At 38.8% G+C, this 58,711-nt stretch overlaps 1 protein-coding gene across 2 annotated transcripts; it reads left to right on the top strand.

The window, feature by feature from the left end:
- The first annotated feature begins 1,688 nt into the window (after positions 1-1,688).
- suclg1 (succinate-CoA ligase GDP/ADP-forming subunit alph) lies at positions 1,689-27,066 on the top strand. 2 transcript variants are annotated; one of them, XM_047366023.1, is made up of 10 exons: positions 1,689-1,829; positions 5,199-5,299; positions 8,031-8,147; positions 8,309-8,521; positions 8,839-8,896; positions 13,370-13,453; positions 17,288-17,439; positions 19,980-20,168; positions 20,331-20,349; positions 26,844-27,066. In XM_047366023.1, exons 1-10 carry the CDS (start codon positions 1,796-1,798, stop codon positions 26,849-26,851), a joined length of 975 nt encoding a protein of 324 aa, XP_047221979.1. In that variant the 5' UTR covers positions 1,689-1,795; the 3' UTR covers positions 26,852-27,066. The 2 variants fall into 2 exon arrangements, with proteins under 2 accessions (XP_047221979.1, XP_047221978.1); XM_047366022.1 differs by lacking the exon at positions 20,331-20,349.
- The last annotated feature ends 31,645 nt before the right edge of the window (positions 27,067-58,711 follow it).

Genomic DNA, 58,711 nt, shown 5'->3' with positions numbered 1-58,711 from the left:
AAGACACAAAAAAATCTATTAAAATAAATATCTTCATAATTACATGTTGCAAATAAAGTTTTTATGAATACGTTTTTACTGATTAAATGTAGCATATATATATATATATATATATATATATATATATATATATATATATATATATATATATATATATATATATATATATATATATATATATATATATATATATGTATACAGGGGTTGGACAATGAAACTGAAACACCTGGTTTTAGACCACAATAATTTATCAGTATGGTGTAGGGCCTCCTTTTGCGGCCAATACAGCGTCAATTTGTCTTGGGAATGACATATACAAATCCTGCACAGTGGTCAGAGGGATTTTAAGCCATTCTTCTTGCAGGATAGTGACCAGGTCACTACGTGATACTGGTGGAGGAAAACGTTTCCTGACTCGCTCCTCCAAAACACCCCAAAGTGGCTCAATAATATTTAGATCTGGTGACTGTGCAGGCCATGGGAGATGTTCAACTTCACTTTTATGTTCATCAAACCAATCTTTCACCAGTCCTTCCACTAGTCCTTGGCAGTGACGCGCCCATCTAGCACAAGTATTGGGCCAAGGGAATGCCATGATATGGCAGCCCAAACCATCACTGATCCACCCCCATGCTTCATTCTGGGCATGCAACAGTCTGGGTGGTACGCTTCTTTGGGGCTTCTCCACACCGTAACTCTCCTGGATGTGGGGAAAACAGTAAAGGTGGACTCATCAGAGAACAATACATGTTTCACATTGTCCACAGCCCAAGATTTGTGCTCCTTGCACCATTGAAACCGACGTTTGGCATTGGCATAAGTGACCAAAGGTTTGGCTATAGCAGCCCGGCCGTGTATATTGACCCTGTGGAGCTCCCGACGGACAGTTCTGGTGGAAACAGGAGAGTTGAGGTGCACGTTTAATTCTGCTGTGATTTGGGCAGCCGTGGTTTTATGTTTTTTGGATACAATCCGGGTTAGCACCCGAACATCCCTTTCAGACAGCTTCCTCTTGCGTCCACAGTTAATCCTGTTGGATGTGGTTCGTCCTTCTTGGTGGTATGCTGACATTACCTTGGATACCGTGGCTCTTGATACATCAGAAAGACTTGCTGTCTTGGTCACAGATGCGCCAGCAAGACGTGCACCAACAATTTGTCCTCTTTTGAACTCTGGTATGTCACTCATAATGTTGTGTGTATTTCAATATTTTGAGCAAAACTGTGCTCTTACCCTGCTAATTGAACCTTCACACTCTGCTCTTACTGGTGCAATGTGCAATCAAGGAAGACTGGCTACCAGGCTGGTCCAATTTAGCCATGAAACCTCCCACACTAAAATGACAGGTGTTTCAGTTATATATATATATATATATATATCAGAGTTCCTGAACCACATTAAGACAGATGTGTCTTACTGTGGCTCAGTAACTTTTACTAAAATTGTCTGTGAGGTCGATGCGCCCTCTAGAGCTGAAATTGTCTCTCTCAAGTAAACTGTCACGGACTTCAATACCCAGAGTGCACTATGAGTGAAAGGCTTGATCTATTTAGCCTGCTGGAAAAAACTACCAAATGTCCGAATGTCCGCTTGTGTTAATTTTATATCCAATAAGCAAATAAATAAATGCAAGAAAATAAAAAAAATTAATGAATAGGTTGTTGTGTATATTACGATAAAGACGAATCTATTTTCCAGCTCCTCGGTACCCTCAGGTTTCACAGGATTATTTAAAGTCACCTAAATTCTACGTGCGAAGTCCTCAGCCTGTGGTGTCATTGCTGAATGACCGAAGATGTCTCATAGCAGGTTGTTTGCCAGGCTGCTTTGTAAGTATTTTATTTAAGTGCAGGTTTGTTCGCTTGAGATGCTTGAGAGTTTAGTTATAGTACCACATGATGTTTGCGCAGGTGTTTGTCGGAGCTTTATGGGTGTCCCTGCACTGACAACTGGGTTAGCTCTCACTGAGCCCTCAAAGTCAGACACATTAGCCGCAAAAGTAATTTGGGAAAGCTCCCTGACAGTTAGCCTACTAGCTCACTGTTTAACTCATGGTTAAGAAACCTAGATTCACTCCTATACGGCTGTTATCACTTTCTGACCTTGCATGTCCTGAAAAATCAGAGTTGTAGCTGCTTTGTTACAGCAACGCTTGTAGAAGTGGCTGAATTAGCTGCAGACTTAGCTTGTTTGCAGCTGGTTTATAACAGCTGTATAAATGTAAATATCCTGGCCACAAGGTTTGATCCACATATGCGTAGAGTTTCGTTGAATTATACGAAGATATAATGATTGAGTTGTCAATGTCATGGCTATATTATCAAACTCGTATTGAATGTTTGAACTTTGCACAGATACATTGTTCAGTTCAGCATGGGACTCTGAAAACAGAGCAAAGTTCATTCTCTGAGCTGCAGCTGCTGCTGTTTTCTGCATTATGTCAGTCGCGTTGCTACTAATCCAGACTTCATAAATACATCTGGTTGATTAGTGAAAATAGTGTTCTTAACCCTAAAAGTTTTTACAACCATGAACCTAAATGTATTCTAATAAAAACACAAAATATAGCTTAAATGTGACGTAAAACAAACAAACAAACAAACAAAAAAATGATGCAAGGTGCATATTTTCGAACTTTTTTATGATTATAAATCTAAAGTTTGGCATGCATTTGTGTTCTGCCAATGGTAAGTCAATTCTTGCATAATTATAACCAACTTTTGCTGCAGTTACATCCACAAAAACATTCTCCCATTCTACACCAAATAACTCAAGTTGAACATGACTGGATGCAGATAATCTGTGAAAAAAGTCTTGACACTCATCCACAGTGGGATTTAGCCTTGGACTTTGATTGGACTTAGTCTTGGATACTGACTGGGCCATTCAAACTTGACTTGATATGCTTTTATCTAAACCTTTCCATCGTAGCTCTGGCTGAATGTTTAGGGCTTTTTATCCTGCTGCATATTAAGTCTGACCAGCATCCCTGTTCCAGTGGAAGGAAAGCATCCCTACAGCATGATCCTACCACCGCCACGTTTTCGCCGTGGGTAAAATGTGTTCTGGGTGAAGTGCTGGGTTGTTTTTCAGCCACGCAAAGCATTTTGAGCTCATCAGACCAGAGCGACCTTCTTCCACATCTTTTCCATCCACATCTGTCCGATGTGACTTCTGATGGCTGTTTGGTCCAAATCAGTTAATGAGTTTGTTAACTTGTAAATTTTTCAGATGGTTTTGTTACTTTTCACACAGATAAAACTTAAAGTAAACCAAAACCACGTGAGAACGCTGAACCTTCTTATTGGTCAGCGTGTATCCAGGGTGGGATACATCTGACCAACCTTACAGGACGCAGATGCTGTGTTCAAACATAGTCGAAAACCAGCGCAAGCTTGCAGTGTTGGCCCGTTAGCTGTGTCGGATCACATTCACACCATAAACAAACCGCTCTAGATTTCATTTGGAACTGTACCGAAATCATCTCCAAACGGTCTCTGTACGGTTGTTTTGGTCTGCACTCTAGTGCGATTGCTGTGTTTGCATCTACACAAAGGAACCACCCCAAGGAGGGAAATGCACTAAACACCCTACATGCAACTGTGCGTCACACTTTTCGGGTTGAAACATAAAGAATGAATCATTTTCCTTCCCATCCACAGTTGTGCAGTACTATGTTTTGGTCTGTCACCTAATATCCCAATAATATGCATCAAAGTTTAAGGATGTAGTGATACTACATGTGAAAAGGTTCAAGGTGTAAGAATACTTTTTCAAGTCATTATTTGAATCAAGACAAACATCCAGGTCAAAGACCACGAATCTGATCCCAGATCCAAAAAAAAGACACGTTGGCTTTATAATAAAAATAACTTGTCCAAAAATTGATCATTGGGTGCCCTAATTTTTTAAGTATCTGTCAAATTCAATCAAAAAAACATTGAGATCTATTTTAACATTTATGCAACAACCTGGATCCTCTTTGTTATGCTGATTAATGATTGATATACTGTGTGTAGTGGCTAATCTATAATTTAAGAATAATGTAATAAAAAGCAGGCATTGCATAGAAATGCAATCATAAATTCTTATGTATTTAAAACATTCTTTTTAAATCATTCAGAAAGTCCATGTTATTTTTGAAACTTCCTCATGTTTTCCCTCCATTTTGTTTCACACAGCTGTTGAAATCTGGAGGCCTGCAGCTTTCAGCTTCTGTTTTGGTTCAGTGAGATCAGAGCGTGTTGTTGTTTGAGTGAAAACTTTAAGGCTGCAGAAAAATTCTGTGTTTTTCCAATATTGGTTAATAAAGTAGTTTATGAAATGTCAGGAAGCGGGGAGGGGGGGGGCATAGTCCCAGAGCTTGCGATGACATTTCAGAAAATCACACGGCCAAATGTTTTTGCTCAATAAGTAGCTAGCATGTTTAACTGATTTAACCTTGGTTTGTTGATTTCATTTTGTCAGTCAACAAATGTTATAAAGACATGTGTTTCTTACATTCTTTGAATCATCATACCATATATATATTTGAAAGGTTAAATCAATCAGGACGAACAGTTATGTCTGCAGGATGATGGGGTTGGTCCTATCAGTTGTCCCACGTTGGTTGGTTTGTAAACATCTCTGCGCTTCTTTTGTTTTGCTGTTACTTCCAACATTTGAAAGTGTCTGTGTGCAAGACTTGGAACAGCTGTGAAACTGAGCTGTTGGGAGCTGCTATTGTATAAACACGCACACATACTTTTGTAAGATCAGTGTCTCATGCTGTACAGATTTTGATTCACAAGCAGCTCCACTGCAAAAGCAACCGAGTAAATGTGTTCAATTCTAAATGCTGAGGATGTTCTTGATTAGATCTTCTGTGAAGGGGAGTCATTAAGTCTGCGGAAAGCCGATCGTGTTGCTTGGCAAACAGTACGAGTGATTTCTGCCAAAACAGCGCAGAGTTTTTAATTTGGCTTTGATTATTCTCCTTAAAATGAAGTAAAACTTGAACTCTCACTTTAATATTTTACTGTTAAATGTGACAAAAACAAGATGTGGAGTCTCTGAATGTTAGATGGGTTATATTTCATTGAACCGAATGCTTTCCAACCACAGCGGTGAAAGACTTTGTTGAATCCTGTGAGCTCGTGTATTGATGTCTTTCACCTGATTGCTCCCTGTGTTGCTTTTCTTCTGTATTGATCCAACAGTGCAGCAGAGTGGAGTCAGACACTGTTATACAGGAACGAGGAAGAATCTCTACATCAACAAGAACACGAAGGTCATCTGCCAAGGTTTCACAGGGAAGCAGGTTTGTAATCACGACTCCTCACTTCGCACAACTTTGTTACATGGAACTTCGCGGTAAAGTCTCAGCTTTTCATTAGCGGACACAAAACGGTTAATTTTTGGCTTTTATCACCGGTGAATTACCCACGATATATCTGTTATCCAGTAGGCAAGCAGGGAAACGGTTGCAGTGGTGTAGCTGTTTTTTTTAACATACCCAGTGGGTACGCTGTTATCAAGTGTCAAAATCATGTTCTGGCGCATACTGTAAATACCCAATATGTTACAGACATGCATGGGATCTGGGCTTTACCTGTTTTGCCTTGATATGAGGTCACCTTTAAAATAATACTTCTATTTTTTTCTGCATCTTTTTTGTTTCCCCAGCAACAATCCCTCAATACTTTTATCAATTCATTAGTCAATAGTAATAAATCTGAATGACGGATTGTTTATTCTTGAAGTCAAGATCAGAAAAGCTGAGGAGATTCTCATTAAACATGGCGAGGGCGATAAAGGTCTTGACAAAGTGTGCTCAATAAGCCAGAAGCCCGCTTTTCACAAATTCATATCCGCCCTCTGTCCTTTGGCACATTTTGTTTCTCCAGCTTAACATCTTAGGTTGTTAAATATAGTTCCAGTGAACAATCCTGGTAATTAAAGGAAGACGAGAAATGAAGCAAGTGCTATTGGGCGCACATGGCCATGTCCTTTTGGCTTGATAAGCAAGCAATTTTTGAAAAAAACATTTTGGGATTGCAACGAGTGCCAAAAACAGCAGTGTTAGCAGGGTGAAGGAGTCTATTACAAATGGAGGTGAAAATGCTGATGCATGGCTTCTAATTCCACCTAATAGGCTAGTTATCATTTTTGCATTAAGGTCATTTATTTCCGCTTGTAGTTTCTGCTCATTCTGCTTTATCTACGTTGTTTCAACTTCTATTTAACTGACTACATCCTCCAAGGATTAGTGTGGCAGAAAATCAGTTTGGATCAACTTCATGCACCAGTTATCTCAGAAATATCTATGCGCATAATTTTACGGTTCATAGCTGTTTTACACTATTTTAGTTGGATGCTTCTTTTTATTGATTTTTATTTCAAATGATCTTTGAAGGTGATAATTATTTGAGCAGCAAGTAGTAACCTGATTTTGCAATAACAGTCAACCTTCACCTCACATGCGCATGTTAACTTCTTATCTTCCTGTTCAGCAGCCTTAAAGTGTAAAAGATCAGTACAATTCTTATTCATTTGAATTAATTTATGTTACTTATTGTATTTTTTATGTTATTTTTAATAAGCATTGATATAAGCTGTCTGAGGTTTGTACTACGCATGCACCAATCTGGCTGAATCCAGTCTCCGGCCATGTGATTGGTTGATCTCTTGTTTGGGTGCTAGTTGTTTTTATTTAGGTATTTGGATGATCATGTAATTCCTTAATTTTCTCTTGAAATTAATCTGCAGCACATGTTTTTTATTTTTTATTTGAATACATCATATTTCTTAGGAAGAAAAAAAGGGCAAGTCATACTGACAAGAAAAAGCAGAAACCGGTATCTGCCAGGAAAAGGTTGATCAGTGCCTCTCATGTGTTTTTAATAAAGTAAAAACAAAACTTCTCAAACTAAGATACCAATTAGTCAAAAAGTATTTTCTTTGGTGTGTTTTTGTTTTATTGTGCTTTAGCATTCGAGTTCCTCACCAAGCAGGATGGTACAGATTAAGAGGGGTTATTTGAGGTTTTTACTGTCGAATTCGGACAGTTTTCCCCTGTTCTGTTCTGATCGGTGATTGGCTAGTCCAGTCCTGAAAAAACCTAACTTATATTTTTGTCTTATTTATTAAATGCATTAAAAGTAAGAGCCCAAACTGTTTTCAGTCTGTACATACAACAACCAACAGCTTGTACTTTGATGCACTTTATTGGAGGTTTAGGTTAGGAAGCATAAACATAGTCATTTAGCTCCATCTTTTTCAGGTGGATTCAAAGAACCCGCAGTACCTTTTTCTTTTTTCTTTTTTATTCATGCAAAAATCAGTCAAACTCAGAATTTGCAGGTCAGATCAGTCAAACTGAGAGTATCCAGGTTGCATTGAAACACAGCAGCAAAACCTAAAACTCAGCTCAGTCTGTGTGAAAGATATAAATATTAATAGGCTTTTTTTGCCATCACATCTTGTCTTATGTTTGTTTTTCTTTGAGTTTCTTGCCAGATATGATGTTGAGACTAAGAGATGTTTTTATTACTATCTGTTTTATTTTTATTCAGTAAGTAAGAAGAATTTCTTCAGCTGTACATCAACTTTTAAGGTGTCAGAATTAAAATTACCCAAATGTTGCAGTATGGCTGTCAGACACTTGCTCCCCTGGTGTGTGTGTTGACAGTATGTGAAATATTCTTGCAAAGTTTCTTTCGTGCAAAATATTTTACAGCCAGTGTCGCTGGGGAATACCCAGGCTCCTTTTTAATTTGTTTCTCAAATGCTCTGCCAGGAGATTAAACTAATATCACACCATTATTTATTTGTGAAGGCCATTTCGATTCCTTCTCACTAAATAAATTTTCTGCTTGCTTCATCTTCCCCCTTGCTCAGCCTTTACCCAGCGCCTGAGGCGATTAATCCTGGGTGGAAGCATATTTCCTCCTAAACGTTCCTGCAATGATATCTCAATGGCGATGCTCTAGAAGAGGCTGTGTTCATCACTCACACATGCACAGTGATTCCTGTTTCTTCCTCTTTTGTAGGGAACGTTTCACAGTCAGCAGGCCCTCGACTATGGCTCCCAGTTAGTCGGAGGAGTTTCTCCTGGCAAAGGTGGGAAGACGCACCTTGGTCTGCCTGTCTTCAACTCTGTCAAGGAGGCAAGTCATTTTTAGAAATGAAAGGAGAAAAAAAAACTGTCAACAAAGGCAGTAAGCAATCAGCCCATGTTGACATATTTATTCATGACTGTAACATTAGGTGGCGCTATTTGATAACCGAAGAATTTCCCTCCACTGACATTTTTCATTCATTTCTTCAGGCAAAGGAGGGTACAGGAGCCGACGCATCTGTGATTTATGTACCACCCCCGTTTGCTGCAGCAGCCATCATCGAGGCAATAGATGCAGAGATACCCCTGGTGGTGTGCATCACTGAGGGTATCCCCCAGCAGGACATGGTAAAAGTCAAACATAGGCTCCTGCGTCAGGGCGCTACCCGCCTCGTCGGCCCCAACTGCCCAGGAGTTATCAATGTAAGCACACGCATAAATGCACAATGTTGCAGATTCCGTTTTATCTGCATAATGTGTATAAACGAGGGGTACAAGTACAAAGTGGACCACATGGACTGTAGGGTTTTTTTATTTTCAGATGATAGATGGCCTATAATCTAAAACTGAATTCTGGTAACATATTTATTTAACACAACTTACTGCGACGATATGAAAAAGGCAATGTAGAAAATGTTTGTATTTTCATATAACTGTGCCTTATGTAAATGTTTGAAACTGAAAATAATGACTGTTAGCTTTTATAAAGAAACTTTCATCCCTACTGTCTATTTTTGCAGCCTGGAGAATGCAAGATCGGCATTATGCCAGGACACATCCACAAAAAAGGAAACATTGGTGAGAATTGAATCTAATCTGTTAAATTTATTTTATTACTTTTTTTATGTGGTGTAAAAACGTCCCCGATAGGAATTTTAAACATGTGCTTTAAAAATAAAAATTTTATTCTAAGAGTGCTCTGGCCTCATTTATTGGCACCCTTGTTTAAAATGTGTAAAAAGCCCTAAAATTAATATTTATTTACAGCAGATTCATAATCTAACACTCAGCAAAATAATCTGCCATTTATTCAGTGGGGGAAACTAAGAAATGTTTGTTTTATACAAAATAACCAGTGGTGCCATCTTTGGCACTCCTACTGTCAATACATTGAACAGCTCCCTTGTGCCAGTAGGGCAGCATTCAGTCTTCTATAACATCTGAAAAGGTTGGAGCATTCACGGAGGAGGATCATGGCCAGTCCTGTTTGCAAAATCTCTCTAGATCATCCAGAGTCCTGGGTCTTCTCTTCAGCTAAGTTTTGGGTTTTCTTTAGGATCTAGGTCTGGAGAATGAGAAGACCATGGAAGAAGGTCTCGTGAACCATTTCTGCGTTGATTTAACCATGTGTTTTGGATAATTTTCTGTTGAAAGACCCATTGATGACCCAGTTCTACTTCAGTGGTTCCAAAAGTCGGGGTCAGGACTATACATCATCCTGGAATGTTTGTTGGTTCCAGTTAAAGTCCCAGCAAATCCAAATGTCTACGTTCATCCATAGGCCAGAAAAGGCTTTTTCCTGGCGTTCCAAGATAACTATGGGTCCTCAAACAGCCCAGTGGTTAAAAGAAACACTTAACAACTCCTTCATAGCCGCTACGTCTACTTTCAATTGCTGCCATTTCTCATAGATCCCCTTTCTTTAGTAGAGAAACTTTCCTTTCCTGTCCTGTAAAAAACCTTTTCTTCTTGTTAGAATGCTAGCCGGGCTGGTCAAGTCAGTAGAGTGGACAGATTAAAAGGTCATGACCCAGACACGTCCTCCCCCTGCAGCAACCTTTTAAATGGCTTGCATATGAAGGAAAGAAAATGAAAAACACTCAATGCTAATACTTTCTTTTTACATCCTTATATAAAATCCCTCAAAGATATCCTGCTGTTCAAATTCAATTCAAAAATACTTTATTAATCCCAAAGGGAAATTAAATGTTGTTGTAGCTCATATTATGGAGGTTTCTTCAAAGAGCCGTTGTAGATGCTGATGGTTGTGGGCAGGAAGGATCTCCTGTAGCGGTCTGTCTTACAGCAGATCTGAAGAAGCCTCTGACTGAAGACACTCCGTTGTTGTAGGACAGTCTCATGAAGAGGATGCTCAGGGTTCTCCATAATGTTTTCATTTTATGAAGAATCAGTCTTTCCACAATGATCTCCAGAGGTTCCAGAGGAGTCCCCAAAACAGAGCCAGCCCTCTTTATTAGCTTGTTGAGCTTTTTTAAGTCCCTGGTTCTGATGCTGCTTCCCCAGCAGATGATGGCAGAAGAGATCACACTTTCCACAACAGACTTATAGAAGATATGCAGCATCTTGCTGCAAACACCAAAGGACCTAAGCTTCCTCAAGAAGTACAGTCTGCTCTGTCCCTTCTTGTAGATGGCTTCACAGTTGCATCTCCACTCCAGTCTGTTGTCCAGGTGAACACCAAGGTATTTATACTCCTCCACCACCTCCACTTCTTCTCCCATGATGGAAATAGTTTTTGACTTATTCCTGTTTCTCTTAAAATCTACAATCATCTCCTTTGTTTTAGTCACGTTCAAAATGAGATGATTGTTTCCACACCACGCCACAAAGCGGTCCACCATCTTCCTGTACTCAGCTTCTTGTCCATCTCTGATCCACCCCACAACTGCAGAATCATCCGAGTATTTCTGCAGATGACAGGAGTCTGTCTTGTACTGGAAGTCTGAGGTGTACAGAGTGAAGAGGAATGGTGAGAGTACAGTCCCCTGTGGTACTCCTGTGCTGCTGACTACCTGGTTAGACTCGCAACCCTTCAGTTTCACAAACTGTGGTCTGTTTGTCAGGTAGTCTTTGATCCAGGAGATTGTTGAGGCCTCCACCTGGAGTTTCTGACAAAGCAAATCAGGTTGGATTGTATTAAATGCACTGGAGAAATCAAAGAACATGATCCTCACAGTGCTACTGGCTTTGTCCAGATGACAGTGGTTTTGTTGAAGCAGGTGTATGATGGCATCTTCAACTCCAACTCCACAGCGATAAGCACACTGAAGGAGGTCCTGATGGTTTACTGTTTGCTTACTCAGGTGGGCCAACAGGAGTCTCTCTAGGACCTTCATGATGTGAGATGTCAGGGCAACAGGTCTATAGTCATTGAGGACTGATAGGTGAGTTTCCTTTGGTACCGGAACAAGACAGGAGGTCTTCCACAACACCGGAACCTTCTTCTGGGCCAGGCCAAGGTTGAAGAGGTGCTGCACAATCCCACAGAGCTGCTTTGCATAGCCCTTCAGAAGTCTAAGGCTGACATTATCTGGACCTTCAGCCTTATTCTGATTCAATCTCTCCAGTTGCATCTTCACCTGACTTCTTGAGACACACAGGAGGACGTGGGAAGCAAAGGAAGCATCAGCATCTTCTGATATGGTTGAAGGCAAACATGTAGAAGCAGAAGGGTCTAGGGCTGAGGTGGAAGATAAAAAATGTGAGGTATTACTGGACAGCTGTGGGTCCTGTGGGTCAAAGGAGGATGGGATGTCTGTTTGGCTGTGAGCAGGAGAGGAGGATGCGAAGCTTGTTTCTGAACTGAACCTATTGAAGAATGTGTTCAGTTCATTGGCTCTGTCCAGACCTCCATCGGTCTGATCATCCTTCTGCTTGAAGCCTGTGATCTTCTTCATCCCTGTCCACACATCTCTGATATTGTCTTGCTGCAGCTTGCTCTCCAGCTTCTTCTTGTACACCTCCTTGCTGTCTCTTATTTTGACTTTAAGTTGCTTCTGTAAACTCCTCAATAATTCTCTGTCTCCCTCTCTGAAGGCTCTTTTTTTCTTGTTAAGCAGGTCCTTCAGGTCACTGGTGATCCAAGGTTTGTTATTGGGGAAGCATCTCACGGTTCTGGTGGGGATGATGTTATCCAAACAGAAGTTGATATATTCGGTTACACACTCAGTCATGGCATTGATGTCCTCTCCATGTGGCTGGCACAGTGCGTCCCTGTCTGTAGCCTCAAAGCAACCTTGCAGAGCTTCTTCAGCTTCCTGTGACCATTTTCTCAGTCCTCTTTATTACAGGTTGTCTCTGAACAAGGCTTATATTTAGAGCAGAGAAAAACAAGATTGTGATCTGATTTGCCTAGAGGAGGTCTTGCTGTAGAGATGTATGAGTCCTTGACATTTGCATAAAACAAATCCAATGTTTTGTTTTCTCTGGTAGAGCAGCTGACAAACTGTAGAAACGTTGGAAGTGTAGCAGAGAGTGAAGCATGGTTAAAATCACCAGAAATTGCTGCAAAAGCATTGGGGTTTTGTGTCTGTAGCTTAGCAACAACTGGGCTGATGGCATCACATGCAGTGTCGGCAACAGCGGAAGGTGGAACGTAAACTGTTGCCAAAATAACACTGGTGAACTCTCTGGGTAAATAATATGGACGAAAACTTACTGCCAACAGTTCAATATCTGGACTGCAGAGACGACACTTCACAGTTACATGTCCTGGATTACACCATCTGTTGTTCACAAGTACTGCCAGTCCGCCTCCTTTACATTTGCCGCTCCTCTTTAAATCTCTGTCTGCTCGTATGGTTAAAAAGCCCGGCAGAGAGACGCTGGAGTCAGGGATATGATCCTGCAGCCGTGTCTCAGTAAAACACATGATACTGCATGCCCGGTACTCTGGCTGGGTCCTTTGTATGGCTTGGAGTTCATCCAACTTGTTTCCCAACAATCTCACATTGCCCATCATAATCGACGGAAGAGATGGTTTGAGCTTCCTCCTTCTCTCTCTTCTCTTAGCTCCTGCTCTGCATCCACGCCATCTCCTTTTCAACTCATCTGGGATTTATTAGTTGAAGTATTATTTGAGCTTTTGAGATATTAATCAGCTGCTCCCGGTTGTAAGAAACAATCCCGTTGCCATGGCAATGCATCATAACAAATGTCCAAAAGTAGAAAAGTATTAGGAAAAATCCTCCAAGCTGCACAGCATCTGACACCAAAAAAAGAATAAATCAGAATCAAAAGTAACAGAGCTACTCCAACCTGCTGCCACTTTGAGCGGCGCAATTCTAGAAACAGTTGACGGGTTGATAAGCATCATGTGCAGCTGCTACCCATTGAAGCTTTACTGCATGTTGGTTTTATTAAAAATTAACTGGCTTATTTCCAAAAACCAAACAGCAGTTTTACAAAGCTCTGGAAATAGAGGCGTTTGTTTTATTTTTACCGTCTTGATGAAGTTTTTCAGTTAAAATGAGGCTGAAAATAGAAATAAAATACACACATGGCATTCTGAGAGATGTTTCTATCTTCCAGGCATCGTTTCTAGATCGGGTACCTTGACATATGAAGCCGTGCATCAGACTACACAGGTGGGCCTGGGCCAGTCACTCTGTGTGGGTAAGTTCCTGCTGACAGGTTACATGCTTTAAATTGAAATGGATTATACTCACAGCTCCTAATTTTATAACCAGGTAGCAATAAAATCTTTAGGTTGGACTGCAATTCCCCTTATTGCTTAATGGGATTCAGACAGAGGGCCTTTAGAAAACCCCTACATTTATTAGTGTTTCATTTGGTTTTAAGACATCTTACTCGCTCATTACCAGTATATGTTTTAATTGAGCCTCCCTTCATATGTCATGATTCATGAGACGTAGCTTCTAAAATAAATCTTTAATGATTTCTCCTTAAGAAACAAAACATGTGCAGAACCAGTCAAAAATGTGGACACAACAACAAAGTTGCCTAGTTTTTAGACGGGGTACTAATGATTTAAACAGGAAGGAATATAAGGAGTGAAGCTAACCTTGTGTGAAATCTCATCACATGGTCATATACTTCAACCAATGACCTTAATTTTCTTGTTAATTAAAAATGCACTTGCCAACTCCTATCAGTAGTAGATTGAACACTGAAATACCTCCTAATGTTTAAGAAACTCAGTTTGGATTGTGGAGGCTTGTTTAATGACTTAAGTGGAGGTAGAGACGTTATCAGAGATTAATTGAAAGAATGAACAACCCAGAGGGTTTTCAGTTAACTAATAAATCAAATGCATTCGCAGAGACATGAGGAAGAAATTAGCTATTTAAGTGTTTTTTTTTTATTGGCAGGAAAGCATTGGTTTTATTTTCTTGTTTTTAGACTAGAAATTAAAGCTAGGCATGTTAGCAAAAGAGTTGTGTGTCAACAGTTTCTTTTGAAAGAGAAGGTTTTAATGATTAAAGGTCAAAATGAAGTAATCAAATGGCTAAATTCTGTAAATTCATATTGAAACCTGTAAACCTATTTTTGTGACCCAAAAAATATGTAAAATACTTTTACACAATTGCAGTTATGTGATCACTGTTTTGTGTTTATAGTGGTTAGAATAAAGTTTTTAACTAACCTTAAATAGTGCTTGTGGCCACCTTAGTCATTGCAGAATATGGTAATTTTACCATCAAAACAGCAACAGAGTTATGTCTGAAACTGACATAAAAACTGTGTCCAGTTTTTGATAAAATCTGGACCATGCGCATGTTCACGTCAGTTGACATTTTTGAATACAGGTATTTGAAAACATCAGCTGAAATAGAATTGGGCTACGTCAATAACAGGAATAAAAAAATAAATGGAATGCATTATATTTATCAGTGGGAATTCTCAATACTGCAGTCTGCAATAGCAAATAATACCCTGTTTGTCAGAGGAAGTGTAATCACAAATCAAGCAATTGGGGTGCAAACAGCCACAGACTCACTGATGGTAACATACCTCTCACAATCAGAGGCATGTGCTGCCAGTGACTCAGCATATTGTAAATATAATAGCTTTTTTTCTTGTTGTCTTTAGTTATTTGATGGGACGTCTGATTTAGATTTTGTGAGTTCTGATGCAGACAGGCATGAAATATTTACACCGTCCCCTGGAAACGTGCTAGAAGCTTTCAATGGAATTGCAAGTTAAGCAAAAATCTGCTGTTTTGAAGCAATGTATTGATTTCTATTGCAGCCACAGCCACATGATTAACCATGATGGATGACATTAAGATGCAGCACTATACAGATCTTGGTACCAAAATACAGGATGGTACCCATTCAGTTCATCTGATGACAAAGTCTGAAGCAGCTCTTTCATCATACTGTTAGAAATTACTTCTTACAGATCTTTTGGCCAACTTCTTTTCCACCGGAAAAATTGTATTATGGAGCATCTCAGACATATTTAGCAAAATCCGGCTTCATCATTATTTAAACAGTTTAATTATGGAGTATCCCTCCAGTCAGACTTTATGAAGCCAGTGCTGCAACAGTATTAAATATTATAAAGTTCATTAAGACTGTGGGGCTGCTTGAGATGGTTTAAAATCTCAGACTTTCCTTTAGGCTGCAAATTATAGTTAGTGCAAAACTCTCATCTTCATTTGTGGTCATATAATGAGTTTTGTCATTTTATTTTAGTGCCTCTTTTAAAATTTGGATATAAATGTACATTTTTAACCAGCAACTTTGGCTCACTTTAGGTTGAATGTTGTCAAAAGAACAAAACGGCAACTTTGCAGTGCTCGGTTCTGTTTACCTGACGCAGCATCTCTCACAGCTTCAGAGAGCTCTTGACATGTCATTGAAAGCTCAGTTTCCTTTTGAATAGCTCCTACACCCGTCTCCACTGTCCTCATTGAAATACCTCAACTGATACTGAAAACAGCAAACTTTAAGTGTTCTTGAGTCAGTAACATCTTCACACCAAAGAGTGGGGTTGCCTTCCCTCCAAATCACTCCTGTCTCAACAAGACTGGAGCAAAAAAAAAAAAAAAAAACATAAGCTAAGTTGAATTAATTGTTTAGGAGAAGTAAACTAAGATGTACATTCTTCTTCAAATTTCATTTATTTGTTCTGTTATTTTCTGTTTTTTTTTGGATCCATCATTTTGAAATTAAACCGTTAAGTAGGGACTGCAGTTTCCTGAAATAAAAATAAGGTAGACAGCTCTATCGGCCTTTTCTCAACAAGAGTATTATCAGAACAAAATGAGTTATCTCTTAAGAACCCAAGAAAAACCAATCAAGCTAAAACAACACATTTTATAGTTTACTGGCAAATAAATCCAGTTCCTTCATTGGTGAGGCGCTGATCCTACTTTATTTCAATGATTTAAGCTATTTATGAGTTCAGTCAGCCAATCTTCTGTTTTACTTCCGTTTTTGATTTAGTAAAGGCTGATGGAGCTTTAGCAAAGTGTATTTCCAAAAGAAAAGACACTACTAGAAACAGTTTTAAGTTTTTCTGGCTTTTTATTTTGACAAAACAAATCAGGAAGTAAATAACCAAATCAATAAGGGAAATGTGAACGAATACTAGTCCTGAGCTGCTCGTATCGGTGGACAAACATGAAGCAGGCTGACTCCTTTTTACACCTTGTCTTGTCACCATGGAAATGTTGATGTGTTAAACATGCATTGTGGAAACATGTCCAGCTCACAACATTAGGAGATTTATGTGGTTTTAGCTTGAAAAAAAAAGTAATAATCAACAAATGTCAGGAAGCAGCCTAACCTTACAGTGTTGTTTTGTGGAAGTTTTGCCATATTTGTCTAGATGGTGTAAATCAGTCTTCCTTTTATAAGCAATGTTCCTTAAATGTAAAAGCACCATTAAGGCACCATTCTAAGAACAAGAAAGGTTGCTGGTAACAGCTGAAGTAAAACAAGAAACAAAAAAAACAAACCTCAGCCCAGTTTATCTGTATTTCTAACAAAATTCCTTAGAAAGGACTGTGTAGCTGCTCTAAGCTGTGTGGAGCTTTTTCAGCTTCCTGTAGGTTAGTGCAGTTTGCTTGTTGTCACTGCTGTCTTAGAGCTGTTTTCACCATAACATGTTTGGAGAAACTAGCTGTGAGCTACCTGCTCAGAGCACTCGGTATGAGACAAATAAAGCCAAGCTTCTGCCTTTGAGCCTTCGGTTTTTCCACCAAAAATAAAAGAAAAACTTTTGATCTGCTTGAAATAATATTACAAAGTACAGGTAATCCCCCCTGATCTGCAATAAGGGTAAATAGACAAATGTTATCAGCTAATCCTAAAAATCCTTAAACAGCATCCACCCACTGCGGTTTTTTATGTCAGCGCTTCTTCTCAGGTCACATTAAGGTGAAACTGGCTTTTATCAGCTATTTTTCCTGACTACATTTACATTATTTATCCTTTGATATTCTTGGATCCATAAGTGTTCGTTTTCTTCTCCTGCAAGGTATTGGCGGCGATCCATTCAATGGCACAAACTTCATAGATTGTCTGGAGGTGTTCCTACAGGATCCCAAAACAGAGGGTATCATCCTCATCGGAGAGATCGGAGGGAATGCTGAGGAGAATGCTGCCGAGTACCTGAAGCAGCACAACGCTGTAAGCCAATGACATGCCAACGCTCCTCATTTACCCATGCTCATTTTTTTTATCATAAAGAAGTAACCCTTTTTTTCCAAATATGTCAGTTCTTGTGAAGACAGGGAACCATCAAGTGTCGAGAACATTTTGGAGCTGCACTTCTGTTTCTTTGAGCACAGCCTGAGGCTTTCTCTCATGTTTTTCTGAGTGATTTATGTGATCAAGGTGAAAAGTGGCAGATGAGACAGAGGTGTCACTCATGGGTAACGTTTAAGAAATTGGCCAAAGTAGCGAATTGGGAACCTTTTCTGGTGTTTACCTTTGACGGAAGTGCTAATTGGCTGATGTAACGAAGCAGCTACAAACCTGCTAGTGACATTTACAGCTTCTCCAGGTCTGAACTCTTGTCTTGTGGATTACTTTCACCATGTTAATCTTGCTCTGTTTGTTTCCGTAAATGGGCGCTTGGTGCTCTTGGATTTGATTTGCCCTCTACTGCTCTAATGCATGCAAATCTGCCGCTGGCGTCTCAGGAGAATAACTACTCTGACTGAACAAATAAAGTACAAACACACACACCCCCCCACCCAATCACACAGAGTGTTGACAGTGAGGGACAGTTCAAATGAAACACAAGCATGAAAAGCCCAGCAGAGTGTGGGAGTAAGCTGCAGATTTCCCTTTGAAAGTCACTTGTGTAGAAAATTGTTCATCAAATGGTGCTCTTAGACCCTGCTTTTAATATGATGTCAGGACACAATATTTTCACTTTGAATTACACTGAACTTTCCTTCATCTGAAACTATTTGAATTAGAGTCGCAGAAAAAGCAGTTGCTGGAATCCATTGCCAAAGCTCTGTGTCAGCATCAATAAATAATCTACATGCCCTCAGTAACGTTTCAATGATAGAGGAAAAAAATGGGAACAATATGCTGGAAAGACGGAAAATGGGCTGGAATGCCACTCTCATTACATGATGACCCTGATGGTAGTAACAGAAAAATGTAACCATAAAACGTGCAATATAACCTGAATGCTTTATTACTCGGCGGGAATTTTACACTTTAAAACCTACACTTCTGTTTTTTTCATGAACTGCTAAATGGTGCAATGAGAGTTAACACCATACTTATTAATGCTAACTGAACCATTTAAGTTTCTATGGAAATGACAGATAATAAAGTGAGCTTTAGACCGGTGTGTTAACAGGTACGCACATTCCAGTTACTCCTAACACCCTGTCATGTTTATGGAAGCCTGAAATAGTCGGGGTTCGACTTTAGTTTGTGTTTATGGAGCAAAGCACTTCCCCTGTCACGTTGGCAAACAGAGACAGTGAAACTCCCTCATTGGTCCCTCAATGAATGTAATAAATCTGTACCGTTAACAGTGAAAGACAAAAGACGGCCCCCTCCTCCCAATTGTTACTTAGTGCCAAGAGAGGCAGGAATTAATTGAGTAATTAAACCTGTTTTGCTTGAGGTAGATTTAAGGCTGGATTCACATGAGGGCGGTTTGCGTATTCAGAACGTGCTTTGATTTCTGAGTGGACTGTTTTCTCCTAATGTGTTTTTCTTGCTTACAATCTTTCAGTGCTTACAACAGACGCTTGTAACATATTCAGAGCTCTTTATAGTGATATTCGCTCCCCCTCTCTGTATTTCCCGGGTAACTCCAGCGTCGTAACGTTCTCGTTAGTGGTGCTTTTCATTTGATCCACGGCCTTCAACGCTTCCTTGGCTGATGCATGCTGCTGGTCTCAATTATCAAAAGCCATCTCAGGCTTATTTATATTAAGAGCTGCCATCTCGTTCCTGCCAGTGTCATCCTTTAAATGTGGTCCTGAAATGCTATTAGAAGTGTGTGTCTTTAAAGGACCTCGCGGTACTGCTTTGGCTGTTAAACATGCCACATTCGCTCTCTGAACGCTGTCTGCCAGATGAGCTTCAGCCTGTACACACGCACACAGCCGTCCCCTGCAATTATGTTGTTATCCCTAAGTATGAAATATTAGCTGCTGCTGTTCTTCTTTCTAGTTATGATGTTATGGCTGAAGATGAAATATTATCTCTCTTCACCTTGGAAATGATCTTAACTCTTGAATGTAACATCCATCAATGAGCAAGTAGCATAGACAAGCGATGAGCTAATCACTGGCTGCATGACTAATTACCATTTTAGAAATGAGATGATATGAAATGGCAGGAGCCTGAGCCCCTAACTGGTCACACCTCTGCCCATGCAATTAAATGGCTTGATTGACCCTTTGTTTTAATAATGCTGGCTTAGACAGAGATGACTGGTTAGACTTGCGTGTTATCATGGAATTCTCTAATGGGAGGGCATGAGGTGCATTGTGTCTAATGAATGAATAAAATGCAGGTGCAGAAAACTAATTTCTTCTCTTTTTGTACAGACGCTCCTGCTCCTGTTGTTTTGCAAAACAAATTACCCTTTTCCCACTGGTCTTTCTCTCTTTATTTATTTGTTTTTCTTTTCATCTTCCTCACGTTAAGCTCATTTCATTTTGCTGTGTTTTTGTCCTTCCTTCCTACAGGGAGATAGCGCCAAGCCCGTGGTGTCCTTCATCGCAGGGCTGACGGCCCCTCCTGGCCGCAGGATGGGCCACGCCGGCGCCATCATCGCTGGCGGAAAGGGCGGAGCCAAAGAGAAGATCGCAGCTCTCCAGTCAGCTGGAGTCGTTGTCAGCATGTCCCCGGCTCAGCTGGGGAGCACGATGTTCAAGGTTAGGCCCCCCCCCCCACTACAGATATAATTATCTGTAGTAGATTAAGTAACTGAATAAACATAAGTCTATTTAACTAAAAGACCCCTCTTGTACATACAAGAAAAGCTGCATTCTTGTGTACGGCCCTCATGATTAAACAGCTGTTTCTATTGTTAACAGGTGTTGAAGTCTCTGTCAGGTATGTTATGCTGATCGGTTGGGAAGCTTTATCTCTGCTGTGGTCCTGACTGAGTGCAACATTCTTTGGCGACCCAAAACATTTACACTAAATCAGTCTGAAGGAAGGATAGCTCCTTATCTTTTATTTCCTTTAACATGACCACCAGCTCATGATTTCTTTAACAAACACACAACCGTATTTACCAGACTGAGTTTAAACCTCCCTCAAAGCATGTTGCAAATCCCAGCACCGACTGAAGTTCAGAGCTACTAGACTGTTCCATCTGTTGTGCGTCTTGTTGTTTGCTGTCCCTGGTTTGACATTTTTCTTAACATGTTTTTGCATGATCATTCAGGAAGCTGGACCTGCTTGTCGATTCCATTTCAAATACCAGTTTTGTCTGTGGAAAATGCAGTTTCGGTCAGAAATACATCCATCTAAAGTTTGTTTGATGTTGACCTCTTCCTGTTGTGGCTCCTCTGCTTTAATACATTTGCTTTTAATTTATTTGATGTATTCCCATGGCCCCCATACTTGGAACATCGCATGTAATGTAAGCATAAGCATGTTGTGTGACAGTTACAGTTGTCCTTTTAAAACACAGCAAGGTATACATTACTATAAATTTAACAGTGCATCTAGCCACAGATGTGGCCTTGAGGATTTACTGAAAGTCTTGCATATTAACTGTTATATGCAATTAGCAATATTACGTTTGCTAACTAAGTCTACTAAAATACTCTTATACATGTTTGACAGTAATTATAGAGTAAAAAAGAAGCTCAAAATTAATTAAAAGTTTTCCAGACATTTTCTGACATTTCCATACCCCTTCCTGTTAATCTAGCGGATAAAAAACCTCAGACAGACAGTTGGTAGCAAGCAAGTATTTATTTGGAGTGGTAGGAGGGGGATAAATGGTAATTTTACTGGAAACCTGCATAGTCTTATCATGCCTGTGGTTTGAGTTATCATCATTGCATAAAAGCAGTTGTAAAATGCTCGGTCATCCAATCTTGTCGCTGGCTTCAGCTTTAAGCTCTGAAAGTCTCTCCGTGTGTCGCATTCAAATGAAAGAAAAAATGCTTCCCTTATAATTCCATAGTAAATCCTATGATAATATTCAAGTGGGCTGGGAAGATCGTTGAAAGCTTCACAATGCATAACCAAACACGATTTTTGAACATTTGCAAATAAACTAGAAATCCAAAAAGCTCAAGTGACATTTTAGTGACACAACAAGCGAGCCAGGTACATTGCCATGCAAGCATATTCCCATCCCTTGAACATCTTGCCCATTTTGTTACGTTATCACCGCAAACTTCAATGTGTTTCATTTGGATTTTATTTATAAGGCAAACACACTGGAAATAATCCAGTTAGGAAATATCATACTGTGTGTTACTTAACCTCAATATAAGTACAACTGTTCTGTAGATGATCGCAGAGGTGTTTAGTTAGTAAACTATCAAGTCTACTTTCGTAGTAATATGGTAAAAACCAAACGTCCCAAGAGGAGGAGTTGCAGAGAAACACAGCTCAGGTGGAGTGCACTCAACCCCTATGGCGAAACTTGAAGCCGCCAGCATTATGCTATGGGGACGGCATTCTTCAGCAGGGTTAGGGAATTCTGTCAAAGCTGATGGGGCGACGGATGGAGCTAAATACAGACCATCATGGAAGAAACATGTTAGAGGCTGCAAAAGACTTGAGACAAGGGGGGGTAAAGATTGCCCTCCCAGAGCAATCCAAAGCATCAATCCATGTTCAAGTGTTGGAGTGGCCCAGTCAACGTCCAGACTGAAATCTAATTGAAAATCTGATGTTCTCCATCCAATCTGAAAGAGCTTGAGCCATTTTGCAGAGAATAATGGAGTTGGAACCAAGTTAACACAGGCACACTATTGATCCTACTCTTCCAGCTTTACATTTAAACATGTTGGGGTGTTGGCCACTGTTGGTGTTAGCTTTAATTTAAACCTTGTCTATTTAATTATTTTTCTAGGAGCATTGAGGTTTAATTTTTAAAATGCTGTTAACAGAGAACTGCAAAATTCATAAGCACGTGTTGACTGGCTAAACTGATGCCGCTGCCCCTTTTCTTTCTTTTTAAGTTTATCCCAAGGGAGGCACCGTTAACAAGATGTATAAAAAGTGAAAGCATGTATTGCACCCATTTATCATCCTATACTTTCATTACCACTGCTGGCTCTACTGCACACAGATATGGATTTACATGACATTTTTTTTTGCCACAGTTTAATTCATAATCATTGTGTGTAATGATGAAAAACGTGCTGCGTGGATGCTCATTTTTCCGGCACGTTGTATTCATACATCTCTCTTTATCTCATTGACCGCTGTAGTCAAAGTAATAACGCATAAAAAGAAGCAAGCAGAGACGGTGCTTCGAGAGTGGCCTGAAACGGTGGTGACCCCAGTAACAGCTGTTCAGTAAACATCTGCATCCACTGACCCTGATAGACTTTTCTGGGAGTGATGGGGAATAAATAAGATTAATGTGTCACCACATTTAATCAGCTGCAGATATAATAAATGGGACTTCCCTGTCTCTGTCCAGGCTCTCTTCTCTGTGTCTAAAATGTCTCATTTAAAGTACTGATGAGGCTCCCATCATCAAATAAAACCGCTGCTGATCCCAGTTCGTCTTTGGGTTTGCATAAATGCATCATTACATGCTGCATGAGACTCTGTTTGATCAGACGAAGAGGAGGTCAACGTAAAACTTTAGATGGGAGAATATGATACTGTAAACAGAAATCTGTTAAATTTGCTGTGAACTGGCAGTGCTGAGTTTATTAATGATGCTTTCAGCCTGGGACCACAGCACTATGGCCACTGGGAAATGCAAAGCAAGTGCTTGTTATAAACATGAAAAGATAGAAATTGGAAGATAGGAAGAATGTGATCAGAAGGGAGACAGTTAATCTTTTCTCAAATATTCTTCGTGGTCTAAGAAAGTGTAAAGGTTTACCCATTTAGATGCAGCATAAGCAGCTGTTTATCCTTCATACTAGGATGGATGTTTGCACCCTTCTTTTCCTCCTAGGCTGAAGCAAAGCAAGCAATGTTTGATGTGTTGTTGTTTTCACCTGGAAAATCACTTATAATTAAGCTTGTTTTTAACAATTCAGTTTCATAATGCCTTTACAGGCCGCTTGAATCTTAATGTGTTATGGTAATTGAGATTTTGTTATTCTAGTCAACACTTTGGTTTCTTACACAGCACTCTCTCATTTTTTTCAGTCATTAGTGTTATAATTGTCTCCAGTGCCGGTGGTTGGATTGGTTTGTAGCTGCCTGTGCTTGTTGTACAACATGCCATTATGAACAAGTATTTCAATTGTACTTCTTTTTATTCACCTGTTTAATTTTCAGCTTCACTGAATATCATCACTTTTCCCCCTCACCCTCATTTCTTATGGTATCATATAGTCCAAAGAGGCTCCTTATATAAAATATTCATCTATAAAATCTAAATATGACTGACTGTTAGCAGTGGACTTCTAGAAATGTCGCGTAGGAGTTTCATTTTACTCAACTAATCAGATGCATGAGCACTGTTTGAGTTTTCTTTTGTCCTGTTGCATTTCTAACTGTAGTTCAGCTTTAAAATGCATTTGGAAGATCAGGTTGCTAGCTAAAAAATATGTGGCCAAGAAGATTCTGCTTAAAATAACATATTTTATCAGTAAGGTCCATATTTTACTCCAAAATCCTTTGAGTTTGCAAAATCCTGTCCTGTTGGGTTCTTTGTGTGAAGCATGGATGCACAAAAAGCTTTGGTGAAATGTATTAGCTCATTCATATTTCATTTTATTTGGTCTTATCAGAACCTAAAACGAGGTACTAATGACAACACTAACACTATGTGAAATGATGTCAAAATAACATATTATTGCTACAGTATATGTCACTGTTAGTCACTGTTCATGACTCAGTTTTGGCCTGACAGGCCTCATGATGTATAGTATAGTATAGTATAGTTCAGAATGCAGAGGGCCATGTGGTTGTTGAAATAAGCCCAAATCATCAGGCCTCCACCACCGTGCTTAGCACTTGATATGAGGCATTTGGTTTTTGTCATATTAAGCCAATTTTGTTTTGATTCAGCCTTTTGAACTGTCACAATGGTGTTGTGATCATTTATTATGCTTTCATTAAGCTGAGGTTGCTGGTGACCAGTTAATCAGGTTTGATTAGAGCCACCTTGCTGTTAAATACAGGAAACAAGACGTTACTCATTTTTGTAATCCCTGTTATTGCTGTTTGTCTTATTTTTGGGTAAAATTACACATTTTAATCTGAGGCTAAATTTATCAATTTTGAAAATCATTAAGTAAAAACCATTTAATTGCATTCACATCCTGTTACCTAATGCCATATATGATGCCTTGCAAAACTGTTCCGGTCCTCCAGATGCTTTCACGTTTTGTCCTGTTAAAACGGCAATCCTCAATATATTTTCTTGGGATTTTATCTTGCAATAGCAGCTTTGCATAGATGAAGTCAGACGATTTTGCCCATTCTTCTATGCAAAATAGCTGTGTTCAGTCAGATCATTCTATCAATTTTAAAATCTAGCTACAAATTCTCGATTGGATTTTGATCTTGCTTTTGACTTGTAACATTAATGCACTTTAATTTAAACCATTCAGCCTCTAGCAGGTTTTCTTTCAGCATTGGCTTTAATTTACCTGTTTCCACCTTCCAGTTCCTTCCTGGTCCCTGCGGCAGAAAGCATCCTCACAGCATAATGCAGCCACCACCATGTTTTCACTGTGATGTGTGTTGACAGTAATGTGCAGTGATAGCTTTCCATCACACATATGATGTTGCATGTAGGCAAATAGTTACAGTTTGAAGAGAGCACCTTCTTCCTCATGTTTCATAACTGGACCCTGCTGTAAACGTCTCCTCAGCCCTGACCTGTTTGATTCTTCATGATGCTGTTTGTTCACTAGTGTTCTCTGACAAACCTCTAAGACCTTCACAGAATAGATTAATACTGATACAGGTGGACTCTATTTACTGTTAGGTGATTTATAACGGCTATTGGTTGCACTGAATTTAGTTTGAAGACAGAAATACAGTTTAACACATGTATTTCACACTTCAGATATTTAATGCTAAACATTTTGAAAGCCATTTATTCTTTCCCTTCCACTTCACAACTACAGACTACTTTGTGTTGCTTTTGCATGTAACCCCTCACAGTTCAAACCAGATATGTGCAGACAAACAGAAGCCTTTAGATTTTGATGCTCTAATAAATAGTTGAAGAAGAAGTTTCAGATGTTGTTTACGGTGCCTGTCGGCCTCATATATCTGGGGCCATGTGCGTCAGAGCTGTTGTCATTCCTCGCTTGTAAATGTCTTGCTTTTCTTTCATGTCACATTTCCCTCCACTCTTCCTTACTTTCGGACCAGGGGAATTTTCACTTGTCGCCTTTGACAGACAACCTCTACTTTTCTCATTTTATTCCTCCCCTTGCTCTTGACTTGTTAAACGGCAGGCTCTAACAAAAGTGTTTTCTTCACCCAACCATCGGGAAGACCTCTACAATCTTCCCTTGGAGCATCTATTTGTTTTATGACCTTGGAGTTAGTGTCTGAGCTTGTCAAGAGCTCCATTTTTATTTCATTTTGTCACTTTTTACCTTCCATTAACCGTTCTTTGTTTGACCGAATTTACATACCCCACCTAAACCCTATTCAGGTTCTTTTATAGCCCAGCTTTTAAGCAGAAATACAGCAAGCAGAGCCAAAAACACTCCAGTTTCTTAGAAATGTATCCAAAGTTATGTTGCCCATGTAGGTAGTCAGGATTAGATGGCAAGGCTGCATCTCAAGCGCTTTGGATTTTTCATGCTTTTATTTTCCCGCCTCAGGGTGGCAGTATAACTTCACACATGCACAAGCCGCAGAGGAATGGGCCAACTTGTGCTTGAGTGCTTGTGTGTTCTGTAGACCTGATAAATGACATTTGCATTAAGTTACTCTCCCCCTCGGAATGGAAAATTCTCTGGGAACAACATATTCTATCATCCTGCGATTTGTGTGATACTCTGCAAATTGAATATGTAAATAGCAACATCCTTTTTAATGGCTAACATAATGCCTTCTCATTTATAGTCACTTGGTTGGACTGTAAAGATAAACACAGCTAGCATAACCTCACATAAATCAGGTTTTCACAGATGTACCACCCCTATCGATCACAGGAAGCGATCTGCTTTAATGTTGACAACCAACAAGTGAGCTGTTTTACTGCTCGAGCTTTGCCACATGTATGTTCTGCATGAGGTAGACTCTCAAGGAGTGAAAAAAAGAGGCTCCAGAGCTACTGAACACTCTCCGCCCAACAGCAGATCTGATACAAGGGATCAAAACAAGTCTATGAATTCTACATGAATAAATCATTGATGTCTTTCTGTCTCACTTCATTTCATGCTGTGTCTCGTCTTTCTCTTTGTTGCCTGTCTTTGCAGGAGTTTGAGAAGAGGAAAATGTTGTAAATTCCGCTCCATGACACCCGACATTTACCCCATCTGTCTCGCAAACGAAACGATTCTGGAGCTGGACATGCCCTGCAGTATCTGTGAACCCCTGTCTATCTCTTCATCGATACGCACATGCAGTGTTTCTGTTGTAATTTCTGCCATGAACTTGTACCTTGCACATAATGAAATAAATAAAATATTAGTGTTTTAATTGTGTTCTAAACATCTCTGTTGTAAGCGGTGAAGGAGCTTTATCAATGTTTCCTCTCACACCGTGCTACCACGGAGATGCCACAGTTTCATTCTGTAACACTGGCTGCCCACTTGAAAAAGAAGAAAATTCTCATACCATTTTCCTCTGGTGTTGTGTGTGTGTGTACTTTCAAACTGCATGCACAACGATTCCCCGGCTTTTCAGTGGAAAAGATTCGGTAACAACCTCTATGGACAGAACGATTCTGCTATAGACTTAATGGGATTATCTATTTTCTTTTTATTTGTTTTGCAGTGGGGTTTTCTGTGGTTATCTGCAATCATTATCTTTCCTCCTGTGGGCTCAGACTCAGTTTTGTGCAGCTACAGCAAACTGCACATTTATTGACATCACTGGTAAAGATATGTTGGAAAGTCCCATAATCAAATATAGCTTTTCTTGCAGTAGCATATGCTTAGACTGAAACATCTAGAAATAAACAACCTCAATTTAAAAACAGTCCTGGGGGGGGGCTCAAGTTGAGAAAATAATTGATTTTAACAAAGTCATTGGTGGCACAATTACTGACAATCTTTACAATTTAAATTAATCAGAGTGAAATCTAAGAAGTTTTAATTAGTAATCCATGCCTTTCTGATTCCCTCGGGTAGAAATATGATGTGGCACAGAGGACTGTTTCTCTTGATATTTTTAGAATGGGAAAAACAAGAATGTGCATTGCTACTTTTAAAATTTGAAAGATAAGAGAGCAAGCCATTCCAGTAAAACAAATGTTTATTTTCATAAGTGAGGAAAGAGTTAAAAGAATATAGATTGTTGACCTAAAGTTAGTATGTAGAGTCAGAGCAATAATTGAAAATTGTATCTATCAGAAACCTGACTGGATGTTGACCTAAGCCTGTTTGCACCATGCAGAGTGAGAAGGGTGGTAAAATGAATCTCTTAAGCAGGGGTCTCCCAACTCTCAAACTGAGAGCCAACTGTCCTGCAAGTGTTAGATTCATCCCTGATCCAGCCTACCTGAACAACTCCTTACCAGGCATCTGCACAACATAACATAAGAGAAGGGGTGATTTAACCATCTGATTCAGGTGCGTACAATGTTGCAGTTGCAGTTGCAGGACAGTGGCTCTCGAAGAATAGGAGTTTGAGATCCTGGCTGTAAAACCCAATGTTAGACAGCTGCAGCATTTTTTCCCAGTGCAAGATTGCACTTCTGCAAAAAAGATCCATTTATTTTGTTTCATGTGGAACATTATATTCAGCAGACCACCAAAGTCTTCAGTGTCAGTCACCATAGAGTTTTATGTGAATAGCTGTCAAAAACAGAGGTGATAATGGCTTAAAGGCTTTTTAAAACCATTTCTTATAACTGCTGAGAAATGTCAAAAAAGATGTCAGCTCCTTGGTGAGAGCCCCACTTTTTCTTTTAGCTAGCTTGATTCTCAAATGAGAGCTTCTCTCACTTCTCCTTTAACATATTTTATTGCTATGAACATGTCTCTGAAAGAATGGCTGTGTGAAGCCAAGTTCATTTTTTATAGCGTCCCACAATAAATCAAAGAGTTTTGCAGGGAAATAAAGGAGCAAAGGTAAAGAACATTAAATTAAAAACAAGAAATGTATTAAAACAGTAACAGAAAATGGAAAACATAGCATGTATCCATCCTTAAAAGGGCCTATCATTCAGTTTTCATAATAATCACCATATTATTAGGCTTCATTTATTAGTCATTTAAGTTAATTTCACACCTGTGTACTCACAGTGTGGTGAACAAATAGCAAACTATCTTCTGAATACTGATGTTTGAAGCTTTAGAATTTGGGAAGCTGTCCTGACTAATGCATTGAGTAAGCTACTGTGTTAGTATATAAGCTTTCTCTAGATAATATTTCACTTAGTTTTCGCATAAATATCTGCACACAATAAAGGGAAGAATGCTTATTTGACCATGTACCTTTTTGACATGTCTGTACATTTTTAAATGTGTTGAGCTTTAATGAAAACCATGTTCTTGAGTCATATTAATAATCCTCATGAAAATGATGGGTCACAAATATACAGGTGCATCTGAGTAAAATAGTATAACATTAAAAGGTTCAATTATTTTAGAAATTCAAGTGAAAAATATAGATTTATTACACAAAAAGTGATGTATTTCCGATTTTTATATCTTCTAATTTCGATTGATTTTCCTGCAGGCAGTCATTAAAACTTTCTGTAAGCAACTACAAGTCGCTGCTTAAGAAATGACTATTTACAGTACTATAACTAGGCATATTAATGGAAATTTGAATAGAAGGATAAAATGCACAAGGAACAGGGATAACTGCAGGGACACTAAAGGGATTGTGAAGCATAGAAGATTTAGAAGTTAGGGGAAATTCACAAGCCATGGGCTGGTTGGAGTCAGAACTTTAAGAGCCACCATATCCAGGTGTATCCAGGACATGAGCTTTAACTCTTGTGTTTCATTGTGTTACACCACTCTTGAACCAGAAATAACAGAAGCATTCCCTTTGTTGTCAAGCTTTATGGAGATGCTGATTTCATATTCCTGCAGGACCTGACACTTGCCCACACTGCCACAAGTACCAATACCTGGTTTAATGACCCCGGTATCACTATGACCTGTTGGCCAGCAAACCGGCATGACCCAAACCCCAGGAGGATGAGAATCACCAGAGCCAACAATGCAAACAGGCTGAAGGCCATTTATAATATTCAAATTTTCTAAGAAACCAAATTTTGGGTTTTCATTAGCTGTAGGCCATAATCACCACAATTAACAGAAACAATCACTTGAAATATTTCACGTTGAGTTTAATCAATATATTTCATGTGTTTTCCTTTTTGAAGTAACAAACTGAAATGAATGAACTTTTCCATTGTACTCAAATGTGTTGAGATGCATTTGTATGTTTTACGCTGTTGTTCTTACTCTGTGGAAGAACTGCTCTTTAGATGTCATCAAAGGTGTTTCTGGCTCAGCTTCAACAATGACGCCTCCTTCAAAGTCTCTTGATCTTTTTATTTTTTGTTCTTTCTCCCTCAGTTGTTTTGGTTATTTTAATGGATCACACCTCTGTATCACACCTTTTATTTTTGATGTGATCCTCCACATTTTCCTTTGTAAATGTGGAGATCGTGTGAGGAATCAGAGGGGAGTTCTGGTTAACCTCTGATCAAGCCGGTCCAAGTTCAACAGAAGCTAAATCCTTGCCTTATTACTGTACACAAGGTGAAATTAAACTGAGTGGAGGGAAAATGAAAGCAGCAGATAAGGTTACAGTTGGATCTGCTCCCTCACAACCTGTTTAAATTAACTCAGTAGGAACAAAAGTGTGTAATGGAGCGTATAATGCCCTGCACTGGACATCACTGCAGCGTTTTTTTTTTTCTTAATCTTCTCTACAGCAGTCTGCCAAGGCAGATTATTCTGTGTACACACAGTTAACAATTACTTTTTAATCTGCATTAATTTGCAAATTAACATACTGACTAACTGGAACAGAAAGCTTATTTGTTTATGAGCTCAGATCTCCGTGCTTGCATTAAAGTTATTGTGCTAGGCTCTGCTTAGGTTAGACTCGGACTGCAACATGAAAAGGGAGCCAGAGTTTGGTTTCTGCTCTTGTCTAGCAGCTGTGTTTTACTGTCTCACATGCTCCAAAGGTTATAGTTTATTTACCGCACATTCATTTCAAAAGAAAAACCATGATTTTCCCCAATTTAGAAGTTTCTCCATGCCATTAGTCTGCACTGATCTGACTGTTCTGTGCTGTATCAGTCAGATTCCTATAAAAAAGCATATGTCCTAACCTTGCTGTAGGCATGTTTCTGTGGTAGCACAGAGATGCAGGCCGTGGCTCTTTAAAAAAGGTCGGGCATTTTAAACATTGACGGATGCAGCCACCGCTCCCTCTGCTAATGCAGGCTTCTGCTGCATCCTTGAACTTTGCTATGCAGAGGAATTAAATCGCAATTTGTGCAACAAATCTGCTCCAAATCTACACCCATTAAAATCCTCCACACTGATGGGAGGTATTTAAATGAGCATAAAGAGACATTAAGTGGCAGAATGCTGGTGTCACAGCTTGCAAATATAAAATGGCACTAATTTTTTACATCAAAGTTTTTCCCCACAAACCTATGAAAAATAAATCATTTGTAAAAAATGTGAAAACTCTGAAAGACTAAAAAGACATCAAATATTAAAAAAGCAAATCAAAAATCAATGACAAAATGTTGATTGTGGATAGAATGAAAGTTCTGGATATCTCATGCTCATTTTAACTAAAAGCACTCACAGATAACTGCAGCATATACAGTTCTGAATATAAGATTACTTCCACTCATAATATACATGAATGTAATATTAATAATTTTTTATGATTTATTTGAGCTATTCTTTTCCAAGAGTAGAATGATGATTTATAAAACAACTTGAATTGGTGTAATTTGATATATTATGGATTGTGTCAATTCTACACATGGGCAAAATTAAACATACATGCTGGCTCAAATAAAGGTACGACTCAAAAAGTTTGAATATTGTCGAAAAGTTCAATATTTCTTTTTGTCACTCATTTTAGAAAGTGTAATTAGAATTTTATATCAGAAAAATAAAAAAAAGATAGACTAAACAGAAATTATAGACTTCTGAAAAGTATGTTCAGTTCTATGCATTCAGACTTGGTTTTTTGCATGAATTACTGCATCAATGCAGTGTGGCATGGAGGCGATCAGCCTGTGGTTCTGCTGAGGAGTTAATGGAAGCCCAGGATGCTTAGATAGTGACCTTCATGTCATCTGCATTGTTCTGCAGATGCAGAAGAATGCAGATGACATGAAGGTCATCTGCATTGTTATGCATTGGATCTGGTGTCTCTCATCTTCTTCTTGACAATCCTGCATAGATTCTCAATGGGGTTCAGGTCAGGCCAGTTTGGTGGCCAATCATGCACAATTACACCATGGTCATTGAACTACCTTACTGTACCTTTGGCATTGTAGGAAGGTGCCAAGTCATCGCCACTAAGCTTGTCAGCACAAGAAAGCATGAAGTGCTCTAAAATTTCTCAGTAAATGGCTGCATTGACTGTGGACTTCAGAAAACACCGGTGGATCCACACCAGCAGATGACATGGTACCCCAAACCATCACTGACTGTGAAAACTTAATCCAAATCCACACTAGACTTTCAGCCATGCAGATTATGTGCTTCTACACTCTTCCTCCGGACCTTGATTTCCAAATGAAATGCAAACTTTAATTTCATCTGAAAAGAGGACTGGACCACTGAGCAACAGTCCAGTTCTTTTTCTCCTTATTCCAAGTAAGACACTTGTAGCCCATGTGTAGGATTCGTCTCTGCGTAGTGGCTCTTAATAATGCGCTGACTCCAGCCTCAGTCCAGCTGTAGCTCCCCCAAAGTTTTAAATGGGTTTTGCTTGAAAATCCTCTCAAGGCTGGGGTTATATCTGTTGCTGGTGCACCTTTTCCTACCAAATTGTTTTCTTCCACTGAACTTTCTATGCTTGAATACAGCACTTTGTGCTGTACTTTATCAATCATTCTGTGTATATTTGGGATCATTACCCTGTTGGAATGCATATTTTTGTCCAAGTTTTAGACATCCCCCTGTTGATTTGAAGTGAAATTGGAAAATTTGGAGGTAGTCATCTATTTTTATCATTCCATCCTCTTTATGCAACATGCCCCACAGTATGATGCACCCAAAATATGCTTGAAAGCTGGTACAGTGTTCTTGCTTGAAAGTCTTACTTTGACCCATCCAAAATTCTTTGTGTTATTGTGGCCAGTTCAATCTTCATCTCAGCTGACCATAAAATCAAAAGGTGCTTGACCTGTCCATATGGACAGTTGCACATTTCAGTCAAGCTGGAATTTGTTAGAGCAAGCCTTCTTTCTTGGACCCTCTCTGTCCATGCTGAGTCCATGTCCTTGCTTCACTGTGGACTGTGACACTGGTGTTCTAGCAGTTTCCAGTTCATAACAGGATATACCTCTGGTGGTTCCTGGGCTGTTCCTGAACATCCAAATCACTTAGGAATGTCCCTACGTGCTGACCGCAACCCTGTTCTATTTTGTAAAGAAGAAAAAGTTTCTGTTTGTGTATGTCCAAATCTGATAAAGACAGAACACTTGCAGATCTAACTGCAGCAAAGGGTGGTTTTCCAAAATATTGAGTCTGAGGGGCTAAATACACTGCTCAAAGAAATTTAAGAAACACTTTTCAATCACAGTATAATATCAAGCCAGTTATACTCCTGAAATCTGGTCAGTTAAGTAGTAGAGGGTGTTGTTAATCATTGTTTTGGTGTTGAGGAAACCAACAACAGGTGCACTAAAACAGGGAAACAAAAACAGGAATGGTTTTGCAGGTGGAGGCCACAGAAATTTGTTTTCCTCCTAATTTGTTTGACTATTTTTTTGTAGTTCTGCATTTGACCATGGTCAGCGTCACTACTTTTAGTATAAGGTAATACCTGGACTCTACAGAGGTTGCACAGACAGTCCAGCTCCACCAATATGGTAATACATGGCATTACCGAAAGGTTTGCTGTGTCTCCCAGCGCAATCTCTAAAGCATTGAGGAGATTCCAGGAGACAGACAGGTTCACACTGAGCTCATGTGACAGACGTGAGAGGGTCTGGAGAAGCTGCTGAGAAAGTTATGCTGCCTGCAACATCGTTCAGCATCATCGGTTTGGTGGTGGGTCAGTGTTGGTCTGGGCAGCACATCCATGAAGGTACACACAAACCTGTACAAGATAAACGATGATGCCCTGACTGTCATTAGGTAATGGGATCGAATCCTTAGGCCCATTGTTAGACCCTTTGCTGGTGCAGTTGGTCCTGGGTTCCTCCTGATGCATAATCGCCGGACTCATGAAGCAAGAATATGCAGGCATTTCTTTGGGACATCATGTTTAGTACCATCTGGTGCCACCCAGTTGCACCTCAGACCAGGAGCTCAGAGATGTCCTGGTCAGGATCTGGGAGGAAATGCCCCAGTACACCACGCGTCAGCTCAGAAGGAGCATGCATCTACACTGTCAGGCATGCATACAAGCATGTTGGGGGTCATACACACTATTAGACACCATTTTGAGTTGCTGCAATGACATTCCTGCTAATTGGACTAGCATGCCACACTAGTTTTTCAGTTTAAATTTCATGGTGACCTCGAATTAGGCCCTCTGAGGCTTGATCATTTTCGTCAAATGATGGGGCTCCTAACATTACCTGTTCCACAACAGTATGGATATCCAGCCTGATTTTCTTATGTGTGTTCCTTTAATTTTTTTTGAGCAGTTTACAATAGCAAACTATTTCTGTTTTGAAATTATGACGTACTTTGCTGATTTCTCACATATGATCCCCCTTCCCACCAAATGTATCATACATAAATTAAAGTTTGTAGTTTTAATATACAAGAAAAGGCAAAATTTCAACGGGTATGAGAACTTTTAAAGGCACTGTAATTTACACATTTTAAAACATGACAGAAAGGAAGACAGACAGAGAAGTTCTAAATATTTGGTTCAGGTAGTTTAGTTTGAACTGATACTTTATACTTTTCCATTGGGCTTTACTCAAAACCCTTGAATTCACAAAAAATATCCACTATGAAGTCCTTATTACCTACAGAGAGTGCAGTCAAATCAATTGTCAGAGTGGAAGACATAAGAATATTCCTCAGAGCAGACGGGAGTCTTAATGAACTCAACAGGGCACTCTGCAAGCGGCCTTGCTCTAACACCTTATGAGTAATGCATGAGGAGAGAGTTGTTGAACAATGCCAAGGTGACCAGCATGTAAATTATCTATTTAATTGAACAGTTGCTAATGAAACTGATAAAAATAAATCTTAGGCAAGAGCTTTTGTTTTCTGCCTCTAAAACTTTCATACTGTGCTCAGGGTTGGGTAGCGACCAACGTGCTGTGTTCTGTGGGCAATTATCATTGAAATGTTACAGTAGGTTGGACTGCCACCTGTCAATGTGGACAACTCTTCCTTGCTGCGCCAAAAATCTATTTGGAGGATGAGCAGGTTGAAGTCAGATTTGTTGCTTTGTTTCTGTGTGCCATCTGCAGCCCTGATTCACCTGCTCATCCATTCAATGCCACAAGTTGATCGTTTTAAATCTTAGAGTGCTGACAATCGTTGCCACGTAGGTTTATTGATACTATTGATCCTACCTGATGCAGTTCGGCCCAGCTGGCATAGTCTCCATTAAAACACTGGCAAGCAGTGGTAAGGACATGAAATGAAACCATGGGGCTTGACAGTATCAATTTGCATGAGGTGATACTGTTTTAATAGAACCACTGGCTTGAGATTGCTTTGGGAATTGAGGGCAGAAATGAAGACACAGAAGCAGATGTACGAGGATTCTGGAACAGAGCCTCATTATTTTCTCTTTTTATTTTAATCCGGTGTAGATTGGTTTCTCCTTCAGATGGAGGACATTGTTATTTGTCCAGCCCATGATGAAAGAAAGACACAGAAAAATGCTTCAAACAGTGGGTGAAGCACCACTAATGTGAGCCATTTGGTTCTTGGAGAGTTGTTTTCCCAATGTTTAGGTTAGCTGGGGGCCCGTCCAGTAACTGTTATCCAACTGAAAAACTAAGGTATGGCTTGGTCTGTACAAATAAACTCATTAGGTGCCTTTCTCTTTCAAGCATCCAGTGACTTGCAATGTTCATACATGGGTGCAAAATACATCGCAAATATGTTCCAAGTGTCATGAATACACACATTACATGTCAATAAGATATTCAGCCTGCACTTTCGATGACCTTAAGCATCTGGAGCACCATAGTCTGTGTCAGGTGTGAACCTCACTGCAGTAAGGTTCACACCTGACACAGACTATGGTGCTCAAGATGCTAAAGGTCATCGAAAGTTGTCGATGCACACATTAAAAGGACAGGGGTATGGCAAATGTGGATTTATTGCATGCAATATCATTATCACCACAATATTAACCAACAATATTGCAATTGTTGTATTCATACCTTAACCTAACCCTTTTTTCTACATTTTGTCATCTTACAACCACAAAATGTATAATACTTTATTCAGATATTTAATGTAATAGGTCATTACAGCTTCCCTATTCCTGCATAGAAAAAGTATCCCCACAGCATGCTGCTGCCATCACCATGTTTCACAGAGGTGATGGTGTGTACATGACCATATGCAGTGTGTTATACCTTTATTTCATAAACACATCAATACTTTCAAGATGAAAAACACTACTGTTTATAGAAGGAACAAAATAAATAATGTCCCCCAAAACAATTAATTCATAAGGAGAGAACTTTCTCCCCCAAAGTCTTCTTTCCTTGAATGTTCTAATATCAAGTGTACATTAGTCTGGAGCTTATCTTCATCAGCAGCTATGCCACTCTGTTTCCATACAAATGAATAAAATACATGGCACAGATACAATGGGATATTAAACCACAGTGTTCCTTTGATCCACACTCTCTTTTCCAATCTGTCTGTTTGACCCTGACGGTGATGCTTCTCTAAACACTTGTATAGGGCTGCAGCATTTATTGTAAAATAGAACCAATGTAACAGAAGTGTGACCTTAAATCTGTCTGCAAGACAAAAAACATAATTTGTGCCAGAAAATGTATGAATTCACAACACAGTTAAGCCACTGATGTTTTGGAGCTCTGTCTAGATTTAGACACCAACTGGCACAAATCTTCAACACTTAGAGGAATTAATGAGTCAGGCAGACTAGATTAACATCTAAACTGCCCCTCTGCCCCTTGCAGTGTGCTCCCTGTGCTTACGGCAGGGTGCAGAAGAGGGGTCGACAAGCAACATATTTATAAATATGCCAGGAAAACGCTGACCACTTAGTTTTGTTCAGATTTTTCCTTGTTCTTTAGTATCACGTTGAGCATTTTATATGCATCGGTGTTCTTTTTATCACTTTTCCTTGTAAATCCCTTTTATTTTCCAGATAAAGCACACAGCATTGCCTTATTTAAAATGTACACTTCTAATGGCTTATTAAATGGTTTATACCTCACTTTTAAGCTTTAGTCAATGAGATAAGAGCATTAGACGCAACTTCTTAATCTTGTTAGAAATGCATCCTATTAGATAACCAAACAGCTTTGAACTAATTGTAAAAGGAAGACTTTGGAAAGAGTTTACAATCATTTGCTTTTGTGACTGTGTAATGTAAGCCCACATGTTAGCTTCTTAGGTCCAATCCAGTTTGTTGTTTAGGTATAAATCAGTTCTCCTTCAAATGGCGAGGAGAGAAATATGTGACACTGAGGGGCATGTTTCATGATGTGAGCTTGGGCACGAAACAGTGAGATAAAATATGAATTCTAAAAAGCAGAATTGGATCATGAAAGGCCAATTAAAATGCCTTTCACGCAAGCAATGGAATTTCTCTAGAAACAACCTGCCCCTAACACAACCTTTCTTGTCATATTTATTAATGGCAGCATTTGTTCATTTCCCCCCAACTGGCCAGAATGTGGACTCTGCAATAAACTTTATTGTTTGAGCTCTGTGCAAGTATTTTTGAATTGAATTGAATTGTGTGTGCATATTCAAATGGTCCTGAAATATTTAACCACAGATTTGTTTGCCGCTGCAGTAGGGGAACTTTCTCTTCATATGTACCTTGTAGCATCTCCCAATAAAAACACTGAACAAATTATGCAGCTGATGGAGAAGAAAAAAAGGGTTAACGAACTTTCTTCTGACATGGTCTTCAACAGTGTCTGGAGTTTATTGATTGCCCTTTTGTTGCATATAACTGTCAACCAAGCCAGACTGTACCTTTCAACTTCCATCCTCTCTAAACCAGCCCCTCATAAACATACAGCTCTAGGGAGAACTTTACAGGTGCATCTCAATAAGCATAAAAAATCCCAAAAGTTAATTTATTTCAGCGATTCATTTCTGAAAGTATAAGCAAACCTATATAGATTAATTATACGTTTCAAGTTTCAAGTGTTTATTTAAGCTATTTTTGTCTATTATTATGGTTCACTGCTAATGAACAACCAACATTTAGCTTCTCGGACATTCACAACATTGCATTAGATTAATAAATATTTTACTGATGAACAAAAGGCAGCATCTGTAGGGAACACAGTGAGCTGGAGAGGACTGAGGGAAGATTGTTGAATTTAATTACTGTTAAACACGGTATGGATACACACAGAAACAATGACTAAAAGGCATGACCAAACACAAGCATGGCTAGGCTTACAAGAAAAAAGTGACCAAACACTCAGGAACAGGTGTAACAAGGAACCCAGGAAGTAAATGGTACACAGGAAACAAGGGAAGGAAAATTACCAAATAAAACAGGAATTAAGATCTATAGAGAGAAACACTAAACTAAGACTGAAATTATAAACACGTCATCAGAGACTTAAAGTTGGAAATAAAACCACAGACTGAACACAAAATTCAGTGTTCCAAGGACCATGACACTGACCTGACAGTTATCCAGCAGTTATTGACGCCCTCTACACTTACAGGGGCCATACATTGGGCATTGTTCACTGGTTGTTCACTACATGCAACTATGGTTGGAGTCAAAGCTCAAATGTATCCAGAAGATGGGGGACAGCTGTCACTTTCCTTCTCTCAGGACACTCCTGAAGCAGACGATATCAGAAACGTTAAACATAGGCTAAAGGGAAAACTGGACAGACTATTGCTTCATGGTCCAAAAATCCCCTCAGAAATGAAAGTTAATTTTGCATTTCATTTGGCATTCAAGGTCTCAGTGTTTGGAGGAAGAGTGGAGAGGCACATAATCCAAGTTTCTTGTGGTCCAGAGTGAATTTTGTACAGTTAGTAATGATTTAGGGCATATACCTGCTTGGTGCTTGATTGGTCAGCAAACTGGCCTGACATAAACCTCACAGTGAATTCATAGGGTCTCGACAAGAGGAAGATGAGATACCAGAGCCAACAATGTAGATGAGCCAAAAGCTGATATTAAAGCAACCTTTGTTATTTTTTGAATGTCACTCTAATAAAATCACTTTTCAATCTTTTTTATTGAAATTTATCTGTATTGATGTGGGTTCATGTTTAATTTGGCCCTGTATGTAGTATTTTGAACCTGTGTGTATTGTAGAAAAACCCACAATAACTTCGGTCATGCGCATCCAGTTTTTGTTTAAAAAAAAAAAGAAATCATTGAAGTTGCATGTCCAGTCCACCCTGGACAAAGAATGGTCCAAAGCAATCATTAATAGACCCAAAGTAATGAGACATTCATGCCACATGATAAGTGAATGTAAACTCCTGACCAGCGCTATAGCTACACTGATGATACAGATATCTTATTTTTTCTATATTTTTTCTAACCGTAAGAATGATTTGAGAAACGTTTAACTGAGCTGTCTTAATTCAAAATGTCTCATGAATGATAAATTGATTGAAACCACACAGCTCCTCTCTATTCTCAGGTAAACTTACCTGCATCTCTGATAAGAAGAAGATTGAGGAATGCAGCATTTTGCTGCATAATGGCTTACTAACAGCCTGGAGTCTCATCAGAAAGGCAGAGATCTCCTCAGGCAGCTCATTCAGTCCCTAACTGCAGAGAGCCGTGAAGAAACTTCCCCCCACCTGCCTATCCATCATACCCTGGGTGAACACAACAGATGCAGCCATGTTAGACTTAACGCAGTTTTAGCTTTTCTCCGTGTTGTGGCTTTATTAAATTTAGTGCCTGTGCAGGTATGGTAGGGAATCTCTAAGGAAAAGCTGATGGCTAGAGAAAAGTCCGGGGAGGAAACAGCTCCTGTATATCACCACTTTGAAAAAAGGCCAAGAGAGAAGCTGCTGTGATTTAAAGGTTACACATTTGATGCCCGCAAATGAAGAAAAGGGGGGCATTTTTGTCAGCCTTAAACCCTTTGGGAGTCTTATAAAACGTAGCTGTTGAAGTAAGCCTGAGAAAAAAAAAACCTAAGGAGTAGATAGCTCTCTTTTTTAGAGCTGTGTGTGTGTGAATTTTAGGGTGTGGATAATAAAAGTCTACTGCAGTAGTTTCTTGAAAAATTTAAGTAATTAGATCAAGCAGACTTCCTGACCCTCTGAAAGCTTTTCTCTAGTTTTTTCATAACCAAGGTAAGATAACCTCTTCCTCGAAGTGGCATGAGTTTCTGGGAGTTTTACATGTACTGCGAGAGAATTGGTTTGTGATCATTTAAATAAGTGTAAATGTGTTAGGGAGTGTGGGAATACTCACTCCTTCAGAACAAAAATGCATTTTTATTTTGCCATGAGTCCGTTTTAAAGGGATCTAACACATTTATAAAATAGTTTACAAGTTTTTATTGTCACCTTTTTTTTATAGTCGTTTTTATTGTAAGGCAAAAAAAACTCAAATCAGCAGAATTCTATTGCAGTGATCTGAAAAGGTACGTAACCTCCTACCAGTTTCCCCCTAATCTTTTTGTCCCCATTTCAGATCACACATCAAGCATAAATAACCTAAGTATAATTAGAACAGCAGTTTTCAAATGATGATTTAATTTTAGGGAAATAAGGAAAAAAAGTTCTATAATGTACTGCAAATTATCTTAGGCTAAAATCATGAACTGATTGTAATTAACCACATTTTTTGGACAGTGGAGTTCAACTTCAGTGGTTACAGCTAGACCTGATTACTGACAGACCCCTAAAATCAAGAAACTGAACCTGTCAGACAACATAAAGCTGGCTAAAAGATCCCAAGGAACACCACATGACAGAAATTCAAGAGTAGGTGATAAACCAAGTCACTAACATCTATAAGTATGTCTGAAAGGATTACAAATCCACTTAAAATGCAAACCGGTTCTGACATATCACAAAATACTGGCAGTTGTAATTGCAGTGAAAGGTGGTTCTACAAAGTACTGTCTCTGGGCTGCTGGATACACATGCATGCCACATTTTTCAGATTTTACTTTTTAAACATTTTAAAAAGCATTCATCTCATAAAATACCCTCAAGTTTGTGTTTGTAATGTGACAAAATTTGAAAAAGTTTATAGGGAATAAATAATGTTTCAGGGCATTTCATGTCTTCGTAGACAAAATGGTTTAGTAGCAATGAGCCCTTTGTATTTATAATTAGAAATGTTTTAAAGTTATACACCAAGACCATACTGACATTCAGAGAGAAATAATGCTAAATATTTGAAAACACACAATTAGAAGGAAAAACTGAAGATAAATTAAAAAAAAGTAGAGGAATGTTTACCATCATTATCCAGTTTTTACACAGCATACTTCTTGTTTTTTCATTCATGTTTGATTTACCTCTCAAGCTTCTTTAAATTTGGCCATTGAAACACACCTTCTCATATATTAGTTTAATACACAAACAACAAATAGGCTGGCTTTGCGAAGACCTTTTCAGACCTAGTCTGAATCTCTCTTTGCCTCCATATTTAGATTGCCCATGTTGGTCCTAACCTTTGGCTCATGGTGCCAAATATGACATATCTCTGAAATACAATTTTCTTTTTCTTCAATTGATTTATTTATTTTTTTGTCTTGAGTAGAATGCACAGACCATGGTTGTTCTTTTCAGCTATGCTCTGCTTAACATTCATCATACAGTTGGAGACATTTACTCCTGGGAGCCACCAAGAACAGCCCCGGTCTTCAGCCGTTGATCACTTAGCAGGACCAGAGGAGCAGTCCAGGTTAAGTATCTTAGTTAAGAACACCGAGTTAAAATTTGGTGGCAAGTCCTTAAGGCATGACCTTTTACTTTAACATTAATACTGGATGGAAGGAGAATATATATTTTCCTCCACCAAGAGTAGAAGGAATAATTAATATGAACATAATTTGAAATTCTTGTAGAGAGTAAACATCTTGTTTTTGAAGTTCTCCACACAGACTCTCTGAAGCACGCCTGTTTATTCATTGTTCTCCTTTGCTATGCATATCTGCCATGCTGGTATAGTCCCCTAGGTGGTGGGCCCAAATTTTCACTCTCCATCTGCAATAATCATCTCTATGGAAACTCGTGGGGAAGCGTTTTACTGCATTTGAAAGCAGAGATGACATCAAGTGTGGCTGGGGCAGCGACACAGGCTCTGAGCTTTTCGTTTCATTTTCAGCTATTTTCCAACTATTAGTCATTTATCCATGTTTCAAGTCTATCACTCAGACTCACTTAAGATTACATCAAAAATAGAATGGGTGAGGTTGTTTTTTTTCCTGACAATTTTCCTCTACAGATGTAAAAGGGTGAAAAGAAGTCAAGTTGAGCTTTCAGAATGTATTAATTCTGTAAGCATCCATGACCTCTTCATGTCTGAAAGAGGAGATGGAGCTGCTCGTCTCCCCGACCAGCCTGTGTTTATCGATTGCAGCTAGGAGGGGGGGGATTCACGTTGTCTTTTGCAGCTGATATGTTGTCATATTTTAGGACAGAGCATTTGCCTCCTAAACATCTCTCACTCTTCATCAATCACCGAGCTCGTCAGTTTCACATTCAGCTCTGTTGTTGAGATATGAGGCTGTAAGTGCTCGTGCTCGATCTGCAGATGAATTATCCATGTATACACTAAATTCTGCCTTCATACTTCTGGGAAATGAATACCAAACCAGCAGTGCTCAGCGAGGTGTGGGACTCAAATCCCCAGCACTTTACTTTTATCTTTTGGTGCAAATATTTGTCTCATGAATTTCTGTGCCAAGTGTTCCCGGAGATATTATGTCCCAGAGATATAGCACAGGTTCTCCTCAACATTTATTCAAATCTTTATTATCAGTCCACAACTTCTCCTTAAAGCTCCTAGCTCAGGGAGTATTGCATTCATTCGTTTGCTGTTGGAATATGTGCGCAGGATTTAGGCATGCCCTGTCTTTGGGAAATATAGTAATCTGCTCAGAGATGGCGCTGAGGGCTGCCTGCTTGTGTAGGATGTTGGTTCAGCCTCTGAATGTATTGCATTAATTAGTGCTTAAGGAATGACTTAAAGGTCGCAGCTTGGGGATCGGTCAATAGCGCCTTTGCTGCTATGAGACTCTGCTCGAGCTGTTGAATGCATATGTGAGGATTGAGCACTTTTGAAGCAACAAAATATTTGTCATGTAAGCACGCGTGTGTGTGGATGTGTGTCAAAGTTAGTTATCTTGAGCATTTTTTTACATATTTCCGAATGTGTAATAAAGACACAAACTAGTAGTGTAACAAAACACGCAATTTACAATACAATAAAAGAGTTTATTATATTTTAGTAAAAATGAAGAATCCACATTTTTAGTGCCTACAAAATAAGTAAAGGATTTCAACATCACAAAAACTGTGTTTAGGCTCTCTTTGACTCTAATGTATGTGATTATGTTTGTTGTTTATTGCAGCAGAAAATTATTGATTGGGACATTAAAATGTTTGACAAAGTTATTAAGTAGTGACAAAAATATTACCAAAACAGGATATATAGCCAGATTTTTCAACAAAACAATGTAGAAGTGATGGAAATAAAGATTATTTTCCCAAGCATCTGGATAGATTACTTTATATCTCTGGACTCTGGAAAGTTGGCAACCTTTCAAGCTGAGGTGGTGGGCTGGTATTTCAGGTTCTGCCTTAAAATGGTTATCCTCGTACTTGATTGATAGATTGTTTTTGTCTGCATCTATTTACAGATCCCATTCCTGTCCTGTTCAGTTTAGTGTTCCACAGGGCTCTGTTTTGGGGCCTCTGTTGTTTTTCCTTTATCTGCTTCCTCTTGGTCCTATTTTGTCATGTTTTAAGGATATTTCCTATCACTGCTATGCAGATGATATCCAGTTGTATATTTCTTTTCTTCCAAATCAAGTGTCAAAACTGCACATTTTATTAAAATGCCTGGAGACAATTAAACTCTGGATGACAGAAAGTTTTCTTCAATTAAACAAAGAAAAAAAACTGAAGTAATCACTTTTGTACCAGAAAAAATAACTTGAAAGATAAAGCAGATCCTTGGGCCTCTTGGTTTTTTGGCTAAATCTTTTGCTAACAATCTTGGGATAACCTTAGACTTAGGCTTTATGCTTAAAAATCATGTTAAACTCTGGTTCGATCCAGTTTTTACCGTTTGCAAAATATTGCCAAACCTAGCCCTATAGTTTCTCGTCCTGAGATGGAAATCTTAATTAATGCTTTCGTTTCGTCTTGTTTGGATTATTGCAATGCGCTCAACACGTCTTACAAAAACCTCCATAGACCAGTTGCAGTCTATGCTGCTACTAGGCTCCTGTTTAGGTCCTCTAAATTTTGTCATGTGACCCCACTGTTAATGCAGCTTCACTTGCTGAGGGTTCATTATTGAGTGCATTTCAGCATCCTAGTATTGACTTGGAGAGCACTGAATGGACGGGCACCAGTGTATATCTCTGATCTAATTCATCCCTACACCCCTACTAGGGCCGTGAGATCCTGTGATCAGGACCTGCTGATTGTCCCCCATACAAAATTAAAAAACTAAAGGAGACAGAATGTTTTCTTTTGTGGCTCCAAAACTCTGTTGTCTTTACTGTGGCTTTTTAAGGATTACGTTTATATTTTTTATTGTACTTTACATGTTTGGTTGTTTTATGCCTCCAAACTGCTTGTGATGTCTTGTAAAAGATCTGTATACAGCAGGTTCCAGTAGTTTGCAAAGTGCAAAACAGGAAGGAGGGCCATTGCAAATGAGTAGTTTTGATTTATTGTCATGTGATTTAAACTTAGAAATACTCAGCATAACTTTCTATATTCATCATTCCTAAATGTTTCTTCCTATCTCGTTAGAAATGTGCCCCGGACCTAACCACTCCACATTCACAGTGGAATAAATCACCGCTTTTATTATCTTTTCAGTGAGCTGCAAAACCACAGAACATAAACATGTTTTTTCACCTCCCTCTCTGCCCATCACCTGGCACCTATATTAACATAATGATGCCAGAAAAAATGCATAGCTGCGCCCGATTCCCAAAGTGGATGATTATCTCTACACATTTTAACACTAACATCAAAAGATGACTCCTATTCCCTGAGGTGTATCTCTTAGTCTCTGAGCTTTTTCCTCCTGTGTTTTGTTTTTCTCTTTTCTTTTATTTTGTCCTGTCTGGAGAGCCAGTAACAATCCTTCCTTCTACAACATCAGGTTTGACCCAGTGTGGCTTGACAGGTGTTGAATTAATTCTGATTTTCCACGTCTGAAATGTTGCATTTACACAACAAAAAGAAAGTGTGAGCATTGTTTTCAGGCATGTTGTACAAAATAGGCTAATTAAGAGGACTGGCGACCACGCACAGTGTGCTTTAATTTGCTTCTCACTGCATGAAGGATTTGTCATTTTCCTTCGCAGTTTGTTTACTGCTGGTGACTGAAATGCTGACATCGACGGGGACCTTATTAACAATACCTCTGCTAGTATGCTTGGTGCCCACATCTAGATAATGGCATTCAAATTGTACTTGCTGTGTTCTTCACAACTCTCTGCTGGAGACTGAAACAATGTGAGCACAGTTTAAAAGTGACAAGAGGGCAGTATTTTAATTAGATAACTGCTGCCACTACATATAATCATCTCTGCAACAATCGGGTTACGCTTTATGTACACGTTGGTCCCCGTTTGCTATTTTTGTGATATTTCAGGTGATATAACGAGAAAAATGTGTTTGAGGAGCATGCAAAACATCCTCCATTTTATAAATCACTTCCTGCACTGAAAGTGACATGGAGCTTTACACATATCAGCAGGCAGAGTGCAACATGGAACAATAAAGACATATTTCGTGTTGTGGGACTAGAAATGACACTTTCAGGGAGAGGAGGGGAGAAAAAAAATGGGAGCCATCTCAGCTCATGGAGGGATTTTTGGTTTGTGGGTGTACAAGCAGTGAGCATGAATTGTGAATGAGCGAGTGCATGAGCTACACACTTGCATAACAACTTAGCCAAGAGAGAAATGCGGCTCGCTGAAACCTGAAAGGGAAGTGCTGGGTGTTTTTGAAGACATCTTGTCTTCTTGTTCACATTAAAGAATGACAACCTCTTGGCAATATTACAGTTTACTCATTTAGGTTAGTCATGAATTATTGAGCTTTTTTACAAGTGGAGCATTTTAGCTCTATCATATGTTCCTTTTTAAAGTTTACCTGCATTTGTGGGGCTAATTAGGTAAACTAATTTAACACATAACCTGTTCTCAGTGTCAGTCTAGAGTCTGGAGAAAATATAACATAGGCAGATAAGGTCTTACTTTATCATCCTGGTGATTAACCATTAAAGGAGAAGTGTTCCTATGCAGATTTAAAATGTCTGAAAAATCCAGCAATTGCTTTTGATCATTTTCCAAAAATGAAAAAAATGACATGTGGAATTATCGAAAAAGGGCTTTTTTTTTTTTTTTTTTACTTTGACTTGTAATTAAATAACATCCTTTTATGCAGATTTACTCAAAAATAATAATGAAAAAATAACAATAAAAAACAAATCCTGGTAATTTCATTACTTTTTATACATCTTCATCGATCAGGGTTTTAAACTTTAACCTGACTTGGTAAATGTTTTTACTCAAATATCTAGAATGTTAAAAAAGTGGTGATATCTGAGTTTGTAAAAGTATGGAAATTTGAAATGGAAAATTTGTAGGAACTCTCAAATTACTTGCAAAACTATTCACCTTTGCACATTCTGTCACTTTATCAACAGCAAATTTCATTTTTTTAAATTAGAATGTTGTGAGAGAGCCAGATAACTTACCAAGATCCTGGGTTTGCTGTGTTTGTTGTCTGCTTTTCCTCCCCTTCTGAACTGGCTGCTCCGGCTGTGGGCTCCTTTTCCAGCTGCTGCCACTGAGCTCATCAGCTACTCTCCTTTAAAGGAAGCTGACAGCGTCTCACCAGCACTGGGATGTCATGGTTCTGTAGTGCAGTATATAAACCAACTTTATTTGTTATACTTGTAAGATTATGTATCTCCTTTTAATTACCTTGGGTTTCTCTGCTTTTTAAAACCAATCACCTTGTGCCCTTTTGAAGAAACACTGGCAATATTCTCCTGAAACGTTAACTTACCTCCACGGACAGAGAACATTCATCTGGACAACTGAAAATGATCATTAGCCCCTTTGCTGGTACAAACAGTCTGCCTGAAACATGTTGTGCTCCATATAGTACCTTACAAGATTTAGTCCTTGCATGAAACTAATCTCCTTCTCCTCTTCCATAGTCTGGTAACTGGTCCACCAAGGAAATCCTCTTTGAAAAAAATCTTTATTTTCTTGTTTGCATAATTAACACTATTTATCGTATTTTAGTTCAGTCTCTGTGTTTTGCTATGTTTTGTGATTGGGTCACAGTTAAATAATCATATTTGATACATTTACTGTCTCTGCTGGAAAAAGTAGCCGAACAGTATAATGCCGCCACACCCATGTTTCGGATGGTGTATTCAGGGTGATGTGCTTTGTGACATTATCCTTTTACATGACCTTTTCCATGTAGGCAATTCAATTCATATTTGGTCACATCTGATCAGAGGACTACATACATACATACATACATATATACATACCTACATACCTACCTACCTACATACCTACATACCTACATACCTACATACATACCTACATACATACCTACATACATACATACATACATACATACCTACATACATACATACATACATACATACATACATACATACATACATACATACATACATACATACATACATACATACATATATACATATATACATACATACATATATACATACATACATACCTACATACATACATACATACATACATACATACATACATACATACATACATACATACATATATACATACATACATATATACATACATACATATATACATACATACATATATACATACCTACATACCTACATACCTACATACCTACATACCTACATACCTACATACCTACATACATACATACATATATACATATATACATATATACATACATACATATATACATACATACATACCTACATACCTACATACCTACATACCTACATACCTACATACCTACATACATACATACATACATACATACATACATACATACATACATACATACATACATACATACATACATACATACATACATAAATATATATACGATAAACATGTATCATTTTGCTTTTGCTTCACAATTATGCACTAGTTAAACAACCTAGTCTGTGGTTGAAATGTGTAACTCTCTAATGTTTTAATTCACTTTCTCCTTTAAGAATATAAGTTAAGGAAGAACATTTGTTTGGTTCCCTATTCATGCAAGTAATTTACTCAAAACATGCAGCCAGATTCATAACGGCTCCTTCACCACAAGAGAAACAAGAACAGCAGATGGTACGGCCCACACACATCCGTCATTTCCAAACTGTTAAATCTTTGTGGGATTGAAAGAACAGACACAGGCTGGAGAGACGGTCCAAATCCACAAGAGGCATGTGGTGAGTTACTCAAGATGCTTAGGAAAGCCCAGACATCCCTTTAGGCTTACTGTAGGGTTTTGTTCAGTGGCTAACTTTAACTTTTGATGAACAATGCTTCTACAGATAAGGCTTATGTCTGACAGAACCATAATTTCTGTTAAGATAAATTGAAATGACTAATCCACTGGATTGGCCTGTGGACTTGCCAATCAATAGGTCAACTTTTTCATCATCAGCGTGTACAAAGCAAATTCCACAGCAGGCTAAAGGTTATATCTTGCAAAAATTGACACCCCTGTTTAATTGAAGCAACAATGATGCACTGTGTATTTGAATGAAAAACATCCTAATGCGTCCTAATGAGTGTTGTGTAAATGTGAAATACAGATCTGCCAACATTTAACTGTTTCCTAATATTATATATTTACAACTCTATTCAGGCAGGTTTTTGTTACAAATTCAACAGAGTCCAAACAAAGAAAACATCATTATTTAATGAATATTAAGATTCAAGGGTCTTTCTTGAAATCAGGGTCTTTCTTGAAACTAAAAATACATTAGTATCAAGAAAGTATATTCAGATGACAATTTCATTGTCCAACCCCTGTATGTCCATCTGGTTCTGACGTGATCCAGAGTCACTGCCCTCATATTTTCAAAGCATTTATTAAGTTGGCGAAGCTGTTATGTAATATATCCCCTAAAGGGCAAGTGTCAAACAATAGCAAACATGGTGATGGTGGAGGAACTCGTGATGATGTACATTCCCACAATGAGAGAAAAAGAGGTACTGCTGTAGACAGCTGTGATCTGTACAGCCAATTAATACACCGTGGCATGTGGATGGAAAAGTACTGCTATTACAATCATCGTCTTCTTTGTTCTGTTCGCTGATCAGATGAGCTTAACTGCACCACACTTGCTCAGTCTGTTGCGTATATGTACCTATCGGCAAGCTCGCTGATGAGAGATTAAAATATGCATGAAAAGAACACAGAAGACATACAGAAGGCTCTGTCCGTATGCCTTTGCATATTTAACGCTGAGCATAAATGGCCCTTTTAGTCTGTTGTGTTGCTTTTCAGTTTGTTTAATGTTCCAGCATTATTGTTATTATTACTGTGTTCTGTTTATTCCATGATTCCAGTGTTTTGTCTTTGTTTTTAATGTGAGCTCCTTTACCACCCTCCCCTATTTAGCTCATTGTTATGTTTTGCCACATAGCTCCAGTGCATTCTGTTTACTGGACTAACTTATTCATTACCTCTTGCAATCACTTCTCTATATTTAAGCCTCGGGTTTGCTGTCATTACAAGCTGGATTCTACTGTTGTTACTTACTGTGGTTCCCAGTTTCTATTCTTTGCTGTGTGTCGTTGTGGATGTCCCTTCATTTTCACCCTTATTTCATCACTCGACCTAGATCCTGTTTGCTTTTTGGGTTCTGATCAAACATTAAATGTGACAAAATGGCTAGAATTTCTCACTAGAAGCCCTGGTATATTACAGCTGTGGTCTGTAAAGCAAAAATAGGCATATAACTCATGGTCTACAGCAAGACTTTGCGTTTTCAACAGGGTTATTTTAGGACGCGTTCTCATGAGTTGTTAATAGAGCAGCCATTTTTCAAGAAAAAACTTCCCCATCTGTTTTTGTTTTGCAGCTCGCAGACTGCGGTCCTTGTATTCATTAGCAGATATGTTTATACTTCTCTTTCATTTGGTGTTTTTTCTTTGCAAGGACTGCCCTTTACCAGCCGCCGAAGTGTCACCGGAGGAATGCTTACTCTTAAATCATTTAGCACTTTTTATGGATCAATGATCCTTCCCAAGTTCAGAGAAACAACATGTATTGGATTGATGTTTCCCTGAGCTACACTCTGAGTAAATATATCTGCATTCATTGAGCTGCCCTGCTCAATCACACAGCTTTGGCTGCAACACCACAAGATAGCCGGCACCCAGAGGGAAATGTTGGCAGACTCTGTAAGGCGTCTTGCTGACTACTAAAGTGCCTTTATCTGGGCATTTCCTAATGGCATAGTGCCTGCGCAGATTTTCAAGTTAAAAAAAGAGATAATGTTCAAAGTGTTGTTTTTTTTCCCACATGACTTAATTAGTGATAATTACACCCCAGAAGTGAATGTTTTCAAACAAGAACTGACTCATGTTATTCTTTTAGGTTTGCTTTGACTGAAAACTTAAAGAAATCTATTTAGTTTTGCGTCGTGTTTGAATCGTCAGGAATCTTTCGTCTTTGTCATCAGTGACTGCTCTATCAGTCAAATAATGTTCTGTGATTCTTGTCTGATTTGTTTGTTCAGATTCAAACCTGATCTGATTTGCTGGATACTAACTGAAAATCCAAAAATAAAACAAAACTGCAGGAAACAGTCTGGTGATAGTTTTTTTTTTTTTTTTTTTTCTTTGCAGAAGTCAGCAGCACTCGATATGAGATTGCTGAGATTAGATGACCTCTGGCTGTTTACTGTACATTTGTTGTTGCCTTTTGACAAGTAATCAATACGCTGTTGTGAGGACAAAAACATCCCACCAGACCTCTATAATGTATGCAAACACTCAGTTGTTTAATGGCTTGGCTTTTCTCAAGGTTGCTGCCAAAACGGGCAATGCCATCTGTTTTAAATAAGATGTGTCCATGAAAGAAGCTTTTTATGGTGTTGCATAAATCAATCAGACAAGGAATGGAAGGTACCTCATTATTATTATTATGCTCAGGAATCAATCATGATTCAGCAAATCTTTCCCCCTAAAAGGTTAGTCTCCTGAGCACTGGCTGATCCCAGAGCTGTTTGTTACTAATACATTTAAACTAGACACAAAGACATAATAGACACAAAGTAGAAATTGGAAGTAGAAGCAAGAATGATACAATGCATGGTGTTAATATTTTTAAGGTGTGATGGCCATTTGTATTTAACCCCCTTTACTCTAATACCACTAATGCAAACCTTGGTTGTATAACTTCAACTCAGGATAAGTAGATCTGTTCTGTGAAGGTTTCAGAGGTTTTCTAGAGAACATTCCAGAACAAACACTATCATGACACCAATGAACACTGCAAACAGGCCAGAGATAAGGATGGATAAGTTTAAAACAGGGTTACGTTATAAAACAGCATCCCAAACGTTGAACATCTTACAGAGGTCTGTTCAGAACCTCATCTGAAAATGGAAAGAGTATGGCTGTTGATCCCACTAGGAAGAATGAATAAGACTGCAGACAATGCCGGTGTCAATGTTAAAAAAGTCTAGTTCAATATTGAGAATTTAATGTACATTTCTTTCTTTACATTTAATTCCAAACCAGACTTGTATTTGGTACATCTTTGTGTAAATGCTGAATATTATGCAATTAATATTTAATTGTTCCTTTTGGTCATTTCGATGTGTTAATATTATAAATCAGTGGAAAACATGCTGACAGTTTGTTTGGCATTTAAAGCCCAGCGCCTCACCTGAGTTCTCCAGCCCCTCCCCCAGGATGGGAATCACTGACTTAATTCACTATATTAATTAATGAGAAGGTGTTGTTGATGTTGTTTTTCCTAGGAAGTAAAATGATTTTGCAATGAACTGAAGGAGCTGAATAGGCATCCACTGAAACCGAGTTGAGGCAGACCATTGTATGGTTAGACACATGTTTGTTTTATCTTTTATTTTCAGTACTTTTAAGGCTGTTGGCTAAATTGATTTCTCAAGTTAACCTCAGTGTGCGAGAGTGGAGTACAGTTTGGACAGACTGCTGCTGCCCTGCAGCATATTCAGGCCAACACAATGGGACCAGTCCTGTGTGCTCCACACAATGTACTCCTTTATTTGTATAATGGAAAACAGGCTGCATTTATATGGCCGTTTTTGTCTTAAGGTCCAATAAAGTGTTCTACACATTGAGCAGCATTCAATGCTTTTACTCACCCATTCATGATGAAAGCCTGAAAGGGTGATATTCTGAACAGGTTTTCATTGGACTCAAACAAAAAAGCCCTGCATCCCCTAGGGAATAGGTCTAATAGTAAAACTTTTGTTCTTCATCTTGGAGAGAATGAAAATGTCAAGTCTGCAAGCACCAAATTTGAGCTTTGCTAGTTAGCTGACCTTTATTGCCTCTCTTCTGCTTCCTATACAAGAGGTATTGCACTCTCTTTTGGAAATAATTAAACAAAACCAAAGGAGATGCAGGTATTGTGATAAAAACTACTGTCCAAAGGCTTCTTACAATCAAGACAGTCAGATAAAGTCCTATAGTAGCAGTAATTCAGATTATTATTGGGATGTGTAATGTATTGATGAAGAGAACATTAACACACTTGTCAAGAGGGGTGCTGCTATACCTGTATGTGATTGATAAATGTATTTAAAAAATATTTATAAAATATATTTGGCTAAATGCATCAAAAACATTAGATATGTGTTTGTTCTATTTCTTCCTGTTCATTTATGTTTGTGTTGTGGTGAAAATAATAGGTGGGAGAACATGTTTGTAAGAAAGATAAGAGAACATTGATTGTAGCTGAAGAGCTTGAAATCTATACACAATAAAGCTATGCTGTGAGGGCATAAGTAGTTTTAATCAATCGTGGGTGCAAACAATATTTCAGTTTATTTGGATAAAGTAGTCACCAAGCTTCAGGATTTCTCCCAGACATTCATTTTGAACTGTACAATGAACTGAACTGACTTCACCAAAGCTCTTCCACACTGTGAAATGTATGCAGCATAAAGAAATTGTCAGTGGAATATGTCATTACCTTTCATTCACATTAGAACGCTAGTTTGTTAACTTAATATACCAATAGTGTTTTATTTGTGGAATGGCTATTACAAGCTTGTGCTAGCTTTGACCCCAGATATTGGCTGTTTAGTAATACAGGTTATGGGTTATTATTTTCAACCCACTTTTTGGTAGTCCCAATATTGGAGATTATTCACTTCAACCCATTTTTTTGGGTTGAACACCTAACCCAGAGTGCAGGGTTAAACCCATTATCCAAGTCCGTGTTTGTTATAATCAATACAGAATGGGGTCGGTTCTATTTGGACCGAGAACTAGGTTAGCAGCATTACCCAAATTAGGTTGTTTCAAAACAATCCGTTGATAGAAAATACAATATTGAGGGTTTGTCATATAGTTAACAAATACCCTATTTTCACTAATGATGACTAACTACAGCAATGATGCGAGTTGTGTTTTGCTGTATAGCAGTGCACTGCAAAACTATACCTGGAAACACACGTGTACTATTATTTTATAGTGATGACAACAGAATAATGATTAGTCAAACCAAACCTGGTGCAGCTTAAGGTAATTTGAAAATTAATACTTTGTCAGTCTGACCTGTGGAGACGTTTTGCTTCATAACAGTTATTTCCAAAACACCAGACCACTGACAAAAATAGATTCAAGGCTGTTGTTGCAATGGCTTCACTTTTTAGACCTGGTAGTGAGAGATCTTTTAACTATTACAGGATGGGTGATGTGGCAACCCAGACTGTCACTTGACATTTTTCAAATGTCAGAAAAAGTAAATTACAGATAGGTCATTTAAAACACCATCTTAAAGCAGAGACTCTGTCTTTCTCATGTAATGAATCAGAATAACAGTTACAAGCCAATGATGAAGGCAGCATGGCAAAACTACATCTGCAGCCTTTGTGGAGCTATCCACCCATAAAAAAATATGTTTATCTTTGCTCAGAAAACATAAATGTATGCAGATAATTTTGATAACAGCATTGAGCCATTTAAAGATCAGTGTTTTTAATACTGTGTCGAATGACACTTTGCTGTGTATGAACTGGTTAGTAAAAATGTCTGTCCTGATTTCTGCTGCTAGGAAATTTGCCACAAATGTATAATATTTCACTGAAATGGTTGTCTTATTTTGTTTGGTCTGTGTGAATGCTGCAACTCTGCAATAAAAGTATGTTGAAACAATTTTATGCTACTTGTATGTATTAAACATTTAGAACTTTAAGCTTTGTTATTGTGCCTTTTATACACTTATATTCTATGTTACATGTTCTTGGTTTTACAATGTAAATTCTACTGAAAATAGTTAGGGAGGGAAAGGGGACTTAAGTAAAAGGTTTGGAACCACTGGTTCAAGTGATGCACTTGAGATAACCCAATAAAAAAGTAGAGTTCACAGCTGAAAAATCGGAGAGCTAATATTAGGCAGAATAAGAAACAAGACCATTTCATATGCAATGTTACTAAACTTCCCTTTGGCCTTTAATTTGTATGTCTGTCATGGTAGTTTTAATGGATTTAACCCACATGCAAAACACTCAGGAGACAGAGGTTTAACTGTTTATTTTCTCTAAACAGAAAACTTCAGGTAATGGACCCAGAACTGGAAACACACCAATTGTATGGAGAGGGAAGACAGGTAAGTGAATGAATTGATCTTGAGGTGAATCTTGTAATTTGTAAAGGAAAGTTTGCTTACAGAAAGGATCTGGATGAAACCGCCAGAGGGGGAATCGATGCAGAGCCTGGGAGGTCGGTAGATGTTTGTTTTAGAATCCGTTGAGGAAGGGCTTGTAGTCTCAGATGAAAGGCTTGGGTGAACACAAGTTTGAATTGTCTTTTCCATGAATGATGGTTGCCAGATAGAGGCGAGTCTTGCACTTGATGGTGGAGTTTGTTACTCATGTTGGAGGGTGGTCTAGGTTCACCTGCTGGTTGCTTGGAGGCTTGGTAGAACGAAGGAACTTGGAATCTGAGATACTTGGATCTTTTCAAAGAAGCGAGACCAGAACTTGTGCCAGGGAACAACCACTAATGGCAAACACTCAGGCAACGAAGTGCTGACTGCTCGCTCCTTTTAAACCTCAGGACTTGATTGATATTAAGCGACACCCGCTGCACACCTCCATAAGGAGCTCTGGTGCCATCTGGTGACCAAGCACAGTAAGTGGCAAGCAACAGGTTTCCCAGGCCCTAACAGTCTGAAACCTAGATAAATTGTTTTCAAGCAGCATATGGTTAATCGCTCTGCTCTAGCCTGAAAAACTTACCTTTCGGTGCATAAAGCCGAAACTGTACTGAACATTGTAACACATGGGGAATGTGATGAATAAAGTTGCTTTATAAGAGCAAATGAATGAAAGAAGAATATATTTATTTTTACATTCTGAGAGTTTACTGAAATCTAGATTTTGCTGCCTTCGGCTCCATTTGTATTCTTACCAAAACCAGACTGAAAAATCCTCTTAAAAAAAAAAAAAATATCCCATCTTGAAATATAGGCTGATAAAGCTTTGCAACATTCTCTAACTGGCAATGAATAGCTCAAAAGTAGGCATGTGATCTATTAAAATCATTGAGGTAATTTCCTACAAGAGTCCTATTTGCTGCAAGGTTGTTCTACTTTACTTGCTTTGACATCAGTTGTCTACATTATTTTGTACTCACACACAAGGTATATTTAGTGTGATTCATAGGAACAACACTGCCAAGACTAAGGTCAAAATGCATGACACAAGATTAAAGCACCCTCCTTCAAGCTGCTAGAACAGAGTCACACACAAGCACGATTTGGTACACACACGAGAAAGTGTACAAACATTCACACAATCACACCAGGGCTTTGGATAAAAACTAATAAAAAGCCTGGCAGAAGAGGAATGTTTTGAGCCTCGTCTTAAAAGTGATAAGATTAGGGGCACATAGCAGGTCATCTGGCATGCCGTTGCACAGTTTCAGGGCAGAGCAACTAAAAGCAGCTTCACCAGATTTTGATTCCTTTCTTGGAGCCCAACTAGATGTTTAGAGCAGTCTGGTGCTGATAAAAAGGTAAGCAAGTGAGAAATGTATTATCAAGTTGGGTCATTTTGTGCTTTATAAATCAGAAGTGCACTTTTAAATGTGACTTTGGCAGGATTAAAAGGGCACCAGTATAAAGGCCAAAACCTGAGGAGTGATTTGCTCAGTTCCTCATGCAGCAGCCTGTGTGGCAGACTGGCTGTTTACTTTGGGAAAACAGGGCCGAGGGAATTTGATTGTAGCTCAACACAATGCAGAGGAAGTCTAAGTGTATTATTACGCTGCTGTAAAAAAGTTGTTGCCTCCTTACAGATTGAGTCAGTTTTTTTGCTTTTTGTCCTTCATTGTCCTTCACAACCTAGATCAATTCTTAATATTAGACATAGATAACCCGAGTAAATACAAAAAGCAGCTACAACTGATTAAAATCCAAAACAACCAAGCCCTATGAAAATTAGACACATCTCCAACCTCCTAATAAAGCGTCAATTATTAATTTGACCCAATTTTTTTTATTTCAAATTTACTAACCACACCCAGGCTTAATGACTGAAAGACCTCTAGCATCAAGAATCTGGTAAAATAAAGTACACTAAAAGATCTAAAAAAGCAACACATCATACACTGATCCAAAAAAATTCCAGAACAGATGACAAAGTAACTGATATCTACCACTCTATAAAAAGCATTTCATACCATTTGTAAGGATTTGAGACTTCAGAAAACCAGAGACACTAACCAAACTAACTATGAACATGGTGAATGTTACCAGTAGTGGCCGACCGAAACAAAATCATGCATCACTTACCTTAGTTGGGTCAGTGTTCCTGATTGAAAAACGACAGAGCAAAAATGGATCAGTGGGAGAATTTCAAGGTCAATGTCATATTGCTTTAATGGATTTGACCCACATGCAGAAAGCAATTCAGGAGACAGAGTTTTACGGTTATTTACAGTGCAGTGACGTGGGCAGGGAAACTGGAACCGGGAAACCAACTGTAAAAATAAACAGGCTGGTAAGCAGGGAATACTCAGGGTCAAAACCAAAGAATTATCCAACCTTACTGGGTTGAAGGAATGATCCGCCAGAGGGTGAGGAGCAGAGAGACCAAATAGTTGTTTACCCGTGACACAGATGAAGGTGGATAATGGTGTGCCAGGATGATAAGATGGTCCAGGGTTTGTCAGAAGTAGGTGCAGTGGAAGGAGGAGGGTGGACAGGGTTCTTGAATGGTATCCAAGGAACGAAGAATTCAGGAGGCTGCCAACTAGTGAGGTCCAAGAGGTTTGAGTCTTTGTTCATGGAGCTAGATAGCTTCTTTCCAGAAGTGGTAGATCCAGGCAGAGTTCCATACGAAAAGACAAGGTCAGGTTCTGGTAATCCTGCAAGGCAAGGAACAAGACAAGGTAATGTGGCTTGAGCTGTACCACTAAGGGACAACACTCTGGCAGTGAGGTGCTGGCAGCCTCCTCCAAATATACTCCTCAGCAGGTAATCAAGGGAATGATAAACACCTGTCACCTCTCCTCCAGGTTCCACGCCATCTAGGGGCTAAGCACAGTAACAGCACCAAACAAACAGACAAAGCACAGATCCTGACAGTCAAAACCACTGCTGACCAGAAACAACACAAAATCCCTCCTGGTTACCAAAAGACCTCTCAATGACCCCTAAAAGTTTTGGGAAAACAATTATATGGGCTGATGAGACAAAGTGGACATTTTAGAAAGATATGCTTCCTTTTTGAAAAAGGAAAAAAGAAAAAAACATCATACCCACAGTCTCACATGGTGGTCATAATGTGATGCTCAGGGACTGCTTATCTGCTTCAGAACTTAGAAAGCTCAACATGGTTGGTGGATCCGTAAATTTTACTCTCCAGCAGCAAATCCTGAAGGAGAATGTCTGGCCATCAGTTCTCTACCTTAGGCTCAAGCACACTCAGGTTATGATCCAAAGCACACCAGCAATTCCACCTCTGAAACAAAACAATATGAAGGTTTTGGAATGACCTAGTCAAAGTCTGGAGATCAGGTGCTGCGGCATGACCTTACACAGGCCATCGAAAACGCTCTAATATAGTTGAATTAAAACAACTTTGCAAACAGCAGTGGTCCATATATTATTATGTAAAATACTGATTTCCAGTTATCACAGACTGGTTGATGGTGGTTGTTGCCACCAAGAGGAGACACAACCAATTCTTATCTTGAGGGGGCAAATACTTTTCACATACGGTCAGGTTGGTTTGAAAAAATGTTTTCGCCTAAATAAATAAAATTCTCACTTGAAAACTCTTTTTAGTAAGATTGTTATAATCTGATTAAAAAAATATGTTTGATGATACAGTATGA

Source organism: Girardinichthys multiradiatus, chromosome 5 (assembly GCF_021462225.1).
Source record: "Girardinichthys multiradiatus isolate DD_20200921_A chromosome 5, DD_fGirMul_XY1, whole genome shotgun sequence".
NCBI lineage: Eukaryota > Metazoa > Chordata > Actinopteri > Cyprinodontiformes > Goodeidae > Girardinichthys > Girardinichthys multiradiatus.
The sequence above is the reverse complement of the archived record's forward strand: the minus strand, read 5'-3'. Positions and strand labels throughout refer to the sequence as shown.

Coding starts and splice junctions, on each gene's coding strand:
- suclg1 (XM_047366022.1), top strand. CDS start 1,796: ATGTCTCATAGCAGGTTGTTTGCCAGGCTGCTTT. Junction 8,148..8,308: donor TCTTCAACTCTGTCAAGGAG/GCAAGTCATTTT, acceptor TCATTTCTTCAG/GCAAAGGAGGGTACAGGAGC. Junction 13,454..17,287: donor GGGCCAGTCACTCTGTGTGG/GTAAGTTCCTGC, acceptor TTCTCCTGCAAG/GTATTGGCGGCGATCCATTC.